This window comes from Primulina eburnea, chromosome 11 (assembly GCF_022965805.1).
Source record: "Primulina eburnea isolate SZY01 chromosome 11, ASM2296580v1, whole genome shotgun sequence".
Lineage (NCBI taxonomy): Eukaryota > Viridiplantae > Streptophyta > Magnoliopsida > Lamiales > Gesneriaceae > Primulina > Primulina eburnea.
In genome coordinates, this window is record NC_133111.1 from 159699 (window position 1) to 217174 (window position 57476).

The window sequence follows — 57476 nt, forward strand, 5'->3', positions numbered from 1 at the left end:
AAACATATTAAGATAGGTAGATATGTCATTTTCGTCGATATACTATAATTTTTAAATCATCGTCATCTTCAACATCATTCGAGTTATAAAATCTATATAATTTCATTAAAAAAAATTTAAAATGTCAATAAAAATATTCCAAATGTCTTTTAAAATTCATGAATTATATTTAGAGTATGTTATATGTACGTCAATTTATACAACACAAAAAATTCATTACAAAAATTCAATTTGTCAAAATCTCACCATATATTAAATACAAAATGTCGTTATATAACAGTAAAATATTGTGATATAATGATCGTAAATATCGTCGATATATTTCTTGTACTTTTTGCATTATTAATTTTTTTTACATTATGTGACATTCTATAAAAGACAATAAAAAATTACCAACTCCACAAAAATCTATCATTAAAAAAATCAACTCTGGATTGAATGTATTAATCAATGGTTTTTAGTGATTTTTACAGAGTTTAAAAGTCTAGAGGTGTTAGGATCGAGAAAGAGTTAAGAGGGGGGGTGAATGAACTCTTTCACATTTTCTTTTGTAAAATATATTTTCAACCGTTTTTAGGCGGTTCGAAATACTTCTCTCTCAAACGGTCGAAAGAGGTGAACCACAGAAATGTGCGGAAGATGGTTCACTTCCTTTTGACAGATATTTCTCAATTATTTAGTGATCTAAACAACAAGAATATCAATAACAGATTGCATAAGATAAATGACACAGTATTTTATGGATGTTCGGAGATTAAATACTCCTACGTCACCCCTTCTTCCTTGGTAGGAAGGAATCCACTAAAAGACTTTGACTTTACAAATCGTTTGTAACAGCCCAATCCAATCAGGACTTATCCCATTGCCTGTTTTGGAACTCCTAGTGATCACTTTACACTTCTGGATGTTTACGAACCCTCAGTTCACCAGACTTCCAAACTTTAATCAAGTAACCATAGGTTATTGATAAAACAGTAGTTTGTTTTGGTAGCACGAAAGGATCCTTGAGAGATCAAATATGTGACTGTAAAGCTGCGTGCAAATGAGCGATAATGAAGATATGAACTGTGAATGCGCTCTAAGATTTTTGTGAAGGCAAGCTGAAAGACTTCTTTCAATCAGTGTTAGAGTTGTGTAGCTTGCTTGTCTAGCTTTCATTTCTTTCCAGATAATATAACCGAGTGATGTAACGGTCAGAAAGTACATTTATCGTAAACCTGAGCTCCTGAATCAGATGAGTCATTTTCTCATTTATGAGCAATAAATACTTGTATTTAAACTTCCTTTTGCTTATCATAAATTTGAAGCTCTTTTCTTGAGGTTTACTCCTTTGAGCGACTGTACATGCAGCAGTAGGATATGAAAACTGTCTCTGAATGTCTTTTCTAGGAAAGAGTTATTAATGCATATCTTCCTTGGAATTGATGTGAGATCGTTGACTTTCGAGAATTTGAATTGCATTCAACCGGTCAGGGAATGTTGGAAAGCAATAAGTAGATCTCTTAAATGAAATGACTGAACCATAAGGAATAGACGGTTGAAAACTAGCGGTTGAGAATTTCTAACCGCGGTTGAGAATTTCTAACCGCGGTTGATTTCTAATTTATCATATACCAAAATTCCTGAAATTTCATTTCTTAACAATTTCCCCCTTTTTGGTGATGATAAAACTGAGCTGAAATTCTATTAGCCAAATCAGAGACAATCTTGCTATTTCTTGGATTCTGAATTTTTGGCTTCCTTTGTTTTAAGAGCGGCCAATTCCTTTTGAATACGCTTTTCTTGCTTTCTCTTTTCTTGCTCTTTTTCCCCCTTTTTGACATCACCATTTACCAGAAAGTCCATGATTTCTGTTAGCTGAGCTCCTTGAGCATCCATCCTTTGTTCAATACGATTGATTTGAGAGGAAAGACCAAGACACATATTGACACTAATCGTATGATTGTTGGAAGCCTTTGAATTGAGAACATCAAAATCCTTAGCTATACTGCTTTTGATAGACCGTAGATCCTCTTTTAGATCAAAATTTTTGTGGTTAAGAGCGAGGATAGACTGATCCATATTGCCAAGTCGACTGAGCAGATCCTGACGAAAGTTTGCTTCGACAACTACTTCGTCCGCAGGGTCGAACAATTCTTGGACTTCAGCTGCTTTGGGATCACCGAGAAGTTTGCCTTTGAAAGCGATTAATTTAGAGGATGTGGCTTTGGCAGAATATGGCGATGGGTTAATAGCAGTGGGGTCATCTGCGATACTTTCAATAAATTTATCAATGTCGTCATTTGATACAGAAGATGCTGCTCTAATGATCTTGGATTCTTCTGAGTTGTCAATTCGGTCAGCAGCAGAAAAAGGTTGTGAGGAGATGGTTATCTCAGCTGGCGGAATGTCTGTCAAAGAAGCTGAGGGCTGCGTGTGAAGTTCCATGGAAGCAACAACCGGGAGAGGATCTATCGAAGATACAATAGAGTCCTGATATGGTTGAACAACGTCAAAGTCAGAGAGAAATCGTTCTGCTTCATCAACTGAAAGAACTGAAGCTCTGACTGACTCAATGACAGGCTGAGAGGCAAGGATGCCAGCATCGGAATGTGGTGACGAAGCGACTGGGACAATTTCTGGACCGCATTGTTGGATGGGAAAGACAGAATCTTTGTTCAGAGGTGGGTCAGACGGTGTATGAACCGTGTCTTGAGTAGTTGATTGAATCGGTTCAACGATAACCGTAGGTAGTGCAGATTTATCATGTGGAGTAGATAAAACATCTGGACAAGTGGGAGATGCTACCTGTTGATCTGACGGTTGAGTTTCCGGAACGAGTTTTAGCTCCAGTTGAGCTGCGGTCGGAATGCCCTGGGTAGAAAATTTAGAACTAGTGCAAGGGTGTGACGAGGAAGCCTTCGGAGAAGCCTTTGTGGGAACTGTTTCTGTGCTAAAATCATCATGAATGTCCATCAAGGAATCAAATTTATTCTGTGCGGCACTGTCTGGAAGATGGAGCGAGTTTCGCATGAAAGCGATTGATGTAGCAAGAGACAGAGCATCCATTTCAAGTTGAGAAATTACTGCAGAGTCATCTTGAGCGGTAGGACTATTTGGATCAAAATTTTTCCTCTTTAACTGGATGATGATTCTGAGAGTGCTCTCTTTCATTTGAATTTCTATGAAATCACGTCTTTGAAGAGCGGTTGGAATGTCTGTTGTTTCTGCCCATTCCAAAATAGACCGTTCAAGCTTGGCTGCAGTCTGTATCTTCCCGGTTTCGAGGAGTGAATCAAAAGAGATAGAAGTGCGATATTTTACCCATTTATCAAACTTCTTAATTTGGGACTCAACAGCTTCACAAACACGCTGACTTGTGAGAACGATTGCCGTATGAACTGCATGGTTTTGCGGAGGGTTTGTACTCATAACCTATTTGCCTTTGTCTGATGACAGAATGATCGGAACTCCTGAATAAGATGATTGGATGTCCTTTTCTGTAATTTGAATACTTTTCAACTTTGAAATCGAGGCTGATGGGATAGGTGCAGGAATAAGTGGTGCAGAGATATGCTTGATTAACTTAATCTTTGTTACTTTGGCAGGAGCGGTCCGTTTCTTTTTGAACACCTGAGAGACCGGAATATCATCCTTAGTTTCCTCGTCAGAACTGGATTTCAGAACCAATTTTCTCTTAGTTTCCTTGGGAGTGGAGGCAGTTGCTTTCTTTTGTTTCACAAATTCAACTCCAGTTTCTGTTTTGATGTGGACGAATTCTTCATCTGTCGGTTTGTTTTTCGATATAAATTTGTCGACCGATACCCATGAAAACAGTTTGGTTTTACCGACTTCAATCATCTCAACTGGTTGAGCACCGGCAGAAAGTAGCATATGGCAGATTTGAACTGCAAACCCTTGAGATTGGTTGACTTTCTTTACCATGGCCACCAGAATGTTGAAGAGGATATCAGACCAATTGACTCCTAATTGAGAAGAAATGGTTGCCATAACAAGAAATTTTTCCAGTGTAATCTTATCATAAGCACCAGCTTTAGCAAGAATTCCCTTAGCCACAATATCAGCTAACAGTCGATATTCAATTTTTAGATCTCGCTTTTGACAAGTTGGATGAGAGATAGGAGAGGCAGTAAGGGAGAAAGTTTGACGCCAAATGTCAATATTACCATCTGGTAATGTAGAGAAGTCAGTAATGCCAGCCGTAGGTAACTTAAACAAATCAGCAAACACCTTCTGGGTGAAAGTAAAATGTTTGTCCTGAACAGAGCATATAATTTCTCCATTCTTCATGTGAGCAGTTTCAAAGAACTCGTTCAGCAGTAATTCAGAGTATGAGTATCGACAACCCAGAAAAGTTCGAAGCCCAGATTCTTCAAGTGTACGGAACATGGCCTTCATTGGTTTGTTAGGCATAGAATAAACAGATGGAAAGTTGATGGCCACTGTATTCTGAGAGATGGATGCAGCCATTTGAGGATACTAGAAAGGATTTTGGGAAGGTAGTTCCTGTAATGTGGACTGCAATAAGATGAGAAACGATTAAGTAAAAATATGTATGTCCGGTTCAAGGATGTACGAACATATCCATATAGAGGACTGTTGATATAGTGTGTTCAAAAATATTTTAAAATTTTGGACGGCGGCAAAATGAGTGTTTTTCAAATTTCAAGGAGATAACCGTCACGTCATATTGGGGCAGACGAAAAATAGTTTAGAGTGTGTTTTAAGAAAATGACGTGGATCAATTCTGTCCACAAAATATGAACCGGATCATTAATATTATTAGGTAGAACCGGTTATAGACAATGATTAACATTCTTAACCATGTTCCCCCTAAACACGTGCATGAATGGGATAAAACCGTCGGTTGCATATGATAAAGACTCTTCACATTTCCCATCAGAGGCATGATGACATAAGCCCTCAACGCTTGATCTTCATCTATACATATCAGCAAAGATGTTAACATTATACTTCAAGGTTAAACAGGATGAATAGAGATAGCAGTCCTGATTTAGCTGAGGAGTTTATGAGGGATGTCTTGGCTGCCCGAAAGAAGACCATAATGGACAGAGTGCACGAAAAGCCTCTGGCCATTTGGGAGCGAGTTCACACAATACAGGCCATTATTGAAAGCGGGGAGGCTCTCTCTCCCAGAAATAAAGCGGCATTGAAAAGATATCGGCGACGGCTTCGTGTCGCGGATAACGCTGGAGTCTTCTCTGACAACGGTGTTTATCTTCTCATGCTGCTGAAGGAGAAGAGGGCTCTGAAGAAGGTGGCCATCTCAGATGAGTTCTCACGTATTTCCTTAGGAGGGATGACTGGATGGTTAACCCTTTGGAGGTTGTACGTAGATAAAGAGATTGAGAGGGTTCGCCCCTGTCTCTGATGATGTACAAAACCCCCTTTCCCCCTTTTTTTAATGAAATATTATTTTGCTTTGCTGCCAATCTAGAACATACTCAATAAATAAACATATTATGACAAATCAGTTAGGCCAAGCATATTTCTAAAATGAGAGAACTTAGCCTCGGGTAAAGGTTTTGTAAAGATATCAGCCGTTTGTTGATCAGTGTGAACATATTCAAGCCGTATATCTTTCTTCATCACATGCTCTCGGATGAAGTGATGTCGAATATCAATATGTTTTGTCCGAGAGTGCATGACAGGATTGTATGTTATAGCTATTGCACTTGTATTGTCGCAAAATATAGGAGATTCAACCGCTTGAATTCCATAGTCTTTTAACTGTTGCTGGATCCATAACATTTGAGCACAACAGCTTCCAGCTGCTAAATATTCTGCTTCAGCGGTTGATGTAGCGATAGATGTTTGCTTTTTGCTGGCCCATGAAATAAGTCTTTCCCCTAAAAATTGGCATGAGCCACTTGTGCTTTTTCGATCAATTTTGCATCCTGCATAATCTGCATCTGAATAACAGTAGAGATCCAATCAGTCCCCTATACATTTTTGTATCCACCGAAATTCCCCCTTCGTCTTTATCCAATTTGATTGATGAACTCATTGGAGTGCCAGCCGGAGAGCAATTTTCCATTCCAAATTTCTTTAACATATCTCGAGTATATTTGGCTTGATTAATGAAGATGCCATTTTCAGACTGCTTGACTTGCAGTCCTAAGAAATAATTTAATTCGCCCATCATACTCATTTCAAATTGTTCCTGTATCATCTTTGAAAATCTTTCACAGAGCTTAGTATTAGTTGACCCAAAAATAATATCATCTACATATATTTGAACAAACAGTAAATGATCATTTTTGGAGAATGTAAATAAAGTCTTATCGATCGTACCAATAGAAAATCCATGATCAAGCAGAAATTTGGTTAGTGTATCATACCATGCTCTTGGGGCTTGTTTCAGTCCGTATAGCGCTTTATCCAATTTGTAAACATAGTCAGGAAATATATGATTAACAAAACCGGGTGGTTGTTCTACATAAACTTCCTCATTTAGCATACCATTTAGAAAGGCAGATTTAACATCCATTTGATATACTTTGAAGTTTTTAAAAACTGCAAATGCTAGAAATATTCTAATGGCTTCTAATCGAGCAACTGGGGCAAAAGATTCATCAAAGTCTATTCCTTCCTCCTGTCTATATCCTTGAGCCACTAGACGAGCCTTATTTCTTATGATTAAACCACTTTCATTCATTTTGTTTCTATAAACCCATCTAGTTCCTATTATATTAGCATCATTAGGTCGAGATACTAAGTGACATACTCTGTTTCTTTCAAACTGATTAAGTTCTTCTTGCATGGCTTCTATCCAGTTTGTATCTAGGAGAGCATCATCAATTTTCTTGGGTTCAATTTGAGAAACAAAAGCAGCTTGCAAAAATTCACCTATCATTTGATTTCTAGTTCTAAGGGGAGCAGTAGGGTTACCAATGACCAGTTCGAGTGGATGATCCTTTTTCCACCGGAGACATGGTCCATATTGATCTTCCTCGGTTGGTGGAGTGATGTCATTTTCTCGTTCTGTTGCCTCTTCTGCCAGTGGTGTAATCTGTGGTTGATGGTTGTTCTCTTGATCATTTGTTTGTTGACAATTTTCTTGACCGGTTGGATTCTCTTTGAAGATTGTTTCACCTGTTCTTCGTAAGTCTATTTCATCTTCATCATTGCTAGCTTCAAGATTAGCAGCTTCAAAATTATTTATTAGATCATGCATGTTGCTATTGCTATTGTCATGACATATGGATGATTCATCGAATACAACGTGTATGGATTCTTCGACAGTGAGAGATTTTTGATTATATACTCTATATGCTTTACTTACTGCTGAGTATCCCAGAAAGATGCCATTTTCAGCCTTTACATCAAATGCAGTGAGATGTATTTTTCCATTTATGTGAATAAAGCACTTACAGCCAAAGATGCGAAAATACCCCACTTCTGGCACTTTGCCGGTCCATATTTCATATGGAGTCTTTTCATGATTTTTATTAATCATAGATCGATTCTGAGTAAAACATGCTGTGTTAATGGCTTCAGCCCAAAATTTTTGCGAGATACCGGATTCAGCCAGCATGGTTCTAGCTGTTTCTTTCAATGTGCGGTTTCTTCTTTCTGCTACTCCATTTTGTTGGGGCGATCTTGCAGCTGATAGCTCATGTTTAATCCCATGATCTTCAAGATAGGATGATAGATATTTGTTCAGAAATTCAGTTCTTTTATCACTTCTGATTCTGTTAATGTTTTCCCTCTTTTCATTGTGAAGTCTCTTGAGCAGCTTGATTAGATGATCAGCAGTTTGATCTTTGGAGCCAAGAAATATTACCCATGTAAATCTAGAATAATCATCAATGACAACGAGAGTGTATTTCTTTCCCCCTAAGCTCATTACCGGGATTGGTCCAAATAGATTCATGTGAAGAAGATCTAGACGTTTATTTGAAGAATGTCTACCTTTGCTTTTAAAAGTTGATCGAACCTGTTTTCCAAGCTGACAAGCATTGCATACTTTATCTTTGGCAAAATCAACGTTAGGCAGTCCAGATACTAACTTAAGCTTACTAATGGTAGAGATGGATTTGAAATTTAGATGATTTAGTCGTTTATGCCATAGCCAATTTTTATTTCCATTTAAAGCAACGAAACAAGTAGATGTATTTAAATTTTGATCATTCCATTCTACCCTATAAGTATTTTGACTTCGATAACCAGTCAACACTGTGTAACCTGCAGTGGTTTTAACCATGCATTTTTCTTTATGAAATTCAACCGTGTACCCATTGTCGCAAAGTTGACTTATACTGATCAGATTGTAGCATAAGTTTTCTACTAACAGAACATCTTTGATGATAATTTTGCCATGAGTAATCTTACCCTTACCCATAGCTTTACCTTTAGAGTTGTCACCGAAAGTGATTGTTGGTCCTTTGAGATCTACAATTTCTGATAAGAGATCTTTATTTCCAGTCATATGTCTTGAGCATCCACTGTCTAGGAACCATGATGACTTTTCTATGTTCTTCTTCTTTAGTTCCATTTCATCAGTAGCTTCTTGATCTTCCTTGGCCATAAGACATTCGACTCTTTCGTCTTCACTTTCACTCGAAGATTCTTCAGAAGAAGACTTTTCTGATTCTGTTTCAGCCCATTTGCCTTTGTCTTCTTCTGCAACCAAAACTTTCTGACTCCTTTTCTTGAAGAACTTCTTGTCGTTTTTGAATCGTCTTCTATTTTCCGGCTTCTTTTCATCCTTCTTTGGCTTATTGCATTCTGCAATAAAATGTCCTTTCTTTCCACAGTTAAAACACCCTTGACCATCCTCAGTATGGTCTTTTTTGAAGTAAGGTTTATTCATTTGAGATTGATTTTTGCGCATAAATTTACCAAATTTTTTAACGAACAAAGACATGGCTTCATTGCTTAGTTGCTCAGCCGATTTCTTACTTGTGGACTCTTCGACCGGAAGAGTCACTGTAGCTGCTGCCAAGGCTTTTGTTTGTTGGGTTGTGGACGGCTCTTCTTCAGTTCGTATTCCTAGCTCAAATTCATATGCCTTGAGATCAGCAAATAAATCATGTAGTTCCAGTTTGTTTAGATCTTTGGATTCGCGCATAGCTATTGTTTTCACATCCCACTCTCTGGGAAGAGCTCTCATGACCTTTAAAGCAATTTCTCTGTTGGAGTATTCTTTTCCAAGTGAGGTAAGTTCGATGATAATGCTGCTGAATCGATCATCAAATTCTGCAAGAGTTTCTCCTGGCTTCATCTTTGCATTGTCAAATTTTTGAATAGCCACTGTCAGTTTGTTCTCTTTGGTCTGATCATTTCCTTCGCACAGTTGAGTGAGTTTTTCCCATATTTCTTTTGCAGTAGTGCAGGTCTTGATTTTGGCGAACATGTTCTTATCAAGAGTTTTATAGAGAATGTCTTTTGCTACGTTGTCTAAGTTTGCTTTCTTTTTATCTTCAGCGGTCCATTCAGATCTGTGCTTCTCCATCATTTGAGGAGCACCTTCAGTTATCCCAACAGCCGTGTTTGCTTTCATTATCTTCATTGGTCCATCAGTAATTACAAACCACATATCGTCATCCTGAGCTGCCAGATGTGCCTGCATACGAATTTTCCAATCGTCATAATCTTCTTTGGAAAACATAGGGATTTTGTTGAAAGAAGCCATATTATTCAAGATATATCAATGTTTGAGAAGAACCCGCTCTGATACCAATTGTTAGGATCGAGAAAGAGTTAAGAGGGGGGGTGAATGAACTCTTTCACATTTTCTTTTGTAAAATATATTTTCAACCGTTTTTAGGCGGTTCGAAATACTTCTCTCTCAAACGGTCGAAAGAGGTGAACCACAGAAATGTGCGGAAGATGGTTCACTTCCTTTTGACAGATATTTCTCAAATATTTAGTGATCTAAACAACAAGAATATCAATAACAGATTGCATAAGATAAATGACACAGTATTTTATGGATGTTCGGAGATTAAATACTCCTACGTCACCCCTTCTTCCTTGGTAGGAAGGAATCCACTAAAAGACTTTGACTTTACAAATCGTTTGTAACAGCCCAATCCAATCAGGACTTATCCCATTGCCTGTTTTGGAACTCCTAGTGATCACTTTACACTTCTGGATGTTTACGAACCCTCAGTTCACCAGACTTCCAAACTTTAATCAAGTAACCATAGGTTATTGATAAAACAGTAGTTTGTTTTGGTAGCACGAAAGGATCCTTGAGAGATCAAATATGTGACTGTAAAGCTGCGTGCAAATGAGCAATAATGAAGATATGAACTGTGAATGCGCTCTAAGATTTTTGTGAAGGCAAGCTGAAAGACTTCTTTCAATCAGTGTTAGAGTTGTGTAGCTTGCTTGTCTAGCTTTCATTTCTTTCCAGATAATATAACCGAGTGATGTAACGGTCAGAAAGTACATTTACCGTAAACCTGAGCTCCTGAATCAGATGAGTCATTTTCTCATTTATGAGCAATAAATACTTGTATTTAAACTTCCTTTTGCTTATCATAAATTTGAAGCTCTTTTCTTGAGGTTTACTCCTTTGAGCGACTGTACATGCAGCAGTAGGATATGAAAACTGTCTCTGAATGTCTTTTCTAGGAAAGAGTTATTAATGCATATCTTCCTTGGAATTGATGTGAGATCGTTGACTTTCGAGAATTTGAATTGCATTCAACCGGTCAGGGAATGTTGGAAAGCAATAAGTAGATCTCTTAAATGAAACGACTGAACCATAAGGAATAGACGGTTGAAAACTAGCGGTTGAGAATTTCTAACCGCGGTTGAGAATTTCTAATTTATCATATACCAAAATTCCTGAAATTTCATTTCTTAACAAGAGGTATTCAATTTAGATTTTTATATACTGTATAAAAGTATAGTGGAATTCAACATGTAATGTCATTGAGTTTTAAAAAGTCGTGTAATATTCAAACTTAGTTTTTTTAAACTTTATAAAAGTCTATAAATATGCAAAATGTCAATAAATATCCAATGACTTCTATGTAATTCTTCGGTACAAATTTTATAACTCTAGTACACCTATGAAAAGTTAAAAATTTTTTCTATGTAATTCTTCGGTACAAATTTTATAACTCTAGTACACCTATGAAAAGTTAAAAAATTTTCATCACTCATGCCAAGGATTTGTAGAGAATTCTAATTTCAAAATCTGTATATCATCTTTTTTCTTCTACATAGATCACAGACAGATCCGTCTTCTCAGTTTATTATTTTTAAAATTATATATAAAAAAATACAAATAAAATCATGAAAAACATAATTTAAATTTATAATCAGCTTACGTTTAATTTCTTTAAATAATACTCCATCTTCTATGAAATCATTTTTTTATTCTCGTCTTTAAAATTTTTATTCACGTTTCATTTTTTAAAATATCATTCTTTCATACTATTGAAATATTATATCACAATGTGTAATATTTAATCAATTTATTTTTTTAAAATTGATTTATGTTAATTACATGAAAAATGAAAATTTTGATATTAAATTTTATTTCTCATTTTTTCATAATTTATTTTAAAATCATGGTCGATGATTTTTTTAATTGTACTAAAAAATTAATATTGTGTTATTATGTATTAATAATATTAATATAATTTGGTTTGTTCTTAAATAAAATTTATTTTGTTCTCAGCAACCATGTTTAACGATATTTGTATACTTTTGATATTTTTGCTTGATGGATTCATAGCAAATATTTTTCTACTTATTTTTTTTAAAAAAATTATTTTTTTGATTATTATGATTTTAAATAAAATTAATATGATAGGTAGATATGTCATTTTTGTAGATATATTATCATTGTCAAATAATCGTCATTTATAATGTCTTTCAAGTTTTAGAATCTATAGAATTCCATAAAAAAATTAAATGTCAATAAAAATATTACAAAAAATCCCCATGAATATATGAATTTCTTTTTATAATTCTATAATATTTTATAAAGGTCAATTGAAATCTATGAACTTTGCAAAAGTCCATCATAAAAAAAAAAAGCCATTAAAACTCTAGATTAAAAACATGAGATTTGGTGAAGTTGCAACAGCACCTAGGACTCAATTTGGGGCTACTTAGCTTCTATGCAGTAGCAAATGAATTTTTTTTAATACTTAATAGAAAGATAAATGCAAAATACATGAAATATGGATGAGAGAATAAAAACATCCCATTTTTAAATAAGAGATACCAATCACATGCATTATTTATATCTTTAAAAATAAAAATCGACAATTATCACACATTTGTAAAAATGTTTAAACTTATTTTTTTGAGTTGGGAGAACAATTTATTATATTTGAACCTTAAACATAAAATCATACCTTAAATTTGATATTTTTGTGTGAGATAAATTGCAATCTGGCCATATTTTAGCGATTTCACTTAAAAGAAAAAGAATCAGGGAAAACAATGAAAACACTATCCAACAAAAAGGAAAAAAAGCAACAATGCCAACATCCGCCGATCTTTTATATATATATATATATATATATATATATATATATATATATATATATATATATATATATATTTATATATATATATATATATCAATTTTATAATAAATTTAATACAAAATCTCACGATATAATAATAAAATTTCAAATATAAATATATAATATTTTAGTTGTATATTTAATATTATTATTATTATATATATAATTATCTCTCTACCACATTTCTTTATCTCCCTCTCTCTAGACGCACAAGAATTTCAGTTTTTTCCTCTATTTAGTGCAAAATAGCGCAGTTCTATTTTCCTCTGCGTCAATTTTTTTAATTAATAATATTTATTAAAACTTATAAATATTATTTATATAATAATATGATTAAATATTTGATCATAAAAATTAAAATATTTAATTATAAAAATTTATAAATAGATTTTAAAATAATTTAATAACTAAATATCTAACACACAAATATATTGAATAATATTCAAACATTTACGATTTACGATTGTGGCATCTCCAGCACGTGGTTGGAAGAAAAATCATTTGAATGATATAATGAAAGAATATATTATAATGCACAATATGATAATCGAAAATGAACGTGATCTTAATGCACCAATTCAAGATACGAGGTAAACACCGACTCTAATGATAGAAATGGTTGTCAATGAGCATATCAGATTTCGAAATTTCTCGGTCGATATAAAAAAATAAAAGACAAAGACGTTCATTATGCATTACGAAATACTTTAATCGATAATTTATGTGATGAATATGCTCGTTCAAATATTTGAAGTTGTATTTGTAATATGTTATTTAATTTAATGACATATATTAAATTAATTTCACCAAATTTAATTATTTCTATTTCAATTCGTATAATATAGATTGAAACAATATATTTAAAATAATCATTTTAGTAATATTATTGCAGTTGTTAATAATATAGTATTAATTATTAAATATAATTATAATTATATCACTAAAATTAAAAAATACACATTTAATAACTCATAAAAAATTAAATAAATAAAATAAAAAAATATTACGAAAATATTTTTTTTTAATGAGATTTGAAGTAGATGGGTTGAAGATAAATATTATATTTAAAGCATAAACTACATTATTTTAAGAGTGGGTTTCATGTGAGACCGTATCACGGATCTTAATCTATGAGACGGGTCAACCCTACCCATATTCACAATAAAAAGTAATAATTTTAGCATAAAAAGTAATATTTTTTATAGATGACCCAAATAAGAGATCCGACTCACAAATACGACCCGTGAGACCGTCTTACACAAATTTTTTACCTTATTTTAAAATAAAATTGTTTAATATAGATTTTCTCTCTCAATCTCAAAAGCCCATCTGCCCATGTGTATATGATTCTCTCTCTACCACATTTCCCCTTTCTCTCTACACAACAATTTCATTTTTTCCCTCAATTTACGGTTGATGAGATGCTAGCATAAGAGTAGTACCCTCACACTACATCTAAGGGTTTAATTTTGATTTGAACATATGGAGTCTACATAAATTTATGGACCCCACATGTTCAAATCAATTTTGAGCCCTTGGATCTAACATTAGGGTACTACCCTTATGCTAGCATGAAATAATCCTCTATTTACCGTCTGAAAAAGCAATTGTATAGGATTTTAATCCTTGGATCTCAACAGCCCCGAAAAGTTTTAAACCAAAATTATTACCCAGAGATTTTTTCTTAAAAAAAATTTGGTCTTTCTCACGACTTTTATGCCATTCGCCAGCTCTGCGTGCCGTTCTCCCTTCCTTTCAAACCCCTTATTTTTTTCCCTGAATTTTTTCTTTCTGAAGACACCCTTTGTCCTTCGTTGCTTTTCGTAGATTTGCCAAGGAAGAGGGACGATAAGGTTCGGAGATTGGTGTATCTGAAAATATTTTTTAGATCCAGTTTGCTGAATTTTAATATTGGTTTTTTTCCTTAGCTTTGATTATTTGTTTCTTGTTTGATTTTATTTTCGTTATCTGAGCTATTATAGGTTATTTTGAAAATGGTTTCATTCGTTAATTTGCTTCATGATCAGAGAAGTTATCGAAAAAGATAAGACCTTCCGATTATCTTGGCTCTGCATAATGCTGAGCTATCAATTATCCTTTTTTGATTACTGCTTTTGATATATTTTTTGTTTGCCAACGAAGTTTAATTGTATGCATAGATTGTCATGCGGAGATTCTCCCTTCTCTTAACCACCAAAGGATCTGGTGAAAAGGTGTGCCTTTCTGATATCGTTGACATGTTTAGGTTAGTTTAATTTAGTTTTTTTTCCTAATAATTCAGAATTTCAGATAAAAAAATTAATACAAATTGCACAATTTATTCATTAGATTGTCAAGAATTGTGAAAATTCCTGAACCATTTTGATTCTTGATTATGGGTATCAATGATCAACTGTTGTGGTCCTTAATTGTCTAGAGGTTAATTTTTTAGTTGACAAATATGCCCTACCATATGTAAGTCGAGCAATATGAAAGTACTTTCCTGGGAGCACTTGGCGGACCTATCAGTGCAAAGGCACAGGAACCGGCAGGAGAGAGCAAGCCCCAGTGAAAATGTAAAGGGAGAAGTTAGGAGCACCCTTTCTTTTACTGTAAACGATGAGGACTGTTAAATGTAAACATAGAGGTTTATTGTGTAGCAGCCTTTCATAGACTATAAAAACTCCTACCAAGGAGGTTAAGGAGCTACGGATTTCTGCTGATTACCTCTAGCATTTAATTATTCTCACGCAGCAAATAATCTAACATTACATTGTGTGATGTGGAACTTTCTGGAATGCCTTGTGTTTCTTCTGCATGATGGAGGGTGTGGTTAACCAAGAAGAAGGTAAAATATCGGTCTGAAAATATGAGATCAGAGTAGGAGTATAAGAATTTAATTCAAGCAATAATTGAATTGCTTGCCTCTAGATATTGTGGATCCTTGGTCATACACATTGGGATAAAAAGCAAGTTTTGTAGTTTGAAACTATTCAAGAACTGCTGATCAGCTGGAATCTCGTGTTAGTAATTTGTAAATGTTATAGAAATAGATGTCACCTGCCTTGTGCAGTAGATATGGGCAGAAATTTCTCTTCGTTACTTTTTCAGAATATCCAGTTATAAGGAAATTGACTAGCTATATATATGGGAAATAACACGCAGTTTATCTCATGGATGTTTCTGGAACTAAAGTAAATTTAACTTGGATTATAGGTTCTCAGTATAAAATGGTGCAGTCCATTGGTTGGCTTCTCTGGCTGTTCATGAATATATATTATATACTTTGAAATTTTTTATTGTAGCCTGTGGATGAACCTTTTATGCCAAGGCTGTGAATTGATTGTTCTTTTGGACGATGAAGCATGAGGTATCGGCAGCATTGGCCGAACCTGTAGTGATGATGGAGACTGAATTTCCTTCCAACTTTTGGAAGGTGTTTCTTTCAGTGGAGAACTATGATGGAGTAACATTAGTATTTAAAGCAAGTAGGTGTTAAACAATTTTTTAACACGGGTATCAATTAATGAATAATATTCTACAACAATATTGAAGTCGTATTGATTTTTTTTTGGCATGGTGTTGGAAGCATAGTTGTCAAGGCGCTAGGCGACGTCAAGGCGACGAGCCACTGCCTAGCGCCCGAACGCCTAGGCGACAAAAGGCGATCGCCTAGCCACGAGGCGATAATATAGAGGATGATAAGCCATACTAGGCTATTTTTTTTAAAATAAATGTAAAACAGATAAGGCAAAAGAGAAGAAAGCCTGCGGCAAAGAAGAAATCTTCAATCGGTAGGGGAGAGTGGTGTGCGCAGATAAGGCAGAAGCTTCAATCGGCAGGGGAGGAGAATACGTATCGACAAATGGACATGCAAAACTAGGCTTTTGTTTAAAAATAAATTACTTATGGGCTGAAATTAGTTATGGGCTTATTTAGTTGGGCTTTGGGTCATTAAAAAATAAAGGAGAAGCTTGCGGCAAAGAGGCGGAACGCGCTGTACAGAGGCGGAACGCCTGGAGAAAAGCGGATTCAAGGCGATAAAGGCGCTCGCCCAGCCATACACGTCGCCTGGTTGTCCATAAGGCGCTGCAGCTCCGCGCGCCTTTGACAACTATGGTTGGAAGGTCTCCGATGAACAAGCTACAGAGAAGTTTACGAATATTGCAACACAAAAGTGAGAAATTTGCCTTTTGATTTGGCATGTGGCCACTTGCGGGCATCAATAGCATCCCAAAGAGTTATTTTTTGAAATTAATATCTAAGTCGAAGCACCTCATTCTCTCAAATAATTGATAGAATGAAGGTAAAGAAAATAATTTGTCCACCAAAATGTCCAAACCTGATTGTTCTTGCTCTGCCTCTTGCATCTTAGCCATGATTTTTTTCCAAGGATAAATATTTAATTTCATAGGAATCGCTGTACGATGGATGATACTAAAAAGCACTACCTCTTCTGTATCCAACTTTAGTTTGGACTTGCAGTTATTATCTTTTCACATAGTTGTTGTCGTCAAGGGAAATTATTATATCAGAAAGATGAATTATAGCTTTTCCATGTTTCATAAAAAGAGTGACTGGATGGCGAAGAATTGCTCTAGCCTTCACACTGTTGCACTTGAATGTGAAAAATACCAACTAGCAAAAAAAATTGTCCTTAATATTGTCGTTTAGGTTTTGTGGAATGGTCTCTGTATGTTGTTTTCTCATTGCTTTTCTTATTCTTTTAAGTGGGATGAATCTTTTTTTTCTATTCTCCCCTACGGATGTGTGTCAGGGACTCAATCCATGGTGCCCATTCCAATTCAAACAAGAATCGAGCAGCAAAATCAAGGATGTGCTCTATCAAAGGTTTACTCATGGGAAGTTTAGAAAATAAGGAATTGAATTGATTGAATTTTATTTACTTTCCTTTAATAAGTGCTAAGCCTAGACAGGGGTATAATGTGTAGATTTCTTAGATACCAATTTATTGCTTATCCTGTATTTAAATGACTGCTGATGAAAGAAATAAGACATTTAGTTTTTCTCAAAAAAATATAGCTAATATTGAGATCGTGAGGTTCTCTCAAACGAGCCTCGAACATCCAAAAAAATAGGTAGACAAGGTAGAAAAAGCTACAAACAAATCTCAGAGTTAAACAGTCAACCTCTTCACCGACCTATAACCCGATTCTTTACTTGTGCTCATAATAAGTTGGTATCAGAGCCACTGATTATGGGCGATTTGCAAGCAATCCAACAACAACTTACGACCCTCTTCAACATGTTCAAATCCGAAAGAGAAGACCAAGCACGTAGACAAGATGAACAAGAATGCACACAACAAGATCTACACAAAAAGCTTGAAGAATTGGCTGCTCAAGTGTCAAAAACCAACAAGGACAGTGAGCGGAGCATCTGATTCACGAACAAGAGATCAACGCAAATCCAATGAGTTGGGAGACTCGAATCAATTAATTCCCAAATATTCGAGGATGGATTTTCCGACCTATGATGGGTCAACTGACCCTCATTAGTTGGATAAGCCGATTTGAACATTTTTTCCGCCATCAACGCACGCCCGAAGATCAGCGTGTGGGGCTCGCGGCTTTTCATCTTGAAGGAGACGCTCAACTGTGGTCCTTCAAACTTGAGCGAGATTGACCCAATCTTACATGGGAGCTTTTTTGCACAATACTGCCACATGAGGTTTGGGCCACCGATTCGCACCAACAAACTGGGAGAACTATCGAAATTGTGACAAATATGCACAGTGGGAGAATACCATCGCCAATTTGAGCAGCTTTCTACACGAGCTTCCTCCCTCACAAGCGAGCAAGAAGTGGAAATTTTCATTAGCGACCTACAAGATCACATCGCGATTGAGGTAGACTTTCACCACCAAAAGATTTAACAACTGCTATGGGCCTTGCACGTTTGTATGAAGACGCACAGGAAGCCAACGACAAGAACCCAATTATCCAAAAAGACGTACAATCCCAACAAACACACGGCCATCGATCACAAGGCAATTGAGCAGATCAGAGATGGAGGAACGACTAGGAAGGCTTACATTGATCAAGGTAGTCTTGTGTGCCATGCCATCCTATTTCATGTCGCTATTCACGGTTCCGAATCACGTGGCACTTAAGATGGAAAAACTAATGAGGACTTTTCTTTGGGATGGAGCCGATGGGGATAAACATTGCCATGTAGTGGGATGGGAGCAAGTGTGCAAACCAAAGGATAGGGGAGGTTTGGGTTTGGGAAATATTTGTCTGCGAAACAAAGCACTACTTGGAAAGTGGTGGTGAAGAGGGTCGGTGGAAAGAGAGACCTTGTGGATAAAGGTTATTAGAAGTATCTATGGTTCTCAAGATAATGGATGGAATTTGGGGTTGGGGGAGAAAGCGACGTTCAGAAGTCCTTGGAAATGCATTTCTCGATCATTCCCGGCTTTTCATCGGTTGGTTAGGGGAGTCTTCAGAGGGGGAAATATCTTACGCTTTTGGGAGGATGAGTGGGTGGGGGGAGTCTCATTCAAAGAGCGGTTTTCTTCTTTGTTCAATATTTCAGCTGTTACTAACAAGCCAATCCTCTGTTTTGTTTCTTTTGTTAGTACTAACGGCACTTCCGCTGCTAGTTGGGATTTGAGTTTTAGAAGGAATTTCAATGACACGGAGGAACGTGAGTTCGTAGCGTTGCTAGGAGTCTTAGAGTCAGTTAGGGTGCACAGGGGAGTGGGGGATTTCAGATTGTGGTTGGGGGATTCCTCATGTTTGTTTTCTGTTGGGTCTTTTTATAATTCATTCTTCACCACTTCAATTACCCAGTCTTTTCCATTATTTCGCAATATCTGGGACGTGCCTGCTCCTACAAAGATTCAAGTTTTCACGTGGTTAGTGGCATTGGGAAAATTACAAACTTGTGACTCCATGCAAAGAAGATGGCCGGCCTGTGCTTTAAGCCCGAATTGGTGTTGTCTATGCCGAAAGAATGAGGAAAGTCAAGATCACTTGTTACTACATTGCTCATTCTCACATAGCATTTGGGTCAAGGTGTTTCAAGAAATCGGGTGTCTGTGGATTCTTCCGAAGAAGGCAAATGATATGCTCGTATTAGAACCAAGTTGGCAAGCAGGGAAAAAACACTCCAGATTTTGGTACATGATTGTTCAGTGCACGTTTTGGTCCATATGGTTGGAAAGAAACACTAGAATTTTTGAAGAGAAGTTCGGGTCTCTCGAAGAAGTCTAGGAAAAATTAAAATTCAGAGTTGCAAGCTCGACGGTAGTTCTGCCAGAATACAGACATCTTAGAATCTCGGATTTGATTAGGGATTGGAAATACGTATGGTCGTAGCAACGGTGGTGTGATATTGTAAAATTTCTTTAAGTTGCGGATGACTTATCCGCTATTGTAAACCTTAAACTCAGTTTTAATAAAATTTTAGTTTCCTCTCAAAAAAAAAAAATTTCCAATCCCTAATTAAATCTGAAATAGACAAATGATCAAATTCTTTAATAATAATTGTCCAGCTCGCAATCATGAACTTGATCTTCTCCCTGACTTCATCCACCGTCTCCTACACCTCTTGAAATATTCTGTTATTTCAAGCAAGTCCAAAACAATTGGTGAAATGTTTCACTAGAGAGAGAAATTTTTGAAAATGCTCCCCCCTCCATCAGCAGTCGAGCATCAGAGTTCTACCATGGTTCAACCTTCTCGTCCATACACTGAGCTTTGGTGATCGGCTTCTACCTTAACCACCGGCGCCGGCCACCGGCCGTCGGCGACTACCATTTTCCCCTTTTCTCCCCCCCTTTTTTCGCGATTTCACACTGTCAAAAAATCGTATTTCGAGCTTCACCTTCGCTGGCATAATACTTTCCTTCTTTTTGTGCCGGGTTCATTACTGTGGTTCCAGCGCACCATTCAGTCAAAGGAACCTACTGTCGACGGGATTCCTGTTGCTCAAAGAACGATGTATGCATCAAATAGACGGCAATTCGCCATTGGGTTCGTAGCAAGGGATGAGGTCATAAAGCTTGAACATAAAGTGTTTACACTGAGGCTGGGGAATGGGGGCAACTCAGTTTGGTGGGCCGAAAGAACTAGGAAAGCCAACTACATGATGGACTTTGATCGCGATGAGGCCAGATGGCTAGGTTCGAAATTCAAGGAGTTCGTCAACAATACCTACTCAAGCAGGGACTTTCATCGATACAGGGGAAAGAATGCGATTTTCACAGCACAGAGAATCAACAACCAACGTGGAAGCTTTGTCGAAGTGAACAAATTCGACTTGAGGGGACGAAAGCAAATTACAATAGTGCCGAGCGGTTTCAAATCAGTGGGATGGAAGAACATTTCAGAGGCCTTAGGCAGAATACTTTCAGGGAGCTACACCACAAGGGACCGTCCACCGATCGTACATAAAGAACACAAAACCTATCGAAGAATCACAATGGAGAATGATGACATTACAAGGCTAAAGGATGCTACAAAAGGACCGATGGCAGAAAAGGAAGACAGTGATAAGGAAAATTCGGTATTGAGGTGGCATGAGGCACTAATTGTTACAAGAATTAGGGCCAACATTGCTTGGGATTCGATTCGGACGGTCCTTGGAAATCCTGCAAACAAAGTAGTAGACTTATTTCCCTTTCAAGCGAACAAAGCAGTGTGGTGGCCATCTAATGCGGAGGAGTATTCTTATTTTCTAAAGCTCAAAAGAGGATTCTTCGACGGTGGGGTGGCTTTGATTTTCGATGAATGGAGGCCGGACATCAACACTAATGTTTCGGTTGACAGATGCTGCAACAGTTGGCTGAGTATTTATGGGATACCGTGGCACCTTTGGTCGAGGGAAACTTTCGCAATTATTGGGGAACGATGTGGGGGTCTGCTGGAGGTCAGCAAGGAAACTTTGAAATTTCGCAATCTGGAATCAGCAAAGTTAAAGGTGAAGGGCACTGCTGGAGGGTTCATAACTAACAGCATGAAGATCCAGATAGGAGACGATAGTCTAGATATCAGAATTCGTGTAGATTCCTTTGACTCACAAGCTTACGAGAAGTACGAACGTCGAACTTATGCTCAAGTACTTGTGAATGGCAAGAAAACGGTTGCGGGTTGGGGTGACACAAATGTTCAAAGGAATATGATGCGGAATGAGACACAAACAAAATGTGATGCTGCAGGAGAGACAACGGATCAAAAATCTCCAGGAAACAGTGGGTGCAACGACCAACCGGGATTGACTAAACAATGCACGAAGATGACCCCCTTGGTAAGCAACAGCAATCACAGGATATCAACAAGTAATGAGAGATTGGGTACAGCTTTGGAAGGAAAAGTGTCCAAGATTTTGGGAAAAATAGTCCCAACAGAGGTACAAAAATTCAGAAGGTCACCGATTCATTCAATGAGTACAGATGAGGACGAAAAGAAAACAACCTCGGGTGGCAGTACAGGAAAATGCTTAAGGATGCCAAATTACTCGAAGGTTTACAGCAGAAGACCCAAAAATAATGAGTTACTAGCCGATGGTATAGTTGATGAAGACTTCCTTGGGGATGCTAATGTCAGAGGGTTGGGGATTCATGATTTGGATGACAGTGTACGTGCAGATTTTGATGACTCCAGTGATGATTTACTGCAGAATGAGGCTTATAGCTCAGATTCCGATAGTCAAGTATCCTTCAAAACAGAGGAGTCGATTAATATTGTGGAGGATGAGGTGCTAATGAAGGGACTTTTCTCACCGTCGAAGGAGCCTATCACTGAGCCAATTACACGCGTTAACGAAATATCTAATGAGGGAAAGGTACTAACCGGTGATCATTCCCCTTCTCTTAGTCACTCTTTTTCTCTTCATTCTTTATTACCTTCTTCCTTCACAGTGTTGAGATTGTCTAGTGGTTATTTAGGAGGGGGGGCAGGTAAGGTCAATGAAACGCCGGGTAAAGAGAGAGAGATTTCCTTACGGGCTAACATGGATACAAGTTCAGCTATTAAGGTTCACAGTGGGAGAAAAAATTCAGAAGGTTGTTGTTGGGATGAGGTGAAGAAGTCCACTGGTATTTTGAGGAGAGAATTGAGTAGGTTGAAGTGGGGAATTAATTATGAGCGAGGAACAACTTCGAAGGGGCCTTTATCTGTTTTATGAAAATATGCACTTGGAATATAAGAGGAGGAGGGGCGGTAAAAAGGCGAGAGCTTGTTCGTGCGGTCATTCGTAAGGAAGCTCCGGATTTAGTGGCTATTTTGGAAACTAAACAAGAGTTGATTGATAGAAGATTTGTGGCCAGTTTGTGGAAAGCCAGATTTGTTGATTGGGTTTACTTGCCTTCGGTTGGGAGTTCGGGGGGTATACTCGTTATGTGGGATCCAAGGGTGGTGGTGGTAAGAAACAATCTGATAGGGAATTATTCGGTTTCGGTTGAGATTAGTGAGAGTGAGGAGCATAAGTGGTGGTTTTCTGCTATCTATGGACCAGTGAAACCACGAGATAGAGAAATGTTATGGGATGAATTGGCCGGACTGAGCACCATTTGTGGGATCAATTGGTGCCTCGGAGGAGATTTTAATGTGGTACGAAATGCAGGAGAAAAACTTAATAGCAACTCGATTACTGCGAGCATGATGTGTTTTGACAGATTGATAGAGGAATTGGAACTTCATGATCCTCCGCTCTTGAACGCAAAGTTTACATGGTCAAACCTAAGGGCACATCCGATTTGTTGTCGATTGGACAGATACCTCTTCGCCGGGGGATGGAGGGAATTGTTTCCCAACTTTAGGCAGACAGTGCTACCCAGAATTACATCGGATCATTGTCCGGTGATACTTGATACTACTAAGGTGTTGTGGGGTCCTACTCCTTTTAGATTTGAGAATGCTTGGCTTTCACACCGTTCATTTAAAGACTTGGTTGGGATGTGGTGGAGTAATGTGGACTGTCAGGGGTGGGAGGGGTATAAGTTTATGCTCAAATTGAAAGGAATAAAAGTCGAGGCATCGAAATGGAACCGAGAAGTTTTTGGAGATGTGGGTGTTAGGTACAAGGGGTTGACTTCGAGGATGAAGAGGCTGGATGTGTTGGAGTCCGAGGGAGGATGGTCGGAAACTCTACATGCGGAAAGAAAAATGGTGAGGTGTGAATTAGAAACGTTGTCACTCTTCAGATTTCGAATGAATCAACAAAGATCAAAAATAAAATGGTTGAAGGAAGGGGACCAAAACTCAAAATTTTTCCACTCACTGTTGACAAACAGAAGGAATAAGGCTACGATAGATAAACTAATGCTGGAGGATGGAAATATGATCAATGGGGAGAGACAGATTGAGGCGCATATACTGAATTTTTACAAGAATCTTTACAGAAAATCGGAAGGGGTGGGGGTAGGGGAGATCGATGGAGTAGTTTGGTGTCCCTTAGAGTCGAGGGAGGCGGAGGAGTTGGAGATTGAATTTTCAGAGGAGGAGATCAGGAGAGCGGTGTTTGACTGTGACGGTGATAAAGCACCGGGCCCCGACGGTTTCACATTAGCTTTTTTCCAACATAATTGGGAAACGGTTAAGGCAGATTTGATGAGAGTGTTCAAGGAATTTCATGAAAGCGGCGTGGTTAATGGCATCACAAACGAAACATACATATGCCTCATTCCGAAAAAACAGGAAGCGATTAATGTGAAGGATTTCAGACCAATTAGCCTCACGACGAGTTTGTACAAGATAGTGGCAAAGGTGTTGACTAACAGAATTCAGAAAGTCTTGGATTCAACTGTCGATGAGACACAATGTGCTTTTATTAAGGGGAGACAGATTCTTGATTGTTGCCTAATTGCAAATGAGGTTGTGGAGGAATATAGAAGGAAACATAAAAAGGGGTGGATTCTAAAAGTTGATTTGGAAAAAGCATATGACAATGTTGATTGGAGGTTTCTGGATTTTGTATTGAATATGAAAGGGTTTGGAGAGAGATGGAGGAGGTGGATTAAGGGATGTGTTTCGAGTGTGTCCTTTTCGATTTTCATTAATGGAAGGCCAAGGGGGAAATTCAAGGGGGAGCGAGGACTTCGACAGGGGGATCCATTATCCCCTTTCCTGTTTAATTTAGTAGTTGATGTTTTGGGTAGATTGGTTGATAAGGCCAAGGGATTGAATGAGGTAAAAGGACTCGAAGTTGGGAGAAGAAAAGTGGAGATATCGCATATTCAGTTTGCGGATGACACTCTATTTTTGGTTCAGGAGAGAAGACATGTCATGGCATTAATGGATATACTTAATTACTTCGGTCATCAATCGGGATTGAAGATAAACTTGGAAAAAAGTCTGGTTTTGGGAATTAACTTTCCGGATGATGAGGTTGACGCTTTGGCACATGAAATTGGTTGTAAAAAAGATATCTTGCCAATAAAGTACTTAGGAGTTCCATTGGGTGGTGATCCATCGAAGATAGATTTTTGGGAACCGGTCTTATCAAAAATGGCAAGGAAACTTGCTTCATGGAAAAAAGCCTTCCTCTCAAGAGGGGGAAGATTGGTTTTGATACAGTCAGTGTTGAGCGCTTTGCCGTCATATTACATGTCTTTATTTAAAGTGCCGAGAAGGGTTGAGATGCGGATGGACAAGTTGATGAGGGACTTTTTGTGGGATGGTGCAGATGGGGATAAGCATTGTCATATCGTCGGCTGGAAGCAGGTTACTAAACCTAAGGTCAGGGGGGGTTTGGGCGTGGGGAATATAGGTTTGAGAAATCGAGCTTTGTTGGGAAAATGGTGGTGGAGGGGGTCGCTGGAAGGAGAAAAGTTATGGAAAAAAGTGATAACAAGCATTTATGGTACTCAAGATAATGGGTGGGATGTGGGTTTGGCAAGGAACACAACTTTCAGAAGTCCGTGGAAATTTATCTCTCGATCTTACCCGGTTTTTCTTCCTTTGGTTGGGGCGGTGTTAAGAGAGGGTAATATCATTCGATTTTGGGAAGATGTTTGGGAGGGGGGGAGTCATTTTCACAGAGCTTTCCTTCACTATATAGGATTACCACAACTCAAAACAAACCGATTAGCAGCTTTCTGGCATCACATTCTGAGGGACCCAGTCATATCTTTCATTGGGACATTCGTTTTAGAAGAGAGTTAAATGAGGTAGAAGTGGGTGAGTTCACAAACCTATTAGGGGTTCTCGAGTCGGTGAGATTACAGAGGGGTGTGGGGGATTTTAGAGTTTGGATGGGAGACCAGTCAGGAGTGTTCTCAGTTAGTTCATTTTACAATTCATTCTTTCCTATATCATCTGTTCCTTACTTTCCTTACTTTCAAAGAATCTGGAAAGTACCGATCCCTCATAAAGTACGGGTTTTCGCTTGGATTTTGGCTCTGGGGAAACTCCCCACTTGCGATTCCATTCAAAGAAGGTGGCCCTCGTGTATGTTGTGTCCTCAGTGGTGCGTGTTATGTCAGAGACAAGAAGAAAATCAAGATCACTTGTTGGTGCATTGCTCTTTCGCGAAAGATATTTGGACGAAAGTCTTGACGGAATTGGGTTTTCAGTGGATACTTCCGAGGTTCGCGGCTGATATGATAATAACGGATTTGGGAGGAGTTACAAACAAAAGATTAACGCAATTCCTGCCAATTGTCTTACACTGTACGCTTTGGTCTATATGGTTGGAGAGGAACAAACGAATTTTTCAAGACAATCCAGATTCCACAGACGAAGTTTGGGAAAAGATAAAGTTCAGAGTTGCGAGCTGGACTATCATTGTTAAAGATTTTCAGCATTTGTCTATTTCTGAATTAATTAGGGACTGGAATTATGTGTGGGCGTGATCTTACTAGGATAGTGCTTAATATGTTATGTTCTTAATTCTACTGCGGATTACTCATCCGCTTTATGTGTATAACTTCAATTATTAATAATATCTAGTTTCTTATCAAAAAAAAAAAAATATTCTGTTATTTCTCTCCAACTATATAGACAAAGCGTGCAGTGTATCATCACGTGCCAGAAGGTAATAAATTTTCTGCTTGAATTCCTCCCGGCTCCATGACGATCAAATCTACAGCCCTTCTCGGCAATAGCCAATCAAAACCCAACTCGAGCAACACTTTTGTCCAAATACCTTGTGAAAAAGAGCAATGTACCAACAAGTGATCCTGATTTTCTTCGTACTTCTGACATAAAGGGCACCAATGCGGGCATAACAGACATAGTGGCCACCTTCTTTTCATCGAATCACAAGTAGGTAGTTTCTCCAGAGCCACAATCCACGCGAAAACCTGAACCTTACGGGGGATCGTTACTTTCCAGATTTTTTCATAGTAAGGAAAATACGGGATGGTGGAAAAAGGAAAAAAGGAATTGATCGAACAGAGAACAAATTGAGTTTACAAGATTAATCTAGACGATCCGGGCATCTCTCTTCGCGCCATTACGGGAATCACTAACGCCCAAACTATGCAAATAATAGGATACATCCATTCTATGCCTCTCGGTGTCCTTATTGATTCCGGCAGTACCCATTGTTTCTTAGACTCCAATTTGGTCTCACAATTGAACCTTGAAATATCGCAACGAGGAGACATATCTGTGAAGGTCGCAAATGGGAAGCATCTACCATGTTCGGGAATGTGTCGGCTTTTCAAATCCAATTGGAGAAACATGTCTTCCATGTTGATTTTTACGTCGTCACACTAGGAGAATTTGGTGTTGTCATGGGAGTAAATTGGCTTCTGTCTTTAGGAAGTATAACGTGGGATTTTGACAAAATGCTGATGCAGTTTGTAAGGGAGGGCATGCTAGTTACATGGCATGGAGACTCATCCTACATTCCATCACACCGAAACCTCTCGGCAACTATACTAGAGGAAGCACCCTTTACATAGCTACAACACCTTCTGGAAACTTACAACAGCCTGTTCGAGGAACCTCAAGGACTCCCATCCTCAAGAGGATTCAGCCATAAAATCTTACTGGAACAAGGTACCAACCCCATTGTTGTTAGACCTTATTGATATCCTCATATGAAGAAAGATGAAATTGAGAAGCAATGTGATTAGATGCTGCAAAATGTGATTATTAGACTCAGCTCACTTTCTTTCTCCTCACCCGTATTGTTAGTCAAAAAATCAGATGACACCTAGCGCTTTTGTATCGACTATCGTGCCTTGAATGCAAAAATAGTAAAAGACAAGTTCACCATTCCGGTGATCGACGAATTATTGGAGGAATTACATGGCGCCGAATATTTTTCGAAATTAGACTTGCGATCCGGCTACCATCAAATTTTGATGGACCCCAGTAACATCCACCTGACTGCCTTTCGCACCCACCACGACCACTTTGAGTTTATGGTGATGCCTTTTGGTCTCACGAATGCGCCCTCTACTTTTCGAGCTTTAATGAATTCGAATTTCGGCGTCATTTTTCGGAAATTTGTTTTGGTTTTCTTTGATGACATCCTTGTTTACAGCGCAACCTGGGAAGATCACATTTGCCATCTTTGTACGGTCTTCACAATCCTGCAACATCAGCACTTATTCCTTAAGAAATCCAAATGTTACTTCCCTCAAAGACAGGTTGCTTACTTGGGCCATGTGGTTTCACAGAAAGAGGTGAGTGGATGAAAATAAAATAGCAGCCATTCAACACTGATCACAACCCATGACTCTAAAGGCACTCCGGGTTTTCCTCGGACTAACAGGATACTAGCACAAAGTTGTGCAAAACTATGGAGTTATTGCTGCCCCATTAACCAATATGCTGCGTAAACAAGGCTTTTCATGGACAACTGACAGCCTGCATGCCTTTGAAAAATTGAATAAAGCACTCAACTCTACACCCGTCCTTGCTCTTACCGATTTTTCCATCCTTTCATCGTGGAGTATGATGCATCAGAAAAAGGTATAGGGACTGTACTTCAACAGCAAGGGCGACCCATTGCATTCTTCAGCAGCACACTCGCTTTTTGTCATAGGAAACTACTCGTCTATGAAAGGAACTCATTGGACTCACCAAACCTGTGCGTCATTGGCACTCTTACTTTTGGGGAAATTCTTTCATCGTTCGTACAGATCATTATAGTCTCAAATTTTTGCTCGAACAACGTATTTCAACCTCTCCACAACAACAGCGGATAAGCAAATTAATGGGTTATGACTTTAAGGTAGAATATCGGGCATGAAAATCGAACTTTCATGCCTATGCGAGGATGAGGGTTGTTTGATGGCTATTTCGAAACCACAACGGGATTTTCTGGCAGCCATCAGAGAAGCACACTCTAATACCCCAGAAGTGCTACGGATAATTCGATAGGTTCGCGATGGAGAGTCTTTCGGGCCATGGGAAGTTAAAAACGATATTCCGTGGTTTAAATCCAAAATCTACCTTCCTCCACAATCACCACTAACTGCTACTATTATTGCATTGGTACATACGAGATTTTTATTGGCCCGGAATGAAACGTTAAGTCCAAGCAGTAGTGTACAATTGTTCCACATGCCAACACAACAAAACGGAAGCAATGAAGCCAGCTGGACTCCTACAACCTCCCATCCCTTACCACATTTTGGCCGACATTACAATGGATTTCATCGAAGGTTTGCCTACTTCACAAGGGAAGACTGTAATTTTCGTGGTTGTCGATCACTTTTCTAAATATGCTCACTTCATTGGCTTAGCCCATCCATCCACCGTAGTTTTAGTCGCCAAAATCTTTTTCGACAACATCTTCAATCTACATGGGCTACCCAAAACAATAGTAAGCGATTGAGACGTAACTTTCACAAGCTCTTTTTGGCAGGAACTCTTTCGTTTGAGTGGCACCAAACTATGTTTTAGCTCAGCTCATCGTCCCCAATCCGACGGACAAACTGAGGCGATAAATCGCATTCTAGAAATGTACTTGAGGTCATAGTTATTAAAGGCGAGCGCCTGGCTGCGCCTAGGCGACAGGCGCAGCCAGGCGCACCTGTCGCGCCTGGGTTATGACCCAGGCGCAAGCCATTAAACAGGCGCGCGCCTGAGGTGCGCCTTGGCCCAGGCGCACCGCTGCAGAAAGGCGCGCGCCTTTGCGCTTTAGTATCATAAGATGCGCTTACCTATATATAACTCAAGCCCATAAAATTTAAAGCCCAATAACAAATAAAAGCCCTTTTAATGTTTTAAAAAAGCCCTACAATCTGATGTGCGTTCTTTTTCTCACCATTCCTTGAAATTATTTCTGGAGTTGCGCAGCAGTGGCCTCTCTATGTCTGAACTCGGAAACTCTCTATGTCTGTATCCTTCACGTAATTCTGCTCTTTTTGTGCCTTATTAAAAAATATTTTTTGCTCCCTAATGCTAATCCATGACTAGCGTTATGATTTAGATTTTTGAAGTTTTTTGGTTAATATATTATGATGCACTTGTGACTTACTAATGATTTTTAGATGATTGGAGTTTGTTTGTTTTTTCTTTATTATTAATGCTACATTATCTGCTAATGAATTTTTATTTACATTTTTTTTTTATATTTGTCAAAGTATTTAATTTAAATCGTATAAAATATTTTATATATGTTGAATTTTATAATTTGTGTCAACTGCGCTTTACTTCAATAAAGCGTGCGCTTCGCCTCGCGCCTCGCGCCTCAGGCCCCAAGACACCCTTGCGCTTTTGTGCGCCTTGCGCCCCAAATAACTATGCTTGAGGTGTTTTACAAGTGATCAACCGAAAAAATGGTTTGAATGGCTAGCTTGGGCAGAATTTGCTTTAACACAAGCTTTCACACAGCTCTTAAGGCCACCTTTTTTGAGATCATTTATGGTCGCCAACCACCAAGCATTCTGTCTTATCTCCCCGGCCAGGCACGTCTGGAGGCCGTGGATCACGCACTGCAACAACGTGACCAATTTTTACGCCAAGCTCGTGATCGCTTGCTACAAGCTCAAAACGTTATGAAGCTGCATTATGACAAGAAACACAGGGAAGTAGAGTTCAAGGAAGGGGATTTGGTACTTCTCAAGCTTCCGACCTATCGACAGCAAAGCTTAGCAGCCAGAGGCAATGCAAAGCTTTCCCCTCGCTACTACAGTCCATTTAAGGTGTTAGCCAAAGTCAGGCAAGTGGCTTACAAGCTACACCTTCCAGAGAACTCGAGGATCTACCCAATTTTTCATGTCTCATCCTTAAAGAAGTTTAAAAGAGGTTCCTTCTCCAACCCAGTACTTCCTCGCCCTCCTTTGGAAGCATTTCATCCTTCACCAATGGCAGTACTGGACAAACGCACAATCCAAGGCAAATCTGAAGTCTTAGTGCATTGGGAGGGCCTGTCACCTGCAAAAGCTTCTTGGGAGGATGCTGCCATGCTCACAGCTTGCTTTCCCTCTTTTGTGTTTGAGGACAACCATGATTTCCAAGGGGGAGCAGATGTCAGAGACTCAATTCATGGGGCCCAGCCCAACTCAAACAAGAATCGAGCAGCAAAAATCAAGGATGTGCTATATCAAATGTTTACTCATAGGAAGTTTAGAAAATAAGAAATTGAATTTTGTTTACTTTCCTTTAATAAGTGCTAGAATCTCGAGCCTAGATAGGGGAATAATGGGCAGATTTCTTGGATGCCAATTTATTGCTTATCCTGTATTTAAATGATTGATGATGAAAGAAATAAAACATTCAGTTTTTCTCAAAATTAATATAGCTAATATTGAGATCGCGAGGTACTCTCAAATGAGCCTCGAACATCCAAAAAAATAGGTAGACAAGGTAGAAAAAGCCACAACAAATCTCATAGTTAAACGATCAACCCCTTCACTGGCCCATGACTCGATCCTTTACCCGTGCTCATAACAACATGATATGATAATTGCTTCATAAATATCCATTGAACCTGGGTTCAAGAAATTGATTTTTGTTCTTACCATATTACTTACATTATTGCTTTTGTTGCCTTCTTTCAGCTGTCTGGCTTTTGGAAGTGAAATAGAGTTGTCTGGATCCTGAAAAATTCTGTTCTGCAAGTTACAATCTTTAAAAGTGGGTTCTGTATTGTACGATGTCTAGCTCAGCAAAAGCTCTTGAACCCGCATTTCAGGGAGCCGGTCAAAGATTGTATCCTTCTCACGGGAACATACTAATCATCTAAGCCATTGTGTTATTATGCCCATTGCACTTACGTAAAACTTGCATGTTTGATGTCTTGTATAAGTGTTGCTTTTGTTCTTCTCAGTTTGAAGTTTCTTTTTCTTGTTAAACTTAATACTTTTATAGAGGGTCTGAGATCTGGAGGATCGAGAACTTCCAACCAGTTCCTTTGCCAAAATCAGATCATGGTAAATTCTACTCTGGAGATTCTTATATTGTTCTGCAGGTACTTGAATGTTTCCTCTACTTTGTCATTAATAATTAAATCTGCTAAGTTTCCATTTAAAAGTGTTGATTTATAAGAACAAGGAAAATAGGCACCATGTTTCGAACTTATTATTCGCAAAATTCTTGTTTATGTAGACAAGTCCCAGCAAAGGCGGTGCTTATCTTCATGACATACATTTCTGGCTCGGAAAGGATACTAGCCAGGTTCCCTTATTTTTCTTGTTGCCTGTAGCACTTTCATGGGGTCATATTTCTAACTTGAATTTCTATATTATCTTAGGATGAAGCTGGGACTGCAGCTATCAAAGCTGTTGAACTTGATGCAGTTCTTGGAGGTCGTGCTGTGCAGTACAGAGAACTACAAGGGCATGAGTCTGATAAATTCTTGTCATATTTTAAGCCATGCATCATACCATTGGAAGGTGGTGTTGCATCTGGATTCAAGAAGCCTGAAGAAGAAGAGTTTGAAACCCGGTTGTATATCTGTAGAGGAAAACGAGTAGTAAGATTGAAGCAGGTAGGAGAGCATAAGAACACTACGGTATTTTAGAAATGCACACAAAGTATATTAATTGTTTCTACATGTCATGTAGGTCCCATTCTCTCGTTCCTCGCTAAATCATGACGATGTGTTTATTCTCGACTCTAAAGACAAAATATATCAATTCAATGGTGCGAACTCGAATATTCAGGAACGGGCCAAAGCATTAGAAGTAATTCAGTTTTTGAAGGACAAGTATCATGAAGGGAAGTGTGATGTGGCAATTGTTGGTAAGAACACTTCTAACATCTAACATTGTCAGGGTTTTTAAGTTCCTATGTTGATGTTTTACTGTTGCTCAATTGTTTATGTTTATCTATAACTGTTATTCTCCCTTTCAGATGATGGAAAGTTACAAGCTGAATCAGATTCTGGTGAATTCTGGGTTCTCTTTGGTGGGTTTGCTCCAATTGGTAAAAAGGTTTCTACCGAGGACGATATTATTCCCGAAAAGACTTCTCCGCAGCTTTATAGGTCATTGTTTTCATATCATTTTATGTTTGGCCTCTGAAGTAGCCACATGTATATATGTTGATACAAGTCCACGTCTCTTTCCCGCCACTGGTCTTTTATTTTGCTTTCTTTTTTGCCAAGAACTGTGGAAAGAATTAGGTGAGTGAGGTAATCACCCGCCTTTTGTAGGTATATAGCATTCCACACTATTGGAAATTGGAATCTATTTGCTTGCAGCGGAAGATCTTATGTGTTGATTGTTAAGGATAAACTTTACTGGAAGGTTTAGATCTCAGATTAAGATTATGATGACTTTTTAAGGTTCACCAGCACATGGAATGTACTGAGAGAGAACTGCTGCTGGATATGATTCGATTGAATTTTTGTATAAACTAAATTGCTTTATTCTTGAGGCGGTTTCCTTTTTTTTATGACTTACATACTTCATCTCTAATGAGTTGGTGCAAGTGATGTTATTAATTTGTCAAGGTTGATGGAACTCCTACTTGCATCCTTGGCTTTGTTTGCAGCGTTGTTGATGGTCAAATCAAGAGTGTAGATGGTGAACTTTCCAAGTCAATCCTGGAAAATAACAAATGCTATCTGTTGGATTGTGGCGCTGAAGTGTTTGTTTGGGTTGGTCGTGTAACTCAAGTTGATGAGAGGAAGACCGCAATTCAAGTGGCGGAGGTTAGAGTCTTAATATATGTCTCTATAGTCTAGACTCCATAATTCATATCGATTTCACGAGCGAAATGATGTTCCAGGATTTTTTGGCTAGCCAAAATAGACCAAAATCAACACAAACATATCGACTTATCCAAGGTCATGAGACACATTCATTCAAGTCCAAATTTGATTCGTGGCCATTAGGATCAGCACTTCCTGTAGCTGAGGAGGGAAGAGGAAAAGTAGCTGGTATGTCCGATGTCATGTATTAGACATTTACTGAGCATGTCCGCTAAGTTGTGAAATACTCTGCAATTTTTGTAGCTTTGTTGAAGCAGCAAGGTGCTGCATTGAAGGGAACAAGTAAGAGTGCTCCATTAAACGAGGATGTCCCTCCATTGCTTGAAGGAGATGGAAAGATAGAGGTCCATGTCTTGTCTTAGGTTTCCTGTTGATCTGGTATTCTGTTATTGGCTTTGTATATTAGATACTCTGAGAACAAATTGGTAAAAAATTTCATAATCATATGCCTCCAGGTTTGGCGCATCAATGGAAATGCAAAAATTCCTGTGCCCAACGAGGACATTGGTAAATTCTACGGCGGTGATTGCTATATTGTGCTCTACACGTACCATTCTTCTGAAAGAAAGGAAGATTATTACTTATGCTGTTGGATTGGAAAAGACAGCATTGAGGTATTATCCACTGTTGGGAGCTACACATTGAATAGAATTATTCCTAAAAGAAAATCATAAAAATTAAACATGCTCTTAGCAAGCCTAAAGATTCAATCATTAATAAAACTTGTTTGTTGATATTCAGGGAGATCGAAAACTTGCTGCTAAATTGTCCAGCACGATGTATAACTCACTGAAGGGAAGACCAGTGCAGGTATTGAAGCACCTCATTGTTTCCTCATAGGACAATGCAGGTTATAAAGTTAATTATATACTTTTCCAGGGTCGAATTTTTCAAGGGAAAGAGCCGCCTCAGTTTGTTGCTATCTTTCAACCTATGGTGATCCTTAAGGTGCCTTTCAATAGTTACATGGGGAAAGAAATAGAATATGCAAACCAAAGATAGTGAATTAATGAAATTTTCCCTGATTATTGCTGCTCATTTCACCAGGGTGGAATGAGCTCTGCCTACAAGAACTATATTGCTGACAAAGGTTTGAATGATGAAACATACGCTGCTGATGGTGTTGCTCTCTTCTGCATATCGGGAACGTCTGTGCATAACAACACAGTCATTCAAGTTGAAGCTGTGTGTTCATTCAGCCTTTTTATCCTTAATTAATGCTGTTAAACCTTTATGGCATTTCTTTGCTTAACAATTCCTCTAGAGTTTTATAACTAAATGTTCTAAAACAGTTACAACTGTGCAATTTATCTTCTTAGGTTGCTACATCATTGAATTCGAATGAATGTTTTCTACTGCAATCTGGATCTTCACTTTTCAGTTGGCATGGCAGTCAAAGTACCTTTGAGCAGCAACAGTTCGCAGCCAAAGTTGCAGAATTTCTGAAGGTATGCAAAAGAAGAAACAAATCATTATTTTTGTTTTCTTCCTGAAAATTGAACTGCTGCATACAACGTCATTATCCAGCTTTGACAACCAAACCAAGTGAAATAAAAAGAATGCCATCTGCATGGGAGTGTGGAAGGCTTCTCTACCATGTGAAATCAAAATGTGAATTTGAAGATCTGTCTAATATATGTTGACATAATCTTTGGCTTGAGATTCCTTTTGAGTTTTGATTACAGGGATTCAAGTTTCTCTTTCTGCTTTCTTAATATCCTCTTCCATAATATCTCTGTCTGTTTTGAATTTTTTTATTTTTAAAAAAATCATAGCCAACTACACATTCTTATTCTCAGACTGACCCTTTTTATTGGGTTGCATTTGTCTTAGGGTATTTTGTTACTTGTGACTAGAGCATCTTCTACTTTCCCGAGTCACAATTTGGGAATTTATTTTACAATATTTTTCTTATCTCAGCCGGGATCAGCTGTTAAACATACTAAAGAAGGGACAGAGATCTCATCCTTCTGGTTTGCCGTGGGAGGAAAACAAAGTTACACCAGCAAAAATGTTTCGCCTGACATTGTGAGAGATCCCCACTTGTATGGCTTGTCTTTTAATAAAGGTAGAGAACTCTTCTATGCTATGAATATTTATTTTGTATTCTCTTGTAACTGAGTTTTGTTGTGTTGAAATCTTGACTACTAACTTTTGGCTTGTTTTTGCTCACTTTTTTTTGTGATATGCATGCTGCCATGTGGACTTCCAGGAAAGTTTGAGGTATATACTAAAAGTAAATTACTGTTTCAAGTATGCTTTAAACTATTCATGATTTTTTGTATGTCAGGTCGAAGAAGTATACAACTTCTCTCAAGATGACCTTTTAACAGAGGATATATTAATACTTGACACACATGCTGAAGTGTTTGTTTGGGTTGGTCAGTCAGTGGACCCCAAAGAAAAGCAACATGCATTTGAAATCGGACAGGTACAAGATATCTGGATTTTTGGTTACTGGAATGATTCGTTTATTGGTGCTCTGTTGACAGCTGAATCTTAATTCAGAAATATATTGAGATGGCTTCTTCATTGGAGGGGTTGTCGCCATATGTTCCACTTTACAAAGTTGCGGAGGGGAATGAGCCATGTTTCTTCACCACATTTTTTTTCTGGGATCCTGCAAAAGCTAGTGTATGCCACATCTGTTCATTTGCTCTTTATATTTGTCCTTGTTTATGAGATGATTGTTGCACATTTATTTTGAAACAAGTGATTCCTACATCTCTGAAGAGATATTTCATTATGTCATGTTGAGTACATTGATAGGGTGAAATGGTGCTAGTTTTAACACAGTTGAAGCATTTTTTCTTTCTTCTAGAGAAGCGGACTTGTCTTTTACCTGTGCTATGTACTTCCAGGACAACGGGGTTATAAATTACTTGATTTTCTTTTTAAATATGTAGTTAACAATCAACCAAATGAGATAGGAATGTGCTCGAATATTTCTTTCTTTTTTTATGGTTCTGAGGCATTGGCATTCTTATCTCATCTCAATTTCTCATATAGACATACATGAATGGTTATGTGACGTCCCTGTGTAGACAAATGCTAGATGTATTTTTTTCTGAACAGGCACATGGAAACTCATTCCAAAAGAAGGTCATGCTCCTCTTTGGTGCTGGTCATGCTGTGGCGGTATACTTATATAAAATTTACTTTAGCGAACTTCTAGTTTATTGATGTAACCACCTTTACTATATTATTAATAAAATTCTGTTTCCTATAAAAAATATATATAAAATTTACTTTAGCACGAGCTTTTCTCTTTTTCTGTTTTGTTCCCATCGTTCATTTAAAATCAGGAGAAACCCAATGGTTCAAATCAAGGTGGAGGTGGACCAACCCAAAGAGCTTCAGCTGTAGCTGCATTGAACTCTGCATTTAAATCAACTTCATCTCCAAAAGCTAGTTCAGCCTCAAGGCCTGGATCAACTGCTCAAGGATCGCAGAGAGCAGCTGCAGTTGCTGCTTTGTCATCTGTTCTGACTGCTGAAAAGAAAAAATCCCCTGATGCCTCTCCTTCCCGCCCCAGTAGAAGTCCACCTGTAGAAGCCAGCTGGCGTGGTATTATGATAATAACCTGTCCCCCATCTCCCTCCCCTTCCCTATTCCTCCATATAATGGTGAAATCCCTGAACTTTTGGATCAAAATACCTGGAATGACAAGTAATTTTTAAGTTACCAATGATAAATTGTTGGGCGGCGTCAATTGTCTCATATGATTTTGACTACTGTCTGTGTAGCGAATAAATAAAAACGTGATTTGTGAACTGTTCTACAGTTTCAAATATTTGGGTTTTATGGTTATCAATTAGCTTTTGGTAAAGCTGTAGATGCTCAGACCTATGGAAACCATGTTATGGAACAATAGCTAAATGTGTGTTTTGTCATGTCCTTACCCTTAGCCTATCGGTATGGGAACAGGGTATGCCACTGATAACTGATGTATTGGGTTTTATTAGCTTTGATGTTGTGAGAATGAAAATAGTTGAATAAAATTGCAAAAGAAGTTCATTAATGCAACTTACAAAATCAATGCAAAACACTAATCCACATGTCGTATCTTCTTTTAGCCAACTTTAATTAGTTTTTTGAACCAAAACGTTGATTACTCGTGCAGATTCATTGAAAAGTGGAAACTCTGCAGAGACTGAACATTGTAAAGAAGTTTTGGAAGTCAAGGAAGAAACTGAGACATCTGAGCCCATCGTTGAGTCTAATGGAGGGGAATCAGGGTCAAAACCAGATGCCGATCAGGATGAGAATGTATCTGAAACTAGTCAAAGTACCTTTAGTTATGAACGGTTGAAGGCGAAATCTGACGATCCTGTAATGGGTATTGATTATAAGCGGAGAGAGGTTTGTTTCTCAGAACTTTTCCAATTCCAGTTGATCATTAGGCAGTCAACTTCTGTCGTCCCCAAAATTAATTGTTGATGGCACTTTAATTTCTGAAGTAGTGAGAAGTGTTGCTTATATGGATGGGATACTCACAATCCTTAAACAAATCCTAATAATATTGACATGTACAGGCTTATCTTTCTGACGAGGAATTCCAATCCGTGTTCGAAATGACAAAAAATGCATTCTACAAGTTACCCAAATGGAAGCAAGACATGCTGAAAAGGAAAGTGGATCTCTTCTAGGATTCTAGCAACTCCGAAATGAAGTGTGAAGTGCCTTCCCCCATACCCTCCCCCCCCCCCACCCCACCCCACCCCACACCCCACACACACAAAAAAAAAACTCTTTGTGTATCTTTGTTTTGTTTGGATTCTATGCTTCCAGAGCATACCTACTTTTATGGGTCAACCTGCATGGACCGTGATCCTAAATTTTCACCATCTGCCTCGATAATGCCGGCATCTGTTTCCCAGAAACATGTGGCCGATCAAGACTACATGGAGTGTAAAGGCAGATGAAATTCTTTGATTTGGTTGGTATGTATTTGTTGATTTGTGAATGTTGAAAATGTTGTCGTGTTTCATCATCTGTACTTACTTATTTGCATTCGGAGGGTGTAAATGTGTTATTGAATTCAATGATATTTTGATGTAATGGTGAAGCGAATGTCTTTTAAGTTTTATGGTTTGTGTGTGGTGTTCTGACGATCGAAATTGGGTTGCATTTCCCGGTTTCGTGTATGGATGAATGTATCATTCGCTTAATATGCAATATGGATCCATTGTTGTTTTATTACTGTGATAAATAATGGAAGATACTTAAATGATACTATAATTTATTCTTGTGTGCGAGCATTGTTTTTTTATACTGTCTTGACTCTTTCCAGAACGTCTTGACTTTAAATACGGCTGCAACTTCTATAATTTTTCCTTTGATTTGTACCATTGTGCTGAGCTGGAATTTACTTGAATAAACTTGTCTTGATCTGTAACTGATTGGTTTTAATTGATGTTTTGAACTGGTCATCTGAACTGATATTCAGTTGGGCTGATGAATTATTGATTCGTCAGTTAAACTGATTTCAGTCTTTCAGTCGAACTGGTCAGCTGGGCTCTTTATCAGTTGAACTCTTCATAAGTTGGCCGGGCTTCTGAAGTTCTCCTGCTGAAGTTCTCCTGCTGAACCACCTATCAGCTAGACAATCAGTTGAACTGTTCATTGATATTTCAGTTCGACTGGTTCAGTTTGTGCGATCAGTTTGGCATCCTCAGTTTTCGATTTTGACAGCTCGTAACTCATCTCAGCTTTGCGCACTTAGATAAATTTATCAGTAAAGATTGCTTTTGGAGATTATAAATCATTAGAAATTATAAATTAAAAAGATCTCATATAACCAAATTTTGAGTATTGAATTTATAAATTTATCTGATATATAAATGTTTTTATCAAAAAGTGCTATTATGATCTATTCTTAATGTCAAGTAAAATAGCATGTGAGACATTGAAGTTAATTATTTAATAGTTATATCTTAAAATTTATATATAATGAGAGCTTATTTTGGAACTGAAACCAAGAAAATATTTTAATTCTGATTTTGGTTTCACTGTTCTTGATGACCAAGGTCGAATTTATCTTTAGACCCTTAATATTTAAAACTGAAACAATTTTAGTAGATGTTTCAAATACTATCAAATTTTGTATATTAAGTTTATAAAATTGTCTGATGTGTAATTTTTTTTTTAAATTCCTTATCATAGCTAAACTGTCAGAGTTCTTCTAAGATATTCGTATTTTATAAGATTATTAATTTATTAGCATTCATAATTATTGATATAAATTCTCCTAAATAATTTATTAAAATTTTTACTTTCAATTTTTAGTTAAAAATATCATAAAATATGTTAGTATTAAACTTAATATTATTATATCACTATATACTTATCATGTATCATACCATTGCATACATAGTTAATTTTTTCATATATATTTTTGTAATAATATAATTCATTACTTAATTAGAAATTGCACTAAAAATATAATTACAAATTTATACTAAAAAACATGTAGAGAGAAAATTAAAAGGACAAAAGATTTAAAGGCAGTACAAAGATGAATTATTTGATAAAATTAATATAAGAGTTATATTTTACTTTTGAAACGATATAAATGACTACATTCAATGTATATTATATTGATAATTAATTAACCATTAATTATATATTAGGTGGAATAAATATAAAATTTTGATATTCCATTTTTTTTCTTGCAACAATTATAATTTTACATATATATCCTTATTAAGTTTTTTGTATTTGTATTGATAAGAATGTCATTTTTATTTTTCATAATTGGAAAACAAAGCATATAGATACACAAACTATTCAATTTCATTATAGTTTGTATACATTTATATGTTTTTAATTATTATTTACATTTATATTTATATTATAAGTAGAGTTGAAAATTTGTTTTCTTATGTCTATAATGGAAAAAGAAAATAAGAAAATTAAAATTACTTATTAATTATTAAATTTCTTAATCATCATTGCTCATTATGTATCAACCGGTTTGACATGGTCAACAATTGAAAACCCATAATTTCATTAAAGTGATAATGATGTTTTACCATATATGTGTGTAGGACATAAATATATTTACGAAAAAATATAAGTGTCGCCGGGATTTCTGTTTAACATAAACTGTAAAAAGTTTTGTGTCAGATATCAATGTTATCACAAATGTTGTAACACCTAATAACTACACACAACGGAATAGTATATCAAACAAATAAATAACTTAAACAAAAATAACTTAGAGATAATTATGTACAAGTATTTATGCCTCAAAGCAAAATATCAACTAGAAAAATAACTTGAGTACACTAAAACCAACACTAATGATTATACGAAAACTATCTTTCTTAACACATTAAGGAATCAAATTGTATTCTAAAACAAATAATCTGATTAAAAACGTATTCAAGTAAATCAAACAGTATGTTGAAAATTGGATCAACAAAAACACGATCTTCAATCAACAATTTAACAAGTGTTGTCTTCAGATGTCTCCAACAATCATGACAACACATTATAGTAACGACGATCTTCAGACAACTACGCTCTGAGACGTAATCCTTCTCTCTGATAATATTTCTCTCGTCATGCAAAAGTATCTTTTCAGCCACTATATTATCCTCTTTATATAGACTCCGTTTCTCATAGAGTTTATCCCAAAAAAGAATCCTATAAAATATGGAAATAAGTTTTTTATTAAAAATAAACTCTTTGAAACAAGAATATCATATTATGAGAATTTTAGCATAATTATCAAAAATCTAGAAATGCAAAACGGTTAATTAATTACTTCATACAATCTTATTAATAAAAAAATTTAAAAAATAAATTATATCTTGGAAACCAATAATTATTTTTCTTTTCAAATGTAGTGTCTAATATTTTACACATATGGAGGGCTAATTTGGCCAATTTACAATTATAAAACATTGCTTTCTATCCACACTATTATAGGTTTGACATGATCAGCGATTGAAAATGGGGAAATTTGAAATCACTCTCTTTTTCCAAACTCAACTTTCTCCTTACTCCCTACCCATCTAAATCTTTGTTTTAACTCCCCATTTTCCCAAAATCTTCAAAAAATATCCTTAATTCTTATTATTTCAGTACGTGACATTGTTATACCAATCGAGCATGTTCTTGAAAGCATATGGCCCCAAGACATGCAGGCTATGCAAGGTTTCCAGCCTATATATCATTCTCAAATTGTTTTTTTTTTATTGGCCCATCATGCTTCCGTATAATACATTGAACAGTTTACTTTTTTGACCTAAACGCTGTCGGGTTATATCCACCGGGTTTTACAGACTGCTCCTCACAACCTAACCACGCAGTCGCAACAGATGGTTCCTTACGCAGATTCCTTCAACTGCACTTAGCACAACCCCGTTTCGTTTCCTACCCCAGGGTGTATAGTAAAAGGTTCAATTTGAAACTAATACATGAGAAGGGCAAAAGCGTTGTTTGTTTTATTCAAACATACAAATCTTATTACATAGTAACTTCCTGTAGAGGAGGAGAAACTTGTTTAGCTACTAATCGTAGCTGAACTTACATCACACATAAACTTGAAATAGAAAATATTACAAATATTCTGAAGAATATTTGAAAAAGTTGAGTGATGCCTCCATTTTCCTTCTTATTTATAGAAGCCCTTTGCGGATTTGAATCTCAGACTTCAACTCTTGCCATAGCTTTTCTTTGTTGCCATACAGATGTGTTTAGCATTATTTCTTGAGTGGGTTGAGTGGGTGGTTGAATGATCCCTCCACATTTTCTTCATTTGTCCCTTTCTAGATCATTAATCTAGCAATGACTTGTTCTTTTGATTTTATCTCCTGGCATAACTAGTGGATATATGTTTGTATTATATCAGCTGAGATCTCGATCTCTTTTTCTTTTGATAGTTTGTAGAGATCTTTAAAATATTTCAGCTGCTTTCTTATTTCTTTAATCCGTCTTTTGGAAACCTTAAAATACGTAGTATACATTTTTCTTTGGTTCCAAATTTTGGTTTAACTCTTGTGTGAATTTTCTTGTTCCCATTTACTCTTTATTTATAGTCATTTGGGTTCAAGTTTTCTTGGTCATTTAGTAGGTTTATCACATGCCCACTACCTTTTGTCGGGGGAATCTTTTGGCTTTTGTTATCCCCAAGGAAAAGTGATGGTAGTCACATGTCCACTTATTTTTGTTGAGGAATCTTAAACTTTTGGCTTCCCCGAGAAAAACGTGGTTGTGGTCCTTCACCACTTGGTCTTGTCTCTGCAAGATGCTTCTTGTCTGATCGAGGTCTGAAGCCCTTGCCAAATTCTGGCTCCTTTTGGCATTCTGGGCAGATCTGTTCTAACCATCTTCCCACATGAGTCATATTGCAGAATTTCCGACGAGTTTCTTTACTACCCGGCAGCTTGCTATTCCACAGAAGATTTCTTTTCTTTTCGAATAGATCTTCTGCAAAACTTGTGGTTTTTCTTGTCATAGTATTTAACATGAATGATCCGTTTACCGAATTATGATAAAATTTAAACGGAAACTTGACTTTGTTCATATTAGTTAGACAGACCCATAAACCTCATGTTCTTCTGGTAGAAATATCGTCTTCAGTCGTTGAAGCAACAAGGGGTGTTTCTTCTGACGGATGATCTTTGATAAATTTCTGAACATTTTTATATGGCCTCTTTAACTTGATAAAATGAAAGGCCTCGTGTGAGCCTTTTCCTGCTGGTTCTGGTGATGTACTGAAAAATTATAACTCCAAAATATCTCATCTGGACAAATAATCATTATTTGCACAAGTTTCATGAACAGTTTCCTGGATCCATTTCGGTAATCCTGAAATTTCTGGGAAGCTAGGCGATGTGGTATACACTGAGGCAAGATCCCCGAATTCATACCACCTCCTTTGGATATGTATTTATTTCATCCATACCCTAGAATATTTTCCTGCAACATCAACCCTGATAGTAGCTGGGTTAATGCCTACTCTGGTTTTCAATTTTTCCCAATTCTATTGGTACACATGTAAGGGAGAAATTGTAGCTCAACCTTAGATTTACCCTTGTCAATATTCGGTCTAAGGTTGATCTTTCCCTCTTCAATCCACGATGTGAAGGGTTGACTTGAAGACTCGAGATAAGGATCTGGTCTCTCAATTTTTGTTTCAGCCGACTCATCTGGAAATGGTCCCGGCTTAACACTTGTGCTAGGGGTATTTGAATCCCTTGTTCCAGGTGTAGAGTCCTATACTCAAAAACTCTCCATTTGGGAAACCAGTGGCTTCTCAATGCCTTGGAGGATATGACTTTGCAGTATAATCCTGTAAACGTCCTGTGATTCGATCAGAGACAATTCTCTTATCGGCTTGTTGTAGTCTTCACGCAATTTCTGCGTTTAAGACCAGCTTATTAAACTCGTTTTGAAGCATTCCGAGGTGTTCCCTCAAATGCCTCTGCATCTTGATGATGGCATCGATATCAGCGATGTCCATCTCTTGCTTAAAAATCTGCAAGAATATTTTCATGAGATTTTATTATCACAATATCAAAAATATAATTATGACATAGTGCTTGCTATCTTAATAATCGGTCTTTCTCAGGTTTAGACTCAATTCTATTCCTTAAGAAAGCTTTTACATGTGTATTATCAAATTTTAAAATAAATTTCTTTGCGAGTAAGAATAATGATCATTTTTCAAAAGCCATCTTTACTGCATAGAATTTCTTTTCGTTGATATGTCATATTATGGCTTCTGCATCAAAGAATAGTCCAATGCAATATCTGCATGGCTGTTCTCCATCTAGAGTGAGTTTTGTTAAGACTGCCGCCCACCAATGATCATTGACATCCGTATATAATACTAGATCATCTCATCTTAAGTAATATCCATTTTCGGAAGATTTTTACAAATCTTCTTTTAGTTGACTAAGTTCTTGTGTGTATTCTTTTGACCACATAAATTTCGCATATTTTTTCAGTAATGGACTGAACAATTTCCCGTGTTTTTCTAGGTTTTTAATAAACATTCAGCAAAATTAATAACTCCTAGAAAACTTTGAGGTTGTTTATTTTCTTTTAGTTCGTTTGGAAAATTTTGCACCTTTTCTACTATATTATCTTGTAAAATTATTCCAGAATCATCGATTTCTATTCCTAAAAATTCGATCTTTCTTGTGGCAATGACTGATTTCTTTTCTGATAAAAGCAGTCCTTTTTTTACAAACATCATAGAAAATCTCCAAATGTTTAATATGTTCTTCTATATTTTTTATATGCAATTAACACATCGTCAATATAGACAAACATAAACTTAAAATAATTTTTAAATAGATTATCCATTTTCCTTTGAAATATTTGAGGTGAATTAGTCGATCCCATTTGTAATACTTTCCAAATATAGTGTCCTTGTGGTGTAGAGAAAGCAGTGAATTTCTTGCTTTCTTCCTGAATTCGAATATGGTAAAACCCAGACTTACAATCGAATTTAGAGATATCTTTGCTGAAACGTCTGCTAGTTTTTAAAAAAATGCGGAATATTTTTTTAAAAATTAATGCTCTCGCTTTTCGAAAAAACAGACGTATGAAAATATTATCTCCTCTCAATCTCATAAATCGTAATGCGGAAAACATGTGGTCCTCGGGTCGTGTCACCGCACCAGTGCCTACTCAGAGTTCGGCACCTCCAGTCTCCTCATCATTAAGCTCACATGCATCACACATGCCTAGTGAGTCTAAAGACTCAACACACCTGTACCAGGAATAACAAGTACATATACATAGCACACAGCTGTGAAAAATATCATACTCAACATATCTTTCATGAACTTAAAAAAACTTAATGCCAACATACCTTTCATGAACTTTAAAACATGAACATAAACGTGTCGTATAAAATCATGTCGTGTCGAATCATGTCATCTCATATCATCATAAACGTGTCAAAACAGCTCATCATGTCGAAGCATGTCATCTCAAGTCATCATATACGTAAACGTGTCGTGTAAAATCATAGCGTATTAAAGCATGTCATCTCATGTCATCATATACGTATACATTTTCTTTTTAATTGAATTCAGTTCATTAGTTGAAACTTTCGTATCAGCTCTATCGTATCAGCTCTATCGATAGATCCATCTACATGTAACCGTGGTACCGGGCAGCGAGGGACATCAGCGACATCATTAAGCTTTCAAATTTTCGGGACGTTACAAGCATTACGTATGCAACTGATCATATGTACTCTGCTAGGTATAAAATACCCATCAAACTCCAGAATCTTGTTAATTTCTTGATAATTAATAACTAATCTGGGTTTGTTCTTTTTTATTTCACCATGATTTCTTACCAGAAATTCTAGGCTGCTGTATGGTGAAATTCCCGCTTTGATCAACTCAAGGTCTAAATGTTCCTTGATTATAATCTGCATATCCCTTTAATAAATTATATTCATTGAGATAGGCTTGCAACAGACAAATTCATACTATTTTCCTTCCTTGATTTTAAGGCAAGCTTTGAGTTGATTTTTGTCACACCATGCCAAGGGATCTTCATTGTAGTTTTCTTTGATTTTTTTCTTGACATCTTCTAATGATACATTAGATTCAAACTCTACCTCATTCTTATGTAGAGCTATCTTAAGGCATTCTATTTCTTCAGGTTGGGGCTCTTTATCTGCTTTTAATTGGAGCATTGTTTATCCAAACCGTTTAAAATCTTTCATTTTTGGGTTCAAAAGTTTTCTTTCATCACCACGCTTGCTGCGAAATTGAATAGGCAATTTTCTGTAAAATGCTTCTCTTAATCGCTGGACTATGATTTATGATCACATGGTGTTGTGAACACTAAACGCCTAATCTCATTTTCTTGAGTATAGACCTTGAACATTTGTAGGAAATTATTTCCTAGCAATATGTCAGCTCATGTATCATGAAAATAGATCGGTGGTGTTTTTACCTTATACCAAGGTGTTTGTCCAGCACCTCTAATTACGATTTCAGTCATCTTAATCTCTTGCATAAGATTAAGATTCTTCTGGAAAAATCTCTTCCAGCAATCTTTGGTAATTCTTCTTCAAAATTATTTGGAAAAACTCATCGTTTTGTTGTACAGATTCCAGCACCTGAATCAATATAAGTAGCAAAATATTATGCCTTATGTTCATATAACATTCCTACTGGAATGTATACCGAGAATGGGTGTGGTCATTGTATTTTTCACATCCTATCATCTGCCATAAACTCAATTTCATACTCTAGACGTTTCCAAGATTTGTGTTCCTCAAGAAACTCTAGTTCAAGAACTAGTCGATCTGGTTCTTTCCCTGAAATTCCTTTGATATGATCTTCCAATTCTCCGATATTGATCATTTCTTAGTAAGTTCCTATTATAGATTGTTCCAAATAGTATAAGGTATTACAAGGAAATTGATTCCTTTGTTTCGTAATATCAAATATTATTTCTATTTACTTCCACCCTTCTGGGCATCTAAGCTTTCCTATGGTAGAAAAGCTTTTTGGCTCATGTTGGGTTTCTTGGACATGCGCTTTTCCCCACCTGTAACTTGTAATTCTATCTCCATGAAAAGATAGTCTCTTTGATTCCAATCTAAGACTTTGATTCTTTTGTAAAAGCAGTTTATCTTTTATTTGGATATATGTTTCCTGTATTAAAGGAAATTCAACTCTTTCTGGATAAATTGTCTGGACAACTTTTCCAAATTTCTCGGGTATTTCAATGAGCTCATTTCTAATAAACGATTCTGAATTATGTGTATTAGATAGTGCATATGAAATTTGATATGAACTAGAATATGGCCTATTACCCTCTTTCATCAGTCTTTTTTCCTTGAAATTCTGATATAAAGTCAAGGCTCGACTGAAATCTCGATCTTTCAGGTTGTATGCAATTCTCGGATAGATTACTCTTACAATCTTCTATGCGCAGAGGTTTCCTAAGATAGTTCCCAGTACTGAATCTTGAAGGTTTCCCATTCGTTTATCGCATAAAGCAATATCAATGAATGAATCTATTCTTTCTTTAAAAGTAGCTTTTATCATAATCTGGTTTGCTCCGATATGAATCCAGGACATAGTCCTTGCTACTTCTATATTGAGTTTTAGTAATACCTTCTTAGTTTCTTCGGAAGGAATTAATTGCATATCCATTCCATTTCCGGTAAGTTCCATCGGGATAGCCATTTTCCTTCTAGAAACTTTATAAATTAGATGATGCTTTCTATTTCTTAGGCTAAGACTTCCTAAGAATTTTTCTACATGTCCTGCAGAGAATCCTTGATTTCTATGTAGACTAAGAATTTCTCTCATGATTCTTTGAACCATATTATGAGATATTGTTGTCTGACTGAAGAAACTAGACAAATCTTCATGTGTTTCTTTTCGAAACACTTCGTCTTCAGTCAGATTTTGATTCAGTTCCATCAGATTTTTCTTGACTCAAGACTTCTTCTTCTTCATATATACTTTCATCTGAGGTAATATCCTCAAATCGGTATACCTGAATAGGATCTTGGTAATAAACTGCTTCTTCAATATCTGGGGTCGGATCGAAGTGTTTAATACATCTTTTTTTCAATTTCTGGACAATTAGTTGAGATATGACCTCTTGCTTCATATGTCCAGCAATTATAATCTTTAAAATTTTCATTAGCTTAAGTATGAGCTCTTCTAAAAGTTTTCTTTTTAGGTGTTCTTCCTGTGCTTTGAGATGTACTCGATGCTTGGGATGATATCCTACTTCTTGATGGTTCACTTCTTTGTCCAGATTTATAAGATCTGGCTTTTTGTATAGACCAAACTGTTATTGGTTTCCAAGAACTTCTTCCACTTCGAGCATAAGGATGAGTCCTAAAACTTTTCCTCTTATGCTTCTGTGCTAATAATTGTTGGACGATAATTTTCTTTACAACACAAAAGAGTTTTTTTATTGATACCCCTTAAACGTTTGTAATTCTTTTGTAATGTTGTCATATGACATCATTCTGCCAATTTTCTTTTGAGAAAAGAGGCACTTCGTGCCAACGTATCTGGATTGCCAGGGACATATTCCCTTATAAGCATTTCTCTCCAGGGACTCGACATTTTGACGAAGAAAAGCTGTATAGCTATATTACCCCTGAATTCCATCTATATTTAGTGAATAACATAATATATAATTCAAGGCTATAGAGAACTTGAGTATATTTCTTCATCTTTTCTGTATCTTGACTTTTATAATAATCTACTTCTATAAATTGTGCTTTAAATAGGGTAGTCATTTTTTCAGCTATCTCACTAAGAGATTCTTCAGTTATGACTGACTCTTTGGTTTCTAATGAAGTCATGTCCCAAGAAATTTTAACTGATCTCGTAAGACTCATTTCTAGGAGTTTAATGAATCATTCTCTGTTGAGATCAAGTGTTCCTGCAGCGATTCTCATAGCAGATGTCCAGTCATCTATGAGATCTTCTCTATATTTGAAATATAATGCATCAAGGTTAAGCATAACCCCATAAAGATGTATATGTTCTAAAACAATTTTCCCATAGGATGTTTGGCGCAAGGGAAATTGATTTCTCCTTGTCCTTGTTCCCGCGGGGTGTGATTTTTCACCTGTATGGAAGTCGTGTTGAGATTCTCTCATTATCTCATTTTTATATTCTGAGATTCCACACTTTCTCATGGTGGTTCCTGAGAAGATGACCAAGTTATAGAAGGTGGCTCTTCTCCCGTTGTGTTCATCTGCAGATTTACGAATTTGAGATTTGCGAAAGATTCCACAAGCTCTTGTAGATCCTCTATACCAATCCTTTCTAAAGTTGTCATCAGATTAATTTCTTTTCTGAGACATATTTAATTAGATTGATCATCTTTTCTTCTTTAGTCAAATGTTTTAACACTACTTTGGCCTTCCCTTGTTGATGTAACAAGGGTTCGGTACCAAAGGATGGTGGTAACCTTCCTTCTGAATTTCTCTTACTAGAACTTGGTTGTTGTTCTAGGATTTTAATTCTTGTTCGAATATCCTTTAATATTCCAAGAATTTCTTCCTGGTTTCAAGGATTTTCTCCACATTTTGTGGTACATAATACAACATATTGCCATAATTCTGTACTGTCTTTTTTTGAATTTCTCTAAGATCTCCCGAGAGTTTAGAAGAATCCGGTACTATTTCTAAGAACCAGATATTTTGAATCATAAGTTTACCTTAGGATTCTGATAAGTTCCTTCTTGATATCTAATCTTGGTTAGATCTTTCTGTTGCAAATATTCCAGAGTTTTGGAATAATTCCAGTAAATATATAATCTCGAACCTGGGTTCGGATTCATGTAATTTGAGAAAATTCTCCTCCTCAAACATTTAATTACACTGTAATAATAAATTTGTATGTTGAAAATAATTTTACCTAGGCTCTGATACCGTTTCCCCCAGGAAAATCGATCATTATATATGTAAGGGTATTTTTGTCAATTTTAAACTCTATAGGGAGTTTGGGCAAAGTTTTTTAGATGTAGGGAGTTAGGATAAAATCAAGTTTGGGTTTGGGGATTTAAAACCAATTTTCCCATTGAAAAACAATCACTCTCGAAAAACTTGTTCTTGTTTTGTATTGACAAAAATAATTCATAGACCTCCAAACAAATAAAAATTTATGGCTTCAGGCCATAATGTCTTTTCATTCTTGGAGATTTAAAGATATCACAAAAATGAAGGGCACGACTTAAATGATGTAACTCAAAATATAACAATGATCGAAAAGGTCACTCAACACTTAAAAACAGCGATTCATGCTCCAAAATCAATGGCAATACTCTAGCAACGAAGGAAGAAAGCCAGAAAGCTAGCTCCGGACACAGTACATGCACTAACTGTCATGAATAATATGCACATAATCAAATTAAATTACGCATTCAATTCATCTTATACAACAAACACGTATCACATACATTGACCAATTGACCAATTTTTTTATTACCTCTATAATAACATACAAAATCTAGTTTACTAATAAATGAAATTTCATAATAAATACCAATCTATATAATTAAAATTCTGAATAATAAATATGCAAAATATGACATAAAAAGGTAAAATAGGTGGAAAAAAAATCCAGTCTTTCTATAATAAATCATGTAGGTGGACTATTTCATTGTAACTGATACCCCGGGATGAACCCATCAAGATCCGGCCCAGGAGCCCGTGGCCTATCCAAAGCCCAAATAGAAGACAGGCCTATTATGAGCCCATGTATTTTCCTATAAATATCAGGTTCGGGTATATAACTCGGGCATTCAATTCACTATATTGTTTTCAGCAACGCCCTTAGCTGCTCCCTCCATATATCCTCAGTCACTGACTTGAGCGTCGGAGGGACTACGCCAGGACACCCTCCTGGCCCCCTCTTAACGGTCTTTTTCTTGATTTCAGGCTCAGGGTCATCTTAAAGCCCACGTCTGAACTAGTGACGCTCGTTGGGATCGGACCCTAAATTTCCCGGGAGTATCAGTAACTTTTCATAAATTTCTATTTTCTCATTTTATACTTAGCTATGAAACTTTTCTTATCTCGAAGATCAACTAACCCAGTATTTCATTTAAATATAAATATTTTTATTACATCTAAATATTTTAGTTTACAACACTTAAATGAGTTAAAACGTCTATTTCTTTGAGTTGAAAAATAGTCCATTGTTATTCATTAAATATACAATAATTACTAAAATTATAAAGGGAAAAAGTTATCTCAACCGTATTTTATGAATACAAATAAATTAAGATAGATGTGTAGTTCACAGTTTTATACATCTATAAATTATAATAAGAATTTCTTGTGATTTAAAAAAAATTAGTGTATCAAATATGTTTTCACAAAAAATTGCAAAGTGTTTATAAGTTCTCTTTTTTTAAAAAAAAAAAATTAAGACTTCAATACTTTTTTTCTCCTTACTTAATAGTTTAACATTCAACGTTTATGATTAGTTGTTTGTAAATTTTATATGTGATTAAAAATTTCAAAAACATAAAAATAATAATAGTATGTAACTGTATTTCTTTCTCCCTTTCTGGTTTTAATATCAAGTGGTAAAAATGATTCACATTTTTCATTTTACCTTTTAAAGTTAAACATTTCTTCCTCTCTAGTGTTTGCGATCTATATGTATTTCTTCCTTTTTTCTATGTACATATAAACCATAATGTATGTATAATAAACATTACGATATATATATTTATCTTTTTAACTATGAAAAAGCAAATTAATCCTTTTTTCTAAAAAAAATAATATATGAGGAAACCTTTCTTCTTTATCATTTTCTTATCAAGAAATTGCTTCAACGTTATATGAAATATGTTTCCTAAATAGAAAATATAAATAAACTATGACATCAATGACTATAATTTTTTTCTCCCTACTGTTTATATCTATATATGTACTCCTAAAAAATCACAACAGTTTGCTTGTGTTGGAACATATATTAATTTTGGTGTTTGATAAATAAAAGATAACCTAACTGATCATCAATCAATCTTTATCTCCTCCTTCAGTTCTCGAGAATTAAATCCATTTGGGGTTCAGTGATCATAATTAATTAAATTCTAATGTCACTAAATCATGTCATTCAATACTCCAATTATCCGAAGTCGATCACTGATAATCAGTTCATTGGCCCACGATTGCTTTAGCCTAGTCTTATTTTACCGAGTTCCAAACCATCATTTTGACTCATCCTTTCCCTGATTAGACATAAACATATCAAAGTGTTTTCACAATCTGAGACCTAAAAATTACACCATAACAGTTCCAAATATCGGCCTCTTAACTACATACTATCTGCTGTGACATGAATTGCCACTAACTCGGGTTTGAATGCTTTTTGTCCCACTGTTTCAGGTGCCCAACCTCCAATTCTTGACTAAGCTTGCCTTAAAAATGTGTAAGAATTCTACAAATCAAACATCTTTTAACAAAATCAAAACAAATAGTCCAAGCTTGCATCAATGGGCTATGGTTGAACTTGCAGCTCCAGCAACTTCTCGATTTCTTGTTTCCTTGCTCAGCTGTCATTCGAAGGCACCAGCAGATTTTATGTTAGAATGGAATTAGAAAATTGATTGACAGTGAGCACACAACCAACTCAAATAAGACAATAAATATTTCCTTAAACCCCAAAATCTTGAATCAAGAAGTAAATAAACAGCATGTCTCGAAGCTGACATAGAGACCGGAACATGGCTAAAAGAAAAGCATGATATTTTATAGATATCAAATCCCAAATGCAACCAGGCACGACGTACGGGTCCAAAAGCAACACAACATACCACTGTCCATAATTACAAGAAATAACCAAGGGTCAATGAAATCAACTTATAAGAATTAAACATGCAGCCCAACACAGGCTCTCCCTAGCTATAAAAGAACACCCAATTATTGAAAAACATGTTTTCCCATTTCCGCTTTTCAAGAGGACTTAATTCGTTGGTGTTCACTATCATACTCGATAAAAATGGGAATTTCCAGTTTGCAGTGAGGGTTCAATTCCTTCCAGAAACCAAACGAACGACAGAGAAGAGGGAAAATTCATGGAGAAAAAGAAAAAATCACTTCTATTTGCGAAGACAACAGGTCGCGTGAAGGCTGGGGAAGCAATTAGAATGCGACACTCTAAATATGCAGAGAAAGAGTAAATCCAAAGCAAAAGCCAGAATTTCATATGAAGGGCCAACAAAATAGACGATGGATGCAACAACAATAAATGCAGCGGTCCAAATAACTTTAACATTTAATTAATGTCAAAAACTTGTCTAGAAATGGTCTCATGGGTCGTATTCGTGAGACGTATCTCTTATTTGAACTATCCATGAAAAAATATTACTTTTTATACTAAGAGTATTACTTTTTATTGTGAATATAAATATAGTTGGATCCGTCTCACAGATTAAGATCCGTGAGACGGTCTCATATGAGACCCGCTCTTAATTATATAATATAATTCAATTCATCAATGGGCAAAAAAATAATATATTACAAATCTTATCTCATGTTAAAAAAAATTAATCTTATATAATAACCTCAAATCTTATATCATGTTAAAAAATAAGACAAAAACTTGTGTGCGACGGTCTCACGGGTTGTGTTTGTGAGACAGATCTCTTATTTGGGTCATCCATGAAAAAGTATTACTTTTTATACTAAGAGTATCACTTTTACGGTCTCACATGAGACCCATTCTAAAAAAAATTAATCTTATCTTAAACCTTATAAGATATATATTAATTATCTAACATATAAATAATTAAAGGATTGATTATCAACAATCAAATTAAGATCTAATTAAGATATCAATGAAAACAATTTACTATATGCAAAAACTTGTATGAGACGGTCTCACGGGTCGTATTTTGTGAGATGGATCTTTATTTGGGTCATCCATGAAAAAGTATTACTTTTTATGTTAAGAGTATAACTTTTTATTGTGAATATGGGTAGGGTTGACTCGTCTTACAGATTAAGATCCGTGAGACGGTCTCACACGAGACTCACTCTTTACTATAGAGTGAGTCTTATGTGAGACCGTCTCACGGATCTTAATCTGTGAGACGGGTAACCCTACCCATATTTACAATAAAATGTAATACTTTTAGCATAAAAAGTAATACTTACTCATGGATGACCCAAATAAGAGATCCGTCTCACAAATACGATCCGTGAGACTATCTCACACAATTTTTTGCCTTCACTACATGTACTTATATTTGGATGGATATTATCGAAATTAATTCAAGCGATTAATGTTTTTTTTCTAATAATGACAATTCATAGCTAGAATACTTGTCGGCAATGTATTTTGTATTAAATAATTATTAACTAGTAATTAATACCACATTTTAAGTGAATTTGGAATATGATGTGTTGATTTGAAATAATATGGACAATATCAATCAATCAATAATTATAAAAGTGTCAAAATACAAAAGTGTTGTGAAAAAGTAAAAATTTATGGTAAAAAGTAAAAATCTCAAACTCTCAAAATTTATCAAACTACACACTTTATAATATTTTTCTCTCTACTCAATTGTGATTTTCTTCACAAATGAGAGATCTATTTATAGAGTTTCATTACACATAATCCAAAAATAAAATACATCATTACATACATCATCACACACAAATTTCTAACTTTACAACTCTTATTTTCAACATTCAAATATTCAACTATTACTTTTTCCATATTAAAATATATTATTTCAACACTCCCCCTTGTGATGATGATCATGATACGATGATGTCTTCATTACGTGTTTTGTATTGCCTCGTTAAAAACCTTACTTGGAAAAACTCATTGGGATAAAAACCATAGTAAGGGAAAAAGAGTGCAGTCACGTAAACTCCCCCTGATGTTGACATGAACAATTCTTCACAAATTTCGTAGATTGCGCATCCCAATATTATATATGTGCTTTCTGAATATTGACGTAGGAAGTGCCTTTGTGAAGAGATCTGATGAATTTTCACTTGATTGAATGTGACGAACATCAATACATTTATTCTTCTCAAGCTCCTTGGTGAATGCGAAGAACTTAGGAGGAATATGTTTAGTTCTGTCGCTTTTTATGTATCCTTCTTTCATTTGAGCAACACATGCAGCATTATCTTCATATAGTATCACAGGCTTCTCCTCGAATGATAATCCGCATGAAATTTGGATATGTTGGGTCATTGATTTTAACCACACACATTCACGACTTGCTTCATGTAGTGCAATAATCTCGGCATGATTTGATGAAGTTGTTACGAGTGTTTGTTTCTGTGAACGCCAAGATATTGCAGTGCCTCCACGAGTAAATACATATCCAGTTTGGGAACGTGCCTTGTGTGGATCAGATAAGTATCCAGCATCAGCATAACCAATTATACTTGGATTAGCATCTTTTGAATACAAAAGTCCCAAATCTGTCGTTCCTCGTAGATAACGGAATATATGTTTAATTCCGTTCCAGTGTCTCTTTGTTGGATATGAGCTAAATCTTGCCAACAGATTCACAGCAAAAGATATATCAGGCCTTGTACAATTTGTAAGGTACATAAGGGCACCGATGGCACTTAGATATGGTACTTCTGGACCAAGAATATCTTCATCATCTTCACATGGACGAAATGGATCCTTTTCTATGTTTAATGATCTAACAACCATTGGAGTACTTAAAGGATTTGCTTTATCCATATTAAAACGTTTAAGGATCTTTTCTGTATAATTTGTTTGGTGAACAAACATTCCGCATTCTTTTTGTTCAATTTGTAAACCCAGACAATACTTAGTTTTTCCAAGATCCTTCATTTCAAATTCTTCCTTCAAGTATGACACAACTTCTTGAATTTCCTTATTCGTTCCAATGATGTTTAAATCATCAACATATACAGCAATAATTACGCATCCGGATGTTGTTTTCTTAATGAAAACACAAGGGAATATTGAATTATTTACATATCCCTTTTTCATCAAGTGATCACTTAGTCGATTATACCACATTCGACCTGATTGCTTTAACACATATAATGATCTTTGTAATTTCACAGAATAACATTCTCTGGGTTTTGAACTTTGTGCTTCAGGCATCTAAATCCTTCAGGGATTTTCATATATATATCACTATCAAGTGATCCATATAAGTAAGCTGTAACAACATCCATAAGACGCATTTCTAAATTTTCAGATACCGCCAAGCTAATCAAATACCGAAACGTAATTGCATCCATCACAGGAGAATACGTTTCTTCATAATCAATTCCAGGTCTTTGAGAAAAACCTTGTGCAACAAGTCGAGCTTTATATCTTACTATTTCATTTTTCTCATTTCGCTTTCGAATAAAAACTCATTTGTATCCAACGGGTTTGACACCTTCAGGTGTAAGGACTATAGGTCCAAAAACATTACGTTTATTTAGCGAATCCAATTCAACCTGGATGGCATCTTTCCATTTTATCCAATCCTGCCGATTTTTACATTCACCAAAAGATTTTGGTTCATGATCTTCATTATCATTTATGATGTCGATTGCCACATTATAAGAAAATATATCATCAATTTCTTCTATATCTTTTCGGTTCCAAATTTTTCCAGTATTAATGTAATTGATAGAGATTTCATGATTCTCGTCAGTTTGTGGTTCTGACAGAACATTTTCATCATCATGTGTTTCTTCAGGAACACCATTCTCTATTTTGTGATCATCATGTGTTTCTTCAGAAACATCATTCTTTATTTTGTGATCATCGTGTTTCTCTATGAATTTTCTTTTTCGAGGATTTTTATCCTTGGAACCGACTGGCCTTCCACGCTTCAGGCGTTTAATGACATCATGAGTATCTTCCATTTGTTTCTTTGGAATTTCAATTCGAGCAGGGACATTTGCAGCATGTATATATGATTTAGTTACCCCTTTTGTGTCTGCAAATGCATCTGGTATTTGATTTGCTATTCTTTGCAAGTGTACAATTTGTTGTACATCTTTTTCACATTGTTTTGTTCTTGGATCCAGATGTAACAATGATGATACATACCATGTAATTTCTTTTTCGGTATGTTTCTGTTCTCCCCCTAACATTGGGAAGATTTCCTCATTAAAATGACAATCAGCAAAACGTGCTGTGAACACGTCGCCTGTCTGAGGTTCAAGATATCGAATGATTGATGGACTATCATAACCGATATAAATTCCAACCTTTCTTTGAGGTCCCATTTTCTTTCGTTGTGGTGGTGCAATAGGCACATACACCATACATCCAAAAATTCTCATATGAGAAATGTCTGGTTCTTTACCAAATGCAAGCTGCAATGGGGAGTATTTATGATATGCACTTGGTCTGATGCGAATTAATGAAGCAGCATGTAAAATTGCATGTCCCCATATAG

At 36.3% G+C, this 57476-nt stretch overlaps 1 protein-coding gene across 4 annotated transcripts; it reads left to right on the forward strand.

The window, feature by feature from the left end:
* The first annotated feature begins 14123 nt into the window (after positions 1-14123).
* LOC140804483 (villin-3-like) lies at positions 14124-38676 on the forward strand. 4 transcript variants are annotated; one of them, XM_073160521.1, is made up of 24 exons: positions 14125-14374; positions 14681-14766; positions 31432-31582; positions 31742-31841; positions 31979-32047; positions 32124-32360; positions 32437-32614; positions 32726-32858; positions 33368-33527; positions 33605-33755; positions 33831-33931; positions 34043-34201; positions 34329-34397; positions 34467-34535; positions 34635-34772; positions 34907-35035; positions 35508-35655; positions 35800-35810; positions 35878-36018; positions 36096-36221; positions 36663-36725; positions 36893-37154; positions 37711-37949; positions 38123-38676. In XM_073160521.1, exons 3-24 carry the CDS (start codon positions 31527-31529, stop codon positions 38234-38236), a joined length of 2853 nt encoding a protein of 950 aa, XP_073016622.1. In that variant the 5' UTR covers positions 14125-14374; positions 14681-14766; positions 31432-31526; the 3' UTR covers positions 38237-38676. The 4 variants fall into 4 exon arrangements, with proteins under 4 accessions (XP_073016624.1, XP_073016622.1, XP_073016623.1 ...); XM_073160522.1 differs by having other exon boundaries at positions 14681-14734; XM_073160520.1 differs by lacking the exon at positions 14681-14766.
* The last annotated feature ends 18800 nt before the right edge of the window (positions 38677-57476 follow it).

Coding starts and splice junctions, on each gene's coding strand:
- LOC140804483 (XM_073160521.1), top strand. CDS start 31,527: ATGTCTAGCTCAGCAAAAGCTCTTGAACCCGCATTTCAGGGAGCCGGT. Junction 32,361..32,436: donor GAGTAGTAAGATTGAAGCAG/GTAGGAGAGCAT, acceptor CATGTCATGTAG/GTCCCATTCTCTCGTTCCTC. Junction 34,398..34,466: donor TGAAGGGAAGACCAGTGCAG/GTATTGAAGCAC, acceptor ATACTTTTCCAG/GGTCGAATTTTTCAAGGGAA.